This window comes from Mercenaria mercenaria, chromosome 14, assembly GCF_021730395.1.
Source record: "Mercenaria mercenaria strain notata chromosome 14, MADL_Memer_1, whole genome shotgun sequence".
In the NCBI taxonomy this organism is placed as follows: domain Eukaryota; kingdom Metazoa; phylum Mollusca; class Bivalvia; order Venerida; family Veneridae; genus Mercenaria; species Mercenaria mercenaria.
The window spans coordinates 59,925,793-59,997,881 of record NC_069374.1 but is presented as its reverse complement, the minus strand read 5'-3'; the positions used below and the strand labels follow the sequence as shown (position 1 = coordinate 59,997,881).

The 72,089-nt window shown below is 34.9% G+C and overlaps 1 protein-coding gene and 1 long non-coding RNA gene across 2 annotated transcripts; both read left to right on the top strand.

Annotated features, from left to right (window-relative positions):
• Positions 1 to 5,676: 5,676 nt before the first annotated feature.
• Positions 5,677 to 10,910, top strand: LOC123528179 (uncharacterized). The gene is made up of 3 exons (XR_008367139.1): positions 5,677 to 6,197; positions 8,512 to 8,592; positions 10,094 to 10,910. It is a non-coding gene; the product is annotated as an uncharacterized LOC123528179 (long non-coding RNA).
• Positions 10,911 to 41,202: 30,292 nt separating this feature from the next.
• Positions 41,203 to 57,568, top strand: LOC123527836 (F-box only protein 42-like; the record flags this gene model as incomplete). The annotated part of the gene is made up of 7 exons (XM_053523633.1): positions 41,203 to 41,440; positions 45,099 to 45,202; positions 45,508 to 45,674; positions 46,000 to 46,096; positions 47,139 to 47,201; positions 48,866 to 48,982; positions 50,866 to 57,568. Coding segments are annotated over 7 exons (1,557 nt in total), but the record flags the coding sequence as incomplete, so codon positions are not given.
• Between the last annotated feature and the right edge of the window lie 14,521 nt (positions 57,569 to 72,089).

The window sequence follows — 72,089 nt, the reverse complement described above, 5'->3', positions numbered from 1 at the left end:
TATTTGGTTTATCCAAAAACAAGTATTTTTAGCTCGACTATTCATAGAATAGTAGAGCTATTGGACTCGCCCGTGCGTCGGCGTCGGCGTCCCGATTTGGTTAAGGGTTTGTATGTAAGCTGGTATCTCAGTAACCACTTATGGGAATGGATTGAAACTTCACACACTTATTCACTGTGATAAACTGACTTACACTGCACAGGATCCATAACTCTATTTTGCTTTTTTACAAAATTATGTCCCTTTTTCGACTTAGAAATTTTTGATTAAGGTTTTGTATGTAAGCTGGTATCTCAGGACTAACTAATGGGAATGGATTGAAACTTCACATACTTGTTCACTGTCATGATCTGACATGCACTAAGCAAGTCCCATAACTCTACTTCTTTTTCAAAATTATGCCCCTTTTTCGACTTAGTAGTTTTGGGTCAAATTTTTGTATGTAATCTGATATCTCAGTATCCACTAATTGGAATGGATTGAAACTTCACACACGTGTTCACTGTCATGATCTAACATGCACTGTGAAGGTCCCATAACTGCATTTTTACAAAATTATGCCCCTTTTTTGACTTAGCAGGTTTTGGTTAAGGTTTTGTATGTAAGCTGGTTTCTCAGTATCCACTAATGGGAAAGGATTGAAACTTCACACACTTGTTCACTGTCATGATATGACATGCAGTACAGAGGTTCAATAACTCTAATTTGCATTTTACAAAATTATGCCCCATTCTCTACTTTTGTATTCATTCAATTGACAAGGCTGTTGAATAGTCGAGCGTTGCTGTCCTCCGACAGCTCTTGTTTAAATATCCTTTTGTTCTACAAAACGAAAAAAGTTTTCACCATGTTTTATTTTTTGCATCAAACACACGTTACAGCTTCGCAATTGCCTTAGACAGCATTGACTCTTGAGCCTTTGCGAACCTGTATTATTGAGAATGACTTCTCACGGAGCATGTCACGTGTCGATATAGGTACACGCCAAGAAGTCGCAGTGTCCGTATGCAGAGGAGCTGAGCACCAAACATGCCGTGTATCTACAAACAGTCAGAACCCCAAGTGAAATGTGTAACTTGCCATGACAGAATATTACAAAATTTATAAATAACATTTGTATGTAAAGTCGTGTTGTGAAATGCATGGGCGACAGCGTTCTTTGAATATGGATTTTCCTATTGGAATGTTGTAATGGTATTTGCAAGTTTATGATATTTCTAAAAGTATTTTAAGTATTTGTAAAGCTTTCCGCCATACATCCTCCAACAAATACAAATAACCACCCGCACCATATAGAAATTTTTCTCGAAATGCCATTAACGATAGAAATTAAATATACTAAGTATTTAGTAACTTTTACAACAAAGTATCTTGCCACAAGTACAGATGTACAAATAAATAAAGTACATTTATAATTTATACTACAAAAGGATTACCAAGTTCTAAGGATGATGTTTAGCAGATTCTTACGCAGTGAAAAAAAAAATTACGCCCGACGTATAACCGCCCATCCTGCATAAATAAGTGTTAAAGCACCCTTTTGCTATAAATTATTTCTTCATTAAGAGATAAAAATATTCCGTTTACTTTAGATGTATTTTATGTCTTTTTATTTTAGGCCTATATATGAATCATGTTTAGAATTAAGGCTATTATTTGTTTATCTTGATAACTTCAAGTATAAATTTAGAGTGGTTACCTCCATGGTTTTATTTTTCATTATCTACTGAATTTTCGTTTCATTTTGAATGATTAATCAGTTGGGAAGATATTTTGATCGATATTGTCTTAGAATAACTTATGAATGGGTCTTATGTTTCTGAGATCAATGACGCAGAAGCGGAAATACAATTACATGTTATACTTTATATGTCTTTATTATTATTATTAATTTTGTTCTGCAAGAGATCTCGTTTACCATTCACTGAATTGTTACGAGAAATGTTAGTGTCGGTCGAAGCATCTTTGGTTTTAAAAATTAAGCCATAACACTAAAAAAAGATTTCTCGCAAAACGAATATTCCAGAAGACTGGGGTTTTAGTTTTGTTCATTCGATGAAATATCAATAATTATCAACAGTTAGTGTATACTAATTTATTTTAGGTCGATTATGAAGCAAGTTCTACAACTTATATTAATCAATCTCGACACCTCGCTCCTGATGGAATCCATTGCCACGAGGGTATTAGAGAAAAGAAGCCAGTTTCCTTTTTAATGCTGAATGCCAAGCAAGGGAGCTACTGGTACCATTTTTCACGTCTTTGGTATGACACGACCGGGGATCGAACCCACGACCTCCTGCACTCGAAATGGACGTTCTACCTCTAGGCTATCGAGGCGGTTAACAACAGTTTTCCCATTGCAATGTATGAGCGGGTTGAGCTATGACCTTTATGTAATATCATAATTCCCCTAAACTTATGACAGAATGGCAAAATGTAACCTACTTCTGTGAAGGACAATATTGTGTTGTCGTTTAATCATGGAACACTGGTCAGCTTGAACGGCTTTTAAGCGCTCAAACAAACAAACAAACATATCACACACGATTTGTTCTATTCTTGCAAGAACAAAGCCATTTGTAGCAGCGTAAGATCTAATTTTATTGTCAATTCAGAATTTTATATAGCTAAGTAGAATGTAGTTGCCATTTCATATTGAGCATCATGTTGATTGCAGTTGCCGGGTCACATTGAGTATCATGTTGATTACCATTGTCGTGTCATTATGAGCATCATGTTGATTAAGTGAGTATGATGTTGATTAACGTTACCGTGCACTTTAGTTGCCTAGACTGATGAGCATTCACTGACTTTGGAACTAAGTGAATTGTGTGGGTAGTGTTAAAAGTAACCGACTTCACAGAAAAAGTTCGTACTAAATGAAAAACATTTTCAAGAGAAAACTGGAAAAAAACTGCATACATTGTGTTACCAGCGGGAAGTTAGCAGTAACACCTGTAACAGCAGTATTACTGCTACTACTGCTGGAAGTTATAGCAGTTGCAGCAATATTACTGCTATTTCTGGTGTAAAGTTATAGCAGTAACAACAGTATTACTGCTGTTACTGTTGGCCCGTTTTAGCAACAACAACAATATTACTGATGCTACGATTGGAAGTTATAGCAGTAACAAAAGAGTTGATAATCAATTTTATCAATTGATCCAGACCAGCCTGCGCATTTGCACAGTGTGGTCAGGATCCATGCTGTTCGCTAACAGTTTCTCTAATTCCAAGAGGCTTTAAAAGGGAACAGCATGGTTCTTGATCAGACTGCGCAGATGCGCAGGCTGGTCTGGATCAGTGCTGGTCACAAATCCACTATGTTGGTTTTCTCGTGGCACGGCTCATTTTCCTTGAAAGGGAGTTACAGTTGATAAAAAAGCAGCTTTCAATTTGACATATTAAGGACTGTTAACATTCAAAAAGCCATAAGTGATGTCCCCTGTGCACCCTTTTTTGACATTCATTTAATTTACCATTATATAAGAAACTCTGGACAATTTAAAATTCATTGTTTGCATTTTTTCAGAAGTAACCAGTTTTCAAGTTAAAAAGTGGAAACATCAACTGTTTGGCTTCTCAAGCTCTTAAGTTTACCCGCATATATGTAAATGTTCACAAGTGAATACTGTGTAGTTGAGAAAAAATGTACTTACTATGAACATATTCTATGAATATATATTTTGCTGCAGTTTGTCCCCTGTGCATCTTCTTAGTAACATAATAAAGTATGTATGAATTTTACTGTCACATTTTACCATGCATGGCATTTTGTAATTTTCTACTCTCTGTAAGCAGTGCATGTAGAATAAATGATTTCAATGTGTTGGTTATGTTTAAAATCACTTATTTTTCATTTAAAGGAACACATGCTGTTGAATAAGCATGTGTTTGTTGTGAAATTTTTTTTATGAACAGTAAACTAATAATGCATGAATATTATACTGATTTTCAGTATGTGTCCCCTGTGCATCTGCAATATAACTCAATTTTGAGTTGAAAATTTTAGAAATTAAGATTACTGGACATTCTTGAAATTTGGCATGTTTTAAACATTCAAAATTTGAGGAAAAAATAGGTTTTATAATAATATGTTAATTAATTTTCATTAAGCAACAAATTTTCTAGGTAAAATTTTATTTTCATGTCAGATTTGTGCAGAAAGGCTGATTTTAAAAACCAATCTCCACAAATATTTGATTGAATAAGTTTCAAACCATACACATTACACCTATATCTTATAGGTTGAAAATATAACTGTTAATATATTTCCTTATCATAAAACACTGCAACATTTATCACCCATCATACTGCAATTGAAATTCACTGAACTTTCAAATTAAAGGCTGAACTATTTTCTGATAGTTTTTTCTCAACACTTTCCCAAAGTTATTTCCTTGAATTTTGAAGTATTTGCTATCATATAAAATAGGTGACCACCATAAGAAATAGGTTTTCAACTCTATGTCCCACTTTTTCTTCATTATTTTGAAAACCACCCAAATATAGAACAATCTGAATATCCAGTTATTTTGACTAAGTTGGAATAGGTAAAGGTAAAGGTAATTTTTATTTACCTTTGCTTTGTGAAACAATTGACATAAGCTCCGTAGAGCTTTTTAGCGACCCTTTTTCAAGAACAGTTAAATACACAGAGCTAACTAAATTCTGTTTTACTGTTACAGTAAATAATAATTAAAGACACTGATTCTGGTGTGCCTGGTATGTGGCCTATGGGGATGATAAGGTCTGGTATTGGAGGTAAGGGCCAATACACAAGTCTGGACCATTGATAGACTTGCTTTTGTTTATCATAATAAGCTACTGTATAGCTACTGTGCAGTAAATGAATTGCAGGTGATATTTCTCACCTTTGTAGCAAATCAGTTCTCACCTTTATAACCAGTTTGGAAAGCTTGATTGAATTAGGGCTAAATTTAATACACAAAGTGATAATTAAGATAAAACAGTGTTTTTATCATATTTTTGATTTACATCTGATCATTGCTGTTTTTTTTTTTTATCAAAAATGTAAAAAATGCATTCAGGCACTTAGCTTTTAGCAATAATAAATTATGTGTATTTTGAACAATGATATATCTTTATTGCTGGATTTTATTATACACAAAAGAAACGTTATTTAGACAGCACTAGGGGAATTATGCATTTTAATAAAATAAAATCCTTCTGTCCATATCCCCTTTTTATCTATTAAAAATGCAACTGACGGCATCTTTAATTTCTAATAAAATTCAGCAATTACAATTTTTTGCAGGTTTTATTTTGTTACTTTTGATAAAAAGATCATAATCATTGAATAAACAAACTTGTAATTTCTCTTAAATAATTATTTTATTGTTAAGGAGTGAGAATTGCTTTGCAATAAGAGTTATAATTTAACTGGCCAGGACATTTAATTTACTCAACATGACTGAGCAATCAGTATTAGTATATTATCAGTTAAAATAATTTTGTGTACATTCTGAAAAGAAAAAAGAAAAAAAAATCAGCAATGCATAACATAGGAAATAACCAATTTATCTGTAGGCATTAAAATTTATGATTCTCTGGCAATATCAAGTCTACAGGGGTTTTATGGACCCTAATCTGACTGGACCAGACAGGATCTTGTATATTGGGGATTAAAAAGTCTGGTATTTGAGGGGTGGGGGGAGGGGTCACTTATATTATAGCTACATTAACATTTTTTTCAGAAGGGCTCTCATGTTATTACTGATACATTTTTATTAAATAAAGCATGTGATCCAGATCATTTTACTCAGGAGTTTTAATGTATATATAAGTTACTACAAAATTAATGCTAACTAAAAAAAATCTTTCATCATTATACATTATGTTATCTACGGTGAAACTTTATATAACTAAGAAAATGACCACTGATACTTTCCCATTTATTGATATTGAGTTGAATTAATATTAATTAGAAAATAGTATGTTCCAAGTGGTGATTTTTTTTTCATAAAATAAAATTGTTGTCTGCATTTCAGATATTTCCTCATAGCTGATCACTCCACTGTAACAAACCTATATTATCAACACATATAAATGTATATTTCAGATTGGTACTTGAAAGTCAATGGTTTGATCATGATGACCATCTTTAATTTAATGGGGAAAGATTAACCAATATTTGCAGCTGGAGAGGCTATCACCACAGTTCAATGATTTAGGTAAGGATGGACATTCTTACAGATCTATATGAACATGGTGAATGGTTCTTTATAAAAGTATTTGTAAGTTATACTATATAAGTTACAAATCTCATAGACTAGCCACTAGACTGATAATTAAGAATTATTAAAAAAAATTCAAACTTTGTCATTTTTCTTACTTTGATGTAATAGTGTCAGATGCCACTCTAATTTAGTGATTTTATTTTGGAGAAATTACTTTTATGTAATCACTGATTGTAGACTAGCTATATTCACAATTTTAGAAATATTTTTTTAAATATATTATAATCTAGGAGCTAGTATACAGATATCAGTGTGTTTACTGGCAAACATGCCATTAGTGCATTATATAGTCATGATAATTTGTAGTGTCAGTATTACAGATACTGGTATGTTAAAAGGAAAAGTATGGCAATAGGATTTGGAAAAAAAAACTTTGCCCATATTTATCAAAGTTCTTAGACTTAAAAATCATTCTAATGTTAAGATTTAGAGAGTAAAATACTTAAAGTTTGTAAAGCAGTTAAAGTGTTTTCATTATATTATGTATGTATGGTGACAGTTTACATAAAATATTTTTGATAATGCAAAATTTCTCTTATAAGGAAATCTGGAGAACTTTATGAATATTGAAATCTTTGTCTTTGAACTTGGAATACTTACCAAAATGTAGGTACAGTGTATGTAGAAACTGAGTCCTTTATTTGCTTTTATAACATGTTATTGTTTTTAGCTCGACTATTCGAAGAATAGTCTAGCTATTCTACTCACCCTGGCGTCGGCGTCGGCGTCGGCGTCGGCGTCACACCTTGGTTAAGTTTTTGCATGCAAGTACATACAGCTATCATTTAAAGGCATATAGCTTTAAAACTTATTTATTCTTTTTCTAGGTCAATTACCAACCTCACTGGGTCAAGTTCCATAACTCTAACATGTATTTTGAGCAAATTATGCCCCCTTTTGGACTTAGAAAATTCTGGTTAAAGTTTTACATGCAAGTTACTATCTCCAAAACTAATGTAGATATTGAATTGAAACTTCACATGTGTCTTCGGGGTTATAAAACTAGTTGATAGCACCAAGTCCCATAACTCTGACCTTTATTTTGGCCAAATTATGCCCCCTTTTGGACTTAGAAAATTCTGGTTAAAGTTTTGCGTGCAAGTACATACAGCTATTACTAAAAGGCATATAGATTTAAAACTTATTTTTTCTTTTCTAAATCAATTACCTACCTCACTGGTCAAGTCCCATAACTCTGACATGTATTTTGGCCAAATTATGCCCCCTTTGGACTTAGAAAATTCTGGTTAAAGTTTTTACATGCAAGTTACTATCTCCAAAACTAATGCAGATATTGAATTGAAACTTCACATGTGTCTTCGGGGTTATAAAACTAGTTGATAGCACCAAGTTCCATAACTCTGACCTTTATTTTGGGCAAATTATGCCCCCTTTTTGACTTAGAAAATTCTGGTTAAAGTTTTGCGTGCAAGTACATACAGCTATTACTAAAAGGCATATAGATTTGAAACTTATTTTTTCTTTTTCTAGATCAATTACCTACCTCCCTGGGTCAAGTCCCATAACTCTGACATGTATTTTGGCCAAATTATGCCCCCATTTGGACTTAGAAAATCCTGGTTAAAGTTTTACATGCAAGTAACTATCTCCAAAACTACTACAGATATTAAATTGAAACTTCACATGTGTCTTCGGGGTTATAAAACTAGTTGATAGCACCAAGTCCTATAACTCTGACATGTATTTTGGGCAAATTATGCCCCTTTTTGGACTTAGAAAATCCTGGTTAAAGTTTTGCGTGCAAGTACATACAGCTATTACCAAAAGGCATATAGCTTTGAAACTTATTTATTCTTTTTCTAGGTCAATTACCAACCTCACTGGGTCAAGTTCCATAACTCTTAACATGTATTTTGAGCAAATTATGCCCCCTTTTGGACTTAGAAAATTCTGGTTAAAGTTTTACATGCAAGTTACTATCTCCAAAACTAATGCAGATATTGAATTGAAACTTAATATGTTTCTTCGGGGTTATAAAACTAGTTAATAGCACCAAGTCCCATAACTCTGATATGTATTTTGGTCAAATTATGTCCCCTTTCGAACTTAAAACTCTTTTGATATTTAACATTTTGGGTAATAATTTCCTGCTTCTGTGACAATATTTCGAATAGTCGAGCTTGGCTGTCTTACGGACAGCTCTTGTTTTTTTACCTCTGTGCTTTATACCATCTTTGCACTATAGATTTTTTCTTAAAATTAATCTAAAAAATTAATATACTTCCAGTTAAGACAATGAAATAGAAGAACTTCATGCTAACACTTGCATCAGTGGAAGTACTTCTTATTGGATAGAGAACTTTACAAGGTCAGTGATATTTGTAATGTTTTATATCAATATTTTGTTTTGCCTTTTTAAACTCATCTTAATGGAGCTGTGAACTGCATAGGTGGATTATCCATCATACACAATGTTTAGCTTGACTACTCAACCTGGCGTAAGCATTGGTTCAAGTTTATTTCTTAAGTTAAATATATTTTAGCTTTCAAAAGATACTGTATGCACATGTTTGACAAGGGACACTGTCAGCAATATTTTCAGAGTGATGCCCCATTTTTATTTAGAAATTTGATTAACAATTTATCCATAATGATAATTATCTCTGCAATGCATTGCAGTAAGGGCCAATTTACAAGGCTAGACTATGATAGACTAGCTTCTGTTTTATCATAATCAGCTACTATAAAGCTACTGTTCAGTACACAGATTGCATGTGACAATTTTCATCTTTACAGCAAATCACTTCTTACCTTTACAACAAGTTTAGAACACTTGATTAAATTAGGGCTTAATAGTGATAAGATACAATAGTACTTTCATTTTATGATGAATCAAGTTTATTACAATGATATTTAATTAAAATGCAATGGAGCACTTCATTAATTTCTAATAAAATCCAGCAGTGATAATTTTTTCTGGTTTTTATTTGTTACTTAGATTAATCATAATAATTGAATAAAAATACTTGTCACTTCTCTTATTGTGTTTTAAATACATTTAAATTATTTTTGTTAGATACAGGTAAAGTTTTTCTAAAAGGATGAGAATTGCATTGCTGTAAGAGTTAATTTTAATTGGTTGGGACATTACTCAACATGACTGAGAAATTACAATTAGTATATCATCAACTAAAAAGTGTGTATATTCTGAGAAAAGCTGCATTTCAATCAATAAAATGCAAAACACTGGAAATAACCCAATTATGTATGTACATATCTCTAAAATTTATGATCCTCTGACATGGACTACATGTCAAATCCACAGGTGTTTTATGAATCCTTATCAAATTGGTTGGACAGGATCTGTTTAGTGGGGATTATAAATATATAGGGAATAAATTTATGCTGTTGACCTATAAGAAAATGTAGGTTTAAAATTGTCCATATAGCTAGTTTGGTCAGAATTTGGTAGAAAATGAGCATTTATATAAGATCTTGTCATCAAACCTATCGAAAACCAAGGTAGGTAACTCTTGGTTGAAATTTTGACTTGAAAGATTGAGCACAGAACTTTAGAACACTATCATATCATGTGTTTCTGTTTTTTTTTTCTTGTTGTTGTTTTCTTGTTTTTGTTTTGTTTTGTTTTTTTGCTACATTAAAATGTTGAATGTCAGTGTGGACCTTCATATAAAGTAGCATATTATTAAGCAAAAGCAGACTTGTTAAAAAAATGATTTTAAAAGGAAAATGTTTTGGATAAAATCAAATTTAGCTATTCAGTATGCAATATATTTGTCATTTGATACTGCAATTAATTTAAATTTAAAGGGTGACATCATTATAAAATATTTTTCTATCTGTTTTAGGTCAGCCATCAGCTTGTGAAGTTGCTTTCTTGGCACATCATGCTGTCCAGTGGAGTTCATACCATATGCCAGGCCTTTATACATGGTCAAAGAAGATGAATTTGTTATTCAATTTGTGAAATTTGATTTAAGGAGGACTTTCATATATGATGATTATATTCAGCAGATTATCTTCAAGTGTGCACTTCATAGAATCACAGTTTCTAGGAGGTTTTCAGTTTAAAGTTAGATTAATTGAAAAAAAAGTAAAACTATCATACTCACCATGGCATCGGCATTGGCATTACACCAGTTTTAAGTTTTTCTTACCAGTCCATATTTTCAAATGACCTTTTGAAAGTATTGAAACTTACAACAGTAATTTATCATCATTATACCATGTTTTAGGCAAAAGTACATCACTCCATCAAGGAATTGACTGAACTATGGCCCTTTGAAACTTTTGTCACTTGTTTATAATAATAGTCTCTATAGGCAAGAGTTAATAACACTATAGAGTAATTTGGTTGAATTATGTCCCTTTTGGACTTTGAAATTGGTTCAGTTTTTGTACAAGTCCACATTTTGACATATAGCTTTGAATCTTTCAACACTAAGTCTTACCATTACAATGATATAACTTAAAATAGTTGTTAAACATCATCACCCACATCATATAACACAAGATGCATAACTCTTGCACCAAAATTTAATAAATTATGCCCTTTTTTGCTTAAAATGTACTTGTATAGTGTTTTGATACACTTTATCTTTATCTCTCATATTACAAAATTTTTTAAAACAGACTTAGTTATATGCAATATCTTCATCAGCCATTGGAGCCATTAGTTGGTGTTTAGATCCTATAATTGTAAAACATAAAATAAATGTTGAAAGTTTCATAAAAGATCGTTTCTTTAATATGATTTTCCATATAGATCTAACTCCCATCCAGTTTAAACCCATCCAGTTTGTTAAACACTTCTTGAAAAATATTTTTAAAGATCTTAGAGTTTCATACCGATAACTATAATTGAACCGCGCCATGAGAAAATCAACCATAGTGGGTTGGCGACTAGCATGGATTCGGACCAGGCTGTGCATCCGCGCAGTCTTGTCAGGATCCATGTGTTCACTAACAGTTCTCCAATTCCAATAGGCTTTAAAAGCGAACAGCATGGATCCTGACCAGAATGTGCGAATGTGCAGGATGTTCGGATCATGCTGGTCGCAAACCAACTATGTTGGGTTTTCTCATGGCACGGCTCATATTTTTTGATTGACCTACTTAAATAATTATTACGTTAGACTTCATTTACCCGAGGGGTAATATATCGAACGTCATGCTGTAATCTGACGTCATAATTGATTTTCATAATGGTCTCTTACCAGTCCATGCGTCAACCGTTGTTTATCGCAGAATATATAGAGCTTTATTTCCTTGTTTATTAGTAATCAAGGCGTAAGTCGGGTGGTTAAATACTGAAGCATCAGAACGATGAACCTTTGTAAATTAGAAAATGAATAAAAAAAGGGCCTCGATTGTTTTCATTCTGACATGACATGCACACTTCGGAGAAAGGAGGGGTATATTGTTTTGCAGATGTTTGTCAGTCGGTCGGTATGCAGTCGGTTTCCGGATAACTCAAAAACTCTTGAGCCTAGGATCATTAAGTTGTAGAGAGATTGGTCATATAAGTCCAACTTACATAAAATATATAGAAAAAAATGAAACTATTCTAAAAAGAAAGATTGGGGCCTCCGTGGCCGAGTGGTTAAGGTCGCTGACTTCAAATCACTTGCCCTTCATCGATGTGGGTTCGAGCCTCACTCGGGGCGTTGAATTCTTCATGTGAGGAAGCCATCCAGCTGGCTTACGGAAGGTCTGTGGTTCTACCCAGGTGCCGCTCGTGATGACATAATGCACGGAGGGGCACCTGGGGTCTTCCTCCACCATTAAAGCTGGAAAGTCGCCATATGACCTATCATGTGTCGGTGGACGTTAAATCCAAAAAAAAAAAAAAGAAGAAAATTTATTTTTATTAAAAAAAATCACATTTTTCAAGGAATGTGGCTTTGATGCACACGCCCGATTTGATACGCGCCTGGATACCCAATTATTATACCCGTTGGTGCAGAATCATTCCTAAATATAAATATAGTGAATGGCCTGATTCAATGGGGAAAAGTTTGATTACTCAGCATTTTGTCTTGATTTATTTTGTTTATATCAAGTACATAATCATATAAACGAGTTTTATATAAAAGTAAGAAAAGTGCATTTATTTAGAAATTATCAACAAACAATATATCACTATCTGATCATTTATATGGCATATAATTTTATATATCATAATGGTATATAAGTCTAAAAGCTAAGACCGCCCGTGCGATTATCACAGCTATACCGAAACCGTGTGATTCTCAAGCCGTTTTTTGTAGAGCCCGTTGTCCAAATGGTTGTTCGGTGTCCGTCCGTATTTCGTTGTCCTGACCATAAGTTTGTCATAATTGATTGTGGATTTTAAAATAACTTATCACAATTGTTCACCAATCATTAGACGGCGTGTCGCGCGCAACACCCGAGTAGACATCTTACGGTCAATGTCACACTGAGTTTAAAGGTCAAATACGGCCATTATTGATTTTGTCTGGACAATAACTTCGTCATTGAATGTGGGATTATAAAATGACCTGGCACAATTGTTCACCATCGTGAGATGGTGTGTTGCATGCAACACCAGCGTCAATATCTTAATGGTCAAGGTCACACTTGGAGTTTAATGGTCAAAATATTGCTATAATTGACCTTGTCATTGAATGTGGGATTTTAAAATAATTTGGCACACTTCTTCACCACCATGAGATGGCGTATCGCGCGCAACGCCTGTGTCAATATCTCAAAGGTTAAGGTCAGACTTGAAGTTTAAAGGTCAAATAGGGCTATAATTGACCTTGTTCGGACAATAACTTTGTCCTTGAATGTGGGATTATAAAATAACCTGACACAACTGTTTTATTTGGCACAAATGTTTGTCTCGGTGAGACAGAGTTTCGTGTGCAACTCCCAGTCCTTTTGACAGCCGGCAGGCTCGACATGTTGCCCTTGGGCATCTCGTTTTCAAAGTATATATGTCTAATACTAAGACCGCCCGTGCGATTATCACGGCTATACCCGAAACCGTGTGATTCTCACGCCGTTTTTAGCTCGACTATTCATAGAATAGTAGAGCTATTGGACTCGCCCATGCGTCGGCGTCCGCGTCGGCGTCGGCGTCCGCGTCCCGATTTGGTTAAGTTTTTGTATGTATGCTGGTATCTCAGTATCCACTAATGGGAAAGGATTGAAACTTCACACACTAGTTCACTGTCATGATATGACATGCAGTGCAAAGGGTCAATAACTCAACTTTGCATTTTACAAAATTATGCCCCTTTTTGAACTTAGGAGTTTTTGGGTTAAATTCTTATATGTAAGCTGGTATCTCAGTACCCACTAATGGGAATGGATTGAAACTTCATACACTTGTCCACTGTCATGAGCTGATAGTTTTCATAACCCTATTTTACTTTTTTACTAAATTATGCCCCTTTTTCGACTTTCTTATTCATTCAAGCGACAAGGCTGTTAAATAGTCGAGCGTTGCTGTCCTCCGACAGCTCTTGTTTTTAAGGATGTGGCTTTGATGCACACGCCCGATTTGATACGCGCCTGAATACCCAATTATTTATACCCGTTTATGCAGAAATCAATCCTGAATAATATTATTTATCATAATGGTATATATGTCTAAAACTAAGACCACTCGTGCGATTATCACGGCTATACCCGAAACCGTGTGATTCTCACGCCGCCGCGTAGTTATCGCAAGATACGGAAACCTTAAGACAACTTTTAATATGAAATACTTTATAACTTTTCCCATTTTTTTTTTCAAAATATGTTGCTTTGATGCTCACTTTAGAGTTGCTACGCACCAGAATATTAAATTAATAAATAAATACCCCGCAAAAAATGCCTAGTACCCGCCCAGGCCCTGGATTTTTTTAATAGTTTATCAGCTCGTGGTTATGCATTTCAGTCCAATTTAGATGAAATATATTGAATAACTGAAACTATTTTAAAAAGAAAGGCACATATTTTCATGAAAAAAAAACTTTTTTTCATTGTATGTGGCTTTGATGCTCACCTCCGAATTGATACGCGTCTGAATAGCCAATATTTTATACCCGTTGATGCAGAATCATTCCTGAACAATTTTATGTATCATTTTGGAAAATATGTGTTCAACTAAAAACCCCCCGTGCGATTATCATGGCTATACCCGAAACCGTGTGATTCTCACGCCGCGAGTATTTATCACAATATACGGGAACCTTTTAAGACAAATTTTAATATGAAATACATATTAGTTTTCCATTTTTTTAAAATATGTTGCTTTGGTGCTCACACCCGAGTTTCTTCACACCTGAATATTAAAAGAAAAAGATACGCCATTAAATGCTGGAATTATTCTTGAAAAAATTAATACATCGTACTCGTATTTTAATATGTCTTAACAGGAAGGTCTAATATGTATCAGTTGTTCCAGCTTAGACTAACAACGTCCCTTCGATTTTAACGGCCACACGCCGAACCGCAAAAATGCTAAGTAACCGCCTGCCCTGTTTATTTTAATGAATCAACTCGTCGTTAAACATTGATTTTAATGCACTACACGGAAAATCACGTCGAAATTAATTCCACAGGATGCTGTGTTGCCCCGCAGATAATTGCTCAATACAGAATAATTATTTTCTTTAAATAGAAATAAATATATTTTCATCAAAATGTTATTACATTTTAGTGTGCACCCTTGCGACGGCCTCAAGCCACCAATCAGAAAATAAAGTTTTAAAAATAGATGCAGAAGTCTTTCTGAATCATTTTTGCATTATATAGGTATATCATATATACCTACAATTACGCCGCCTGCATAGACATTTATCGTAGTATACTCCTCTCTAGCCGCCCCTGGATTTTTTAAAGTTCGTATCAGTTACTAGCCGCCCCTGGATTATTAAAGATTGTATCAGTTCATAATATTCGGTTTAAAAATAAATGTACGGACACGTGTTAACACTATTCTTAAAAGGTCTGAAACATTTCGTTTATGAAAAAAAAAAAACACTTTCTTTTTCTTAAAACTATGTTGTTTTGATGCACACACCGAGTTGCTACGCACCTGCATATTAAATATCATTCCTGATAACCCTTTTACGTGGTTTTTGTATATATGTCTAAAACTAACAACACCCGTATGATTTAACATACGCTGCACGTCATATTTCTCTATCAAAAGGCGTCAATTATAATCCGCCCTGGTTTCTATAAAGACTATTAGCTCATCATAAAACATTTCGTTTTATTGCAGTACACAAACATATTTATAATTGATTTCGAAGATAGATAGATTTCTTTATTTCTTTCAAAAAGAAGAGCGTGCAATGCTACAATTATGTTTCACGCACATAATAGTCCGCTTATACAGAGTATATTGTTTCCCTTAAATAACATTTTACCAAAATATATTATATTTTAGTATGCACGCACGTGTTTTCCCCATCATTGTCCGCCCCTTGATTCCTAATATTCATGTCAGTCCAATTCAGATAAAATATTGAAACTATTCTAGAAAGAAAGACTTAATTATATTTATGAAAAACAAATCCCATTTTTTTTAAAGTATGTGGCTTTGATGCACAACGCCGAATTGATACGCGCCTGAACACCCAATTATTTTATACCCATTGATGCAGAAATCATTCCTGAATAATTTTATGTATCATACTGGTATATATATCTAAAGCTAAGACCGCCCGTGCGATTATCACGGCTATACCCGGAACCGTGCGATTCTCACGCCGCCGCGTTATTATCACACGCGTGGTAATATTACCACGCGTGTGATATTCACGCGACACCGGCGCTCCCAAGTACAGGTGGCACTCACACATACAGCGCTCGATAAGCAATTTTGGAGGAGCGGTGGTGTAAGTATTTCTTATTGTATTTCCGGTAATTCAAAATTTTTTGTAAAATGAAAGATATCTGCGCCCTGGTGAATAATTGATGACTATGTTCTGTGAGTGTCACAACATTTCATCTTGAAATAAACAAAATACGGCGAGTTAAACGTGAACGTTTGACTCAAAAATGTCAAATGTTAAAAAAATCACGTAAAATACTCAGTAAATACCCCAAATGTATTCATTTTTGATACAGCTTCGTATAGTCATATCTTCCTACAATAACCAGTTCAAATTCAAGACTTAATTTTTTATATTTAAAAAATGACTCGTGTTTAAAGATGGTAAGTGGTTTCAAAACGGCACTCACATCGCACAGCTATGTATTTTTTGACGCTCACCAAGTACAGCTAGAGAAAGGTCTTCAGAAATGTGGAGAAATCGTCAGCTCTTAGGCAACTACAACGGAAAAGAGATGAATCGGACTGGTTAGTTATGTGTGGTAGAGATTACACCACCAAGAACAGTTTGATGTTGGATTAAACAGTAGTTAATGGAACTAGTCATTACGTCTCATGTTTGCTATTAAATCGGAATGACTCACATCAATTCCTGAGAGAGCCAAACAAGAACTCATTAATTGATAAATTCCTTGAATTAATAAGATATTAAAATATGAGCGTCTTTTGTACCTAACAGACATTTTAACAAAATTCTTTGGTGGCTGATTATGCCATTCCGTCTTTCCGCTAATTTTGGGCGCCGATTTATAACGTAAATATCGACTTTTCGCTCAGCGCCCCCACTAATTATCATGTTTTCAATCCACGCTCCCGCCCTTTCTTATTCCTATATTTTCTGTATGGAGAATCGCAGACAAAAAGTTAGATTTAATATGTAAATCGTCGGGGGGAGTCGAGCGAAAACTGGCTGATCAGCGGGCGCGAGCAAGAAGTTGAGGTTGAAAGACATAACATTGGTGGGCACCGGGCACCCAGCCGCTTTACATCTTGAATCTCACTCAACGCCAGCACCCCCCCCCCCCCCTCCTTCCCCCATCCCATAATCGTGTTTTCGCTCCGCGTCGCCACATGTTATCGAATTTTTGCTCGCTAACCACTCCGCGTTTAACTTTTTTTAATGGCGAATTGATGAAATGGTATAAATCAGCCACCGTAAAAATCTTCCATTTTTCTGTTATGAGTGTTTACTGAATCTTAAATCTAATGAAACAAGTAAAATATTGTTCGTAAGAAGTTCAACATTTATTATACATTCAATGTAGGCGTATGGTAAGTTGTTAAAATTAAAATAAAGAAAAGAATAGAAAACTTGTCAGTCCGTTATAAATGAGTTTTACTAACTCTATAATTAAACATTTATTCCACACCCCAGCAAAACAAGTATCGACCTGGCTCTATATATTTCATACGGATGCTCATAGCATTATACTGGTACTCAAAAACGTTGAGATTGACCTGAAATAGCGTTTAGTAACGGCGTTTAACCAAACGCATAAGCACGCACAAGGCACGCAAGCACACACGTATCTTCTTGCAAACCTTACCGTCCACTGATCCCACTGAGTCCTATGAATGTTTTGAAGCACGTTTTTCATTTTTCAACGAAATCCTAGGACATATCAAATTTTAGCATTAATCAGTTTTCAAGAAGCTTTTAAATAAAAAATAATGTTAAAATATTGTCGCCGTAAGTTTTAACATAGAAAGGTCGACTTCTAGAGTCAGTTTTTTAACGGTATAAAGTAGAGATTTGCCCTAAGCCTTTTTTACGCAAGGGAAACAATCTAAATATATAGTGAAATTTTTGAGTGAACACCGTTTCTTAATCCTAATCCTGCCTATGTTATATCAGTGCAAAGGAAAAGTAACCTATCTATGATAAATGCCATGTATAATTACACAGTTATGCATCTAACAGTCTTGAAATTGATTTCTTCGATTTTTTCATATTTCTAGATATTTTTCCCAGACTTTGACGCATATGTATGGGTAGTTGAGATTGTTCTCTTTCTAGCAGTAGCCTTTTCAACATATTTTACCTTGTGAAATTCTGTGGGTTTTGACTTTTTTAAGAAAATCGTCTGTTTGTTGACAAATGTCACCACAAAAATGTCCTACTTTTCCCCAGGGCAATCAATTATTTGATCTTTACATAGTTTTGTATTGAGGTTGCTAATCCATGTGGCAAATGTGCATGCTTTTTTCATGGTTAGAGGTAAACAGTGGGTAGTTTGGATGAGGTACTAGGTCAATTGTCACCTAAGCCTATCATAAAGTCTTTGCGGAGTTGTCTCCATTTTTTCCAAATATTTCATCCGGGATCATTTTTTTCAGCTCTAATAACTCTTTTTCAGGAAATGATATTTTAATAAATTTTTCAGTCCTTGTATTCTGATGCAGTTAACTTCACATACATACAATATAGATAGCTCCTACTTGAAGTTTGTATTTTCAGTTACAATGCCTATATAAAGATTTATGATCAAACAGGCACCACACTGAGAGTAAACAACAAGGTCTACATTTCTGAAGACTTTTCTCTAGCTGTACTTGTTGAGCGCCAAAAAAATAACACCTGTGCCATGTGAGTGCCGTTTTGAAACCCCATACCATCTTTAAACACGAGTCATTCTTTAAATATAACAAATTAAGTCTTGGAATTTGAACTGGTTATTGTAGGAAGACATGACAATACGATACTGTATCAAAAATGAATACATTTGGAGTATTTACTGAGTATTTTACGTGTTTTTTGACATTTGACATTTTTTGATCAAACGTTCACGTTTAACTCGCCGTATTTTGTTTATTTCAAGATGAAATGTTGTGACACTCACAGAACATAGTCACCAATTATTCATCAGGGCGCAGATATATTTCATTTTAAGAAAAGTTTTGAATTACCGGAGATACAATAAGAAATACTTACAGCACCGCTCCTCTAAAATCGCTTATCGAGCGCTGTATGTGTGAGTGCCACCTGTACTTGGGAGCGCCGGTACCAGGGTGTGCTTACACTCACCAAAATTCCTAATCGGTCAGTTTATATTGTATTATTAATTTGTTAATAATGCAGTTTCTTACTTTAATTTAAACATTTACCAAGCATTTTTTTAAATACCCTCCCACCCTTCCCGTTTCTTGTGCTTTTGTTTTCTGATTTCAGGTCTTATCTCTTGAACACCATCGTCGTAGCTGGAATCAGTATGAGACGTTTTCAAGATTGAACACAGGACGCATGACTTAAAAATAATCCACCGTAACCGGGGCTTTTTGAATTGTTGGCGATTTAACTATCATAAAACACTTCCTGCCATAGACGGGGAAGTTGATTTGCAAAAATTTTCATTTTCATTATCTTGTATTACAGTAATCCAGCCATGACAAATATATGCCAAACCATTATTAATAAATTAGAGTTTTAAAAACAGTTACTGTTGTTGTAGTCATTTTTTGCAGGATAAATCGTTTTCGTTAACGGAGTTGTACCTCACACATCAAGTTACGACCCCTGAAAGACTCTGGACCCTCCCTCTTCTTATATTACCATTTATCTCGCTTTCTTTTAATTTCTACAGTTAAGTCATTCTACTTCTTCTCCAACATTGTTGTTATTCATTTCGCTTAACTTCGTTCTCTTCCAATTACATTTTCTCATTTTTCATAAGAATACAATGCAATCAATAATAGAAAATTTTCCTTTAAATATACCTTCGGGGACGGACCGAACTACTAATGTTATATGAACTTGTGGTCCAACCCTTTTACCTTTCTTAGAATGTTTTGTATATTGTGTGTATATGTACATTGTATATGTTGTCACAAAAAGGAAGGAATAAAATATGTTTAAATAAAAAAATATATGACCAATATATGCAAATTATAGAGGTCAAAAGGTCATGTGTAAAAACTGAAATTTTCACATAATTTTTGGCACTGATGCAACAATTCATGAATATTTTAACATGATAAAGGACTTGATTTACAATAATAGGTTTAGATAAACCATACACTTGTATCCAATTAATAAATTATGTCTCGCACTCGAAAACGCATTGTATACTCACATATAAAGATTAAAGGTCACAGGGTATATATTCAGAACAAAATAGATAACCGCCATATGCTAATTTTTTAATATCTTTGCAATTTCTGTAGATACAATTTTGAAATTTAGCATACTTTAAGGCGAAAGTGTTATTAAAAGCATACAATTTCAAAAATATTAAGTGCGGCAAACATATAACTATTCAATTTACTAACTCACACCATTTGTAAAAAGTCACACAAAAAAAAAACACATAAAAGCTGTGTTTTAGTAGACAAGTGAATACCATCTATAAGAAAACGAACTGTTGATACTTATTTCTTTTTCAAGCGAATGGTTCAATATTATAGCGTTGTGATTATTGTAGCATTGTTAGTCATACATGTATAAGAATTCTTACATAATGCACGGCTGGTGCGTTATGAAAACAAAAGTCTGTCTTTTTAAAGTCATAACATTTTTTTCCTGTGCTGAATTGCGACGTAATCCATCTTGTGAAATGTAGGGCCTACATATCTCTCATACATTTATGTCTATAGTTATATGATTATAAATTGTAAGGTATATATGTATATATTCATAACATTGTTTTGGATCACTTTTCGGAATACCGGTTATGTAATTGGTGTAAAATTACTAGTAGATCTATGCCAATTGATTTGATTTAAGTCTATAAATAAAGTACGGATAAATTGTACAGTTTTTCATTTTAATACCGGATTGAGAGTATAGATATTACATGATTTCACTGATCACTTTATTATTACAAATATAATATTACATGCAAAATGGGAGTTTTGGAGAAAAATTTGACGAAAATTTATTGTGTAATTTTCCTGTTTGTCTTCATCATTAGTAAGTACAAAGTAGTTTTATATAGAGCTTTTTAACAAAGTATGTTCTTTTTATTTCTCTAGGAAGAAAAAAAAGCAAATTTATTCTTAAAAAGATATTCCAGTTCTTCATTTATATAGGCATTTTTTATTTATATATTTTGAAAGAAAGCAGAGGATTGGAGCTGCCGTTTTTATAACTATTTTGTAATTTTGTTCTTGTTTCCTTTCTCGCCGGTGTAACATTAAATTTTGACCCCGTTGAAAATTGGCCCTGGGTCATTTTTCAACGTTGAGAATTGACCATGCCAACATTTCAACATTAAATTGTGATCAAAAAGTCGTTGAGACCTGATCAGTCGTTAAATTTTGATCAGTAATGGGGGCATTTTTAATGGTTAGCTAAATTTAAGTTAAATGTCGGAGATCGTCTGTCTGTAGTAAAGAAACATACTGAAAAGAACCAGAAACTATCACAGGCTTGCTGGATAGCTTCTTAAAAATAATTTCACAAGGCCAAACCCGGGCTCAAACTGACAACTTCGCCGAGGTAGGCAAGATCATTTATATGTTGGACAGGGAACTGTTAACGAAAGTTTAACACAATAATTTCCGACAGGTGATTGTGTGTGGTCGGAGTTCGACAAGCACATCGAGACTACCACACAGGGAGCATCATTTCCGATCATAACAAGGTATGTATAAGGGATATCTCTGTAAATTATACTGAATCTCTTTAACTCAAAGATATATTTATATATATATATGTCTTTATGCGTCCTAATGCCAGGTTTGAAATTTTATCTCATAATTAGGGTCATTTTACAAACTTGTACAATCTACTGTTTAAATTCATTTAAAGAATGTACAGATATGGCTTTTATAAATAGTCTCTTATAATTCTGTTTAGAATGACGATATGCTTTAATGGTTTTATATGGTGTGTATAAATTACTAAAATTCGACATGTACCTGTTAAGATCTTTCCCGTTTGATACTTTGCCCGCATTTCAAACGTCAAATATCGATAGTTTGATATTGCCGCAATATATACGTCACAGTTACTATTGTAGGCCAATAAAAATTAGTTGTGTGTTTTAATTTATGTGTTGGTTTTTTATCATATTCAACATTTCTATTTAATCTAACATATAAAGTCAACATTTAACTTCTATTTCTGACCAGTATCTGCAAAGTTATTGCCGATGTATTGGCAAATAATTAGAAGTAAAATTATCAGCTCGTGGCGCGCTCGAATGTATAACTAAACGTTTATTATTTAAAGTCCTGAAAATACAGAAATATTGAATTAAGATTATTTGAATCAGTTTTCAACGTTGTAATATTACCTGACTATAGTTGATCAGTTTTCAACGAGAGTCATTTTTTACGCGTGGGTGGGTCATTAAATAACGGGACGGGCAAGTTTTCAACGTTGAAAATTGGTCATTAATACGTTGAGAAATGACCCATGGGGTCAATTTTCAACGGGGTCAATGTTTGATGCTACACCGGCCCTGAGCTAAGTGATAGTTTTCTTCAATCAACTTAAAATCATTTTAAAATCTACTGAATTCATACTGGTTATATAAGAATTGAATTCATTGTAACAGTAACTTCAGTTTATACTACATGTGATTTATTTTAGCTTCAAGCTTATTTGAACAACTCCCGAGTCTGCTTTCTGAAAAACCAGTACTGGTGTCATTTGAGAAGGCATGGTCGTGACCCCAGTGAGACTTAAACCCACGACTCCCGAGTTGAGCGGCCGACACATTAACCACTGGACCACCGCCCTCCAAAACATCAACTTTGAGTCTTTCACTTTGTTGGCCCCAGCGATCAGAATGCATACCTCCATTTCAATGAAAGCTATGAATGTTCCATAGCTGGTCGCAATATTTCATTTTTAATCATAATGGACCGATATAATTTGCCAAGTAGAACGTTGAATTGTCAACGCTATTCCAGTACTAAGGCCATTCGGAATGGAGCCAACAGAGCTGCATTTCCCTGTAGAATTTAATCGAAACATGTTTTGACTGTGTTCGTTTTTCATTTATATAATCTTACCTGTAGAAATTAGAATTAAATTGGCTAATTTATTTGGTTGCAACAAGAAGTCTATATCATGCAACGGAGATTGCTTCATACGCAATCATTGCTTTCAAAGTACAGTAAGTAATAGCAAACTCGTTTATATATTTGGTTTATTTAAAGCGCATTGAAATCCACCAATAATTATAACAATTTAGGTACAGCCATTATCCTACTATTTAATTGCTTATTTTGTAATGATCCTTACCATGTGAAATATTACATTCATACGCCGTCTACGCTAACGGTTTAAAGAGTCAAATTTCTATAATATAATGTCAAAAATTGATAAACTGTTGGTTGAGAAATCGACAAAGAGACATTTTCAAGGCTAAAAGCTTTTGAATTGGACATTTTGTATAACACTGCAAACGTAATTTGCCACGCATGATACGTTATTTTCATATATCATATCCCATGGTCTCAATGTTGTAGAAAATAAAATATTATAGAAATCAAATAATTACGCCTAGTTGAATCCTGCGCGTATTGCCAAGATTTGACACCGTACAAGTCATATGATATATTACAGTATCTGATAACCAATTCACATTGAGATAAATATGTTCTTTCTTTATAATTGGTAATTACAGTTTTACCAATGGCCTTACAGGTAACTAAATTATATGTATTATATTTTAAAAGACCTTAAACAATATTCTACAAAAGTGTTCAATCAAATTTTTGGTGTAGTTCTTGATTTTAGATGCCTTGGGATATATCAACAATCACGCTATCAGCGCCTATGTTTTTAACATTTTTAATTATTCAATACTGTTGGTACAATGTCACCTTAGCCTGAAAAGATAAGGGAAATGCCTATAACGAAGCTGACGTAATGAAGACGTCGCCATACTGGAATGCTTTACCTGTGCAAGGTATCAGTTTCAGATTTGGTACATTTGTATCAGCACATACCATGTGTTTGTTGACTAGTCTAGTATTCAGTTTGTTTCAAGTTTAGTTTCAAGTTTATTTACAAATAAGCATGAGTCCCACTTTATGTGGGCAGCATCAGCATATACATTTCTATAATACATACATTCAGTAATATATCACATGACAAAAAGGAAAACGGCTACAAATTGTTCATATATAGGGCTTTATCGCATAGTGCGGCAATTTTCCTTTGATCTTTGCAGCATGTTATACATAGTAACACACATTATTACTACAAAACTGTGCTGATATCTTACAAAACTGTTGCGATATATATCAACACGGAAATCTCTATGGAGTTTCATAAGAAAAAAAGTGTTCCGATATATATCAGCACAGTAAAACTGTTCCGATATATATCGGAACACTTTTTCTCTATTGAGGTCCTATCAAGGGAGTATAATTTTTTCCTTTCAAAGAAAAGATGATTTTAGCTCCAGTTTACAGTTCACAGAGAAAGAATTGTCACAAACACCTACATTTATAAAGTAAAAGAATAAATAAACTAGAATATTTCAAAAACTTGATAGTTATTGCCAAATTCAGAAATACATGAAATATATGAATTTCTGAGATTTCTCAAATGTTTCTTTTTCTTTGATTTTTTTTGCAAACAAAACAACAAGTTTTACAATATGTCTGGCCAATGAAATGCAAAGATTTAAAACCAATGCAGAAATTTGTTGGGTACTTTTATCTGGGGAACACATTTTCTAAAACAGAAGTTTTAGTGTTTCAGTCAGCGAGGCGAAGAAAGGGAATCAAAATAGTAAAAATAATAATAAACAAATTTAAATGAAAATAATATATAAATTTTAATGATAAACTATGCGATAAAACAGTTATAATATGTAGTGCTCGTGTGTTACCAGGATATATCAGAGCTAGGGGTACATCTCGGTATTTTTCTCTTCACATATCTGTCTCGGCCTACCGGCCTCGACGATATGTGCAGAGAAAAATACCCTCGATGTACCCCTAGCTCTGATATATCCTGGTAACACACTTTCACACATACTATAACTATTACATATACAATGATTGATTTCTTATATATAAACACAGTAATACACTTTACAGTAAAATATCTTCTTTGCTCCATGAAAAATAATTGTTTCTCTAAGAAAGAATCCGTTTCTTCTTATTATTATTGTTGTTGTGCGTATCATTATAATTATTATTTAAATGTTTACTGTATTATGAATATGTTTTATTATAAATATGTATTGAACATCTAGCTGCCTAAAAATGAAGAGACAAAAGCTTTAGACGAGCAAAGAAGTTAAATACAAGAAAATAGTCTGAAATAACTTGACCAACTATGAAAGCAGTCTAACTGTACAATCGAAAGTCAGGTTAGACTGCTGATGTAGTCAGGTATTTTCTACATGAATATTTTTAGCTAAGTAATATATACTGGAGTTTTGGCAAATTCCTTGTAAAAACTATTGTGTATATACTTACAGGCATGTCTCTTTAATGATATACCCAATCATAATGATATTTTCAAAGTGTGTCAGCACTAACCATTTGTTTTGAATGGATACTTGCATATATGAAACATGGATCACTAAACCACAGCTTGCACGTGCAATATTACGTACAAACCTAGTAAAATGAAACATTTTATATAGACAATTAACAATGAAGAAGGTTTTCGTGCAATGTTTTTGCTTTAAAAACACGCTTAAATGCATCATTTGCCGTTCTTACATCCCCCTCCCAAATTACGTCTGCGTACTATGAAAAATGCCCTAGCTACGCGCCTGAAAAAAGTTTATCACATCATTTTGGAGAGTAGTACAAATAATTGGTTATCACATCTTTAAAATTTAAAGAACATAATTAGTGATGCTTACTGCATGTTACAACAGCTTCGACTGATAGCATCAAATCGCACATTCTCAGAAAATGCATGCATGAATGGGAAATTCTTTGATATATGGGCAAAGCCTACATTTGAAATTTTGTCAAGAACTTAGATATATTCCTTTCCGTCATCACTGATTTTTTTCTACTTTTTTTCTTAATAAATGTTGTGTATTTAGATTAATACTGCAAACCCATGAAACGGCTGAAATTATAAACAAAACAAAAGCAAAAATGATGGATCTGAATACACACGAAGGACCTTAATATATATATAGATAAGATATCGTGCCCTCGAGATAAGATGCCGTGCACAAAAGCTAATTTAACCTTAAAAACATAAATGCATGTCCTAAACATATCAACGTGTGATGGGTGGTACGACGTCATTTTGTTCTAGGTTATTTTGTTCTCTTCTGTATAATGAACTTACTATAGTGTGTCTATTAAATGCATTTTTTAAAAATGATCTCATGCGCACGACTTCTTACCTCGAGCACACAACATCTTATCTTGAGCGCACGACATTTTATCTCGTGTGCTTGATATTTTATCTCGTGCGCACGACATTCTATCGCGTGCACACAATTCATCTCGTGCGCGCAACATCTTAGCTCGAGGGTACAACATCTTATTTCCAGCACACGACATCTTATCTCGTGCGTACGACATCTTATCTTGAACGCTCGACATCCTATCATGTGCACACGACATCTTATCTTAAGGGAACAACATCTTATTTCCAGCTCTCAACAGCTTATCTCGTATGCACGGCATCTTATCCTTATGCTGTACCTTCAAAAACAAGAAATAAAGGCAGTAGGTCTTGATTAAGTCTATTCAAGATGTGTATTGTAATCTATATCAAAATTCTGTAGGTGAGCTAAATTTCTTTGCTGTAACTTCACAAACAAGAAAGTTGGTCAGTAGAACACAAGATGAGTACATTGAAATCATTCTGTATCATACATTTCACTTGTTGTCAAAATTTCTTTGCCTTCCTTCAAAAACAAATGTCTATGTAAAACAGGAGACCACCCGGACGTGGCTTATACTGACCACAAGGTCATGATGAAGAGAAGCACTAGAGCATGCCACATACCAAATACTTAAGCTCTGGGCCTAATGGTTTCACAAGAGATTTTAAAAAAATATTTTCCAATATATATGTCAATGTAAAACAAGGGACACCCTGGTGTGGTATATATTGACCCTAGGGACATGATTTGACAACTCTTGGTAGAGAACCACAAGCGAATATCTAAGCTCTGAGCCTTATGGTTTGAGACAAGAATTGTTTAAGGTTTTTCCCTAAACAAGTCTATTTAAAGCAAGTGCCCTTCCCCCGAGGCGGGGTCATTTCTTATCCAACGGGTTAATTAAAACAAGGACTGCAATAGGATACTTCATACGAAGTACAAAAGCCCTAGACCATGTGGTTTTGTGCCAGAAGATTAGCAAAGTTTTTTCCTATAAAAGTCTATTTATTTTATGCTCAGATTTGATTCTAAGGTAATAGTTTGAAGACTACTAGATGATGCAATTTATCAAAAATTCAAAGCCTTAGGCATTGTGGTTTTGGACAAGAAGATTTTCAAAGTTTTTCTAAGTCTATCTAAACCATGTGACCTCCAAGGCGGGGGTCATGTTTGACCCTAATGACATAATTGAAATAATCTTTGTAGAGGACCACTAGATGATGCTACATAGCAAATATCAAAGCCACAGTTTTTCTCTATATAAATCTTTATAAACCATGTGACCTCTGCGCTGGACCATATTTGACCCATGAGGGATAATTTGCACAATCTTAATAGGGGACCACTAGATGATGCTACAGGTCAAATAAAATTACTAGGCCCAGGGGACCCTGTGGTTTTAGACAAGAAGTTGTTTTTTATCCTTTCGGTTGCCATGGCAACCAAAATTCTGTACGGAATTCCATTTTTGAAAAACTTTTAAAGAAGAAAATTCAAGAAACATTCTTGTGAAGTTTCATCAGAATTGGCATTGAGGTTAAGGAGGAGATGCTGTTCACAGGCAAATGATGACGGACGACGCACTAGGAACAACCACTGACCACAATGGCTCACACTTGAGCACTTCAAGCTCAGGAGAACTAATGATATTACACAAATATTTCTTGAGTGACCCTTTAAAAAGATTGTAGAATTTATTCTGTTTCATGAAAAAGCATCGTCACCAGGTGTGTTCAGTTTACCTCTTTAGTGAAAAGTTTAATATTGTCTAACACCATCACAACTCCTCCACCCCGCATGCCCTTCTCTTAAAAATAAATGAAATAACACACCACCTGTATTTATTTAGATGAATCTTTTAACTGTTCAAGCAAGCAACTGAGCGATATATAGGGTCATAATGGCCGTCAAAATAAAGGCTGAACACCACTCAGTCCAGCTCTTCTTTATTTCATATAAAATCCACATACTTCATAACGGTGTTTCGACATTTTCTAGCATATCAGATTTTCAGAGACTTATATTCCCATAAAGAACTAGATCGCTACTTTACAAAAACAAAAAGAAAAGAGGGTATTAACTTTTATATAAGAAAACTACAGTTCGGTAAATACAACCCGCTGAATTTACTACTTTTTGCTTCTTTCAATTTCTCTTTTCGAGACATTAAATTCTTACGCCGCCATTTGTACCCAGCATACGATAGGAACATGCCGATTTCAATAGAATGCAAAGTGATACATACTGAAACACGGTAGGGTAAAAGTAAGCACGTTGCTGTCGGAAAAATGCACTAGGAAAGGAAAAAAAGATTAGTATTATTTATTTTTGGACTACTTGTGACTAGACCAGCGGAGGCTTACATTCTATTTGGTAGTGATCAGCCTAAAGGCGTTCAAAAAGGCAAGTGTCCAACGGAATCGCACATTATCTTATTTTCTTATACTCCTGCTAGATTTTGTTGAGTCAAACTTTGGAGACTTACCAAAATTCGGCTGCTGTATGGAGGTTTCTAAAATGATTTTTTCCAGAGGGCTTAGAGTCACACCAGCGCAATTCAGGTCATGCAGTGACTAAGAAATTTGAACATACAGGTAGACCCCGGGTGCTCATACAGGCATTGTTTTCAGACATTAGCTGAAACCTGGACTGAGCTACTTACCTTAACAAACCAGCTGGCAGGCTTCCTCCCACGTTCCTTGTCATGGCAACATCTTTACTTTTATGTCTTTCATACATCCGCCAAATACATATATATGTATCTATTTTTATTTGCAGAAAGCGCGGACGCTATCGCACACACATGTGAATCAGGAGACAATGAGGAACTTCAGTGCAGTTATGGTTGTTGCGAAGTAGACGGTAAAGCAACGTGTTGCGTATTTCCAGTTAATGCAACAACAGTCCTGATTGGTGTAGGATTTCTGTGTGTGGTTGTATTGATAGTGGTAACGATGACGACAAATAGCGATAATGCGCAGTGTCATTGTTGTAATGGCGCTACTTGTAATTGTCCTTGTGATATTAAAATTTGCTGATGTTTGTAGAGCGATATTTTCAAGACTCAAGGCTTATTTTAGTATAAAGAATATAAACATACACAGTGGCAAAAACATGACTTTCATTTAAACAATATAGTTAAAAGAATAAAAGAAGAAAAGCTACGAAACAATCCAGAAACTATTAAAAACGTCCTTTTTATACAAAATGAAGAACGCTTAAATAACCTGGAGAAACTTGGATAATCACTCAGTATAAAATTTTAGAAAAGTAACACTATGACATGACAGAATTCCTCAATTTACAGAACAAAAATTGAATATCGTGATCAATAATGAACCAGACATTTATGTAGTTTAACGACATGCATGTTAATACTCGTGCATATTGACAAGATCGCGAGTTCCCTCAAACGGATCGGAGGCTCCATGAAGACGGATTCCTACAACCATAAAGGTCGGATGTGTTTGAAGTTTTGTCTGCGATTCATTTCGTTGTGATTTAAATTGACTTTCTTTGCAAAACCATACATGTTCTTAATCTTATTTACTGCTTTAGTGAAATAAGGTTTGATTTGGGTGTTATGTTATGGTAGGTTTTGAACTTTGACCCCAGATGCCCTAAGCGAGATTTCAAATAGAAAAAGTGGAAACTCCACAGGTCGCTTAACACAACAAAAACGAAAATGTTGCAGGCTCGGTTTGATTGAGCCTGTTCATGGACGGTAGTGGTCAAGCCACACCAGTGAGAAACAAGTGCTTTAAATCGGCTAATATAACAATGTGAAGTCAGTTAGGGCCTGTATATAATGATTGACACTTTGTGTTGAGGGGACGCAATGGTTCAGTGGCAACACTGTTTGAATACGAAATCGGAGGTCTTAAGTTCGAGCCTCCGCTTCTCAAAAAAAGAATTACTAATATCTGGATAAATATCCTTACACCTATTGACACACTAAAGAACCAGAGAAGCTTCTGGATTTGGAGCGTCTTTTGTATCTTGCACTATCCTTCCACTAAGATTACTTACACTCTTCCGGAGGAGTCGCCCATATGGGTTACCGGTGGCGACTATAAATAAATTTATTCAAACATTTTTGGTTGTGATATGTGCGTATAATTTCTCTCTGTCAATATGTCTACTAAATATACTGGTTTATAAAAGCAAATTTTCAGGTAACTTGTATTCAGTAGTAAATGTTTTTATTTAAAAGAATCTAGTAGTTAGAAGCTAAAACAGTTTTTATCGAATGCAAATGTAAAAACAAGAAATTATGGTGAAATGAAAAGAAAAATCCCACTTTGTAAATAATTTTACATTAAAGGGAGGTAATTACAAAATTTCATGAAAAAATAATAAGATATACATTTCCAATAGGACCTAATTCAATGTAAACAGGCTTTATGTTCCTTAAATTTATCTCTAAAACAATTGATGAAAACTGAAAAAGTCAGAAAGTTTTACAAACAATGTGACTGACCTTCTTCAAAGGGAAAATCAATGTTGTTCTTATGTTTATTCGGGCTGCTGGGATTTCTTAAATCATTTAAAGAAGAAAAAGAATATCAAAATCGGCCGAAAAACGAGAAAGTTGAGAACATTTAAATATTTGATAAAAATGGCTGTCATTCTGTTTTTTTTTTTAATGGCGGCGAAAAACAAAATGGCGGACTTATTAAATTTCTACATACATTAACTGTATTTTCCTATTTCTGTAAAATCATTTTCAGGATACTGATAAAAATCACCATGCCTTTCAATTTTCTCAAAGACAAAACTTATGAATTCACTTTTCACATGCTCTTTTGTTTGTTCCTTTTCTTTTTTGGCAAACAATAGGGTAAAAACAATACGCATGATTATGTAACTAACTTCAAGGAGTGCTGTTTTAGGTAAAGGTACCATAATAATCGAGTAAGATCCAATTTGGGGATTTTATGGTCCCATGTATATTGGCGTCCTGTTGAGAAAATTTTGTGTTCTTCTGTGACCATCTGCAGTTTGTATGGGTGTTTTATGTCATGAACCTCAATAAGTCACTCATTATATTTGATGCATCTTATTACACTTTATTTTGCAGATTAATGCATATGAAAATGTAAAACAATAGGGCATCTGTTTATGGAAGCTGCTGAAATTGCTTCTGTAATAAACGAATAAAAGGGAAGTTAACTTTAACACGCTATAATGACATGCGTTATAAGGTTATAAATTCTAAGAGTGAGGTCTTAAAATTTACTTACTTTTTCAATATGTAGTTTGCGTCCAACACTGTGACGTCTCTTAACATTTCAAATGAGATTATAAGTTTTATATCTTTATACTTGGGCTCCTTATGACCTTTCAGATTGTGTATGCATTCTTAATATAAAAGTGCAATTCATATATGAAAATGATTCACATTGCTTTTAAACACAATATATGTTTTAAAGTAAAATGTCACAAGATATTATATTAAGGTAATTAATTCATTTTTAAACATAATTCAATAGTTAAGACAGCTTACAAAAATAATGAAATTCTAGATGACAACCGTTACATGTTACACCTACACAATGCCTTACGTGTATGAAGATGTCTAGCCATCCGGTAACCTGGCGCCTAGCCTGTGTTCTAACCGTCTGGTAATTGGACGCCTAGCATAATATTCTAGGGTTGTTCTAGGCGTCCTAATCCAAGATATATCATTAGTTTATTACATGACTTCTTATATAAACGGCCAGTTCATAGTTCGTGTTATATGACAGATTTATTTTCAACACCGGTTGACATGGATTATAAATCAATAAATCAAATTTTTACAAATGAAACGGAACATTTAATTCTGATGTTTGGAATAAAACTTGCTGGTCAATAGTTAAAACTACTGCCCGATGTCTGAAATACTGAGGAGATACAGTTGAAACTACTGACCAAATACAATTTAATAAGTGTTTTGCTACAAGCATATATTTCAAATATTTGTATAAACAGCAGAACTACAAGTTAAAATTATCAAGTACAGGTTTACTGAAACTTTGGTCAAAGGCGCGTTTACATTGACACTTCTAAAGTATACTTTTTTTCGGCGATGAAAAAACAACTTCAATAACATTTATCCTTCTTTTTAACAGTGTCTGCGGAGATAACATTGTGTAAGTTCACAATGGCTGAGACTGAGCCATATTTTAATGATCTGCGTTTGTGTCTGAAGTTGAGAACACCGGTCACTAAGCTAGCAAATGTGCCTGCTGTAGTGAACAGTGACTTCAGACCAGCGCATTTGGTGGTGGCACACTTACGGTTGTGACGATCCACTGGGTTCACAAGAGAGAGACGACCCAGCCAGCATCATGCCTGCTGAATAAACTCCTGTAAAAGATCAAGGTTCGCGACGAACCATCCTCACACTCATGGTCACATCCTTTGTGGAGAGAAACACTAATGCTCAACGTCAGGTATTTTAATCGACACAGTCCGACTCTAAAACAGGGTGATAATAATAATATTATAAACCTTTTCCTAGTGAGAATTAGCAATAACATCCCTAGAACTTATTATATTCGCGGGGCCAACACAACACCCACTTGCTAAGTCAGGCTACCATTGCCAGAACATACGGGAAGAGCATTGACGCTAGTCAATCCCATTTCATGCCAGTCAGTACTTGTGGTCTGCTGGGCTTTTAACCCGTGTTCGCATATCCAGACTGGGACATCAGCCACTAAGTCAGGCGATGCACCTACTATATGTACTACCCTTGCCTCCGTCCCTCCTCTCACCACTCCATGGCTACCAAAATCTGCACCCATTGCTGCCACTCTACTTTGATTACTTCAAAAAGCGCTTCCGCATACGAGTCCCATGGTAACCACCATGATGTGGTGTCCACCGCCTCCGGGAAATCAAGTTTCAACACCTTGGCGCCGAATAGACCTAATAGTCTGAACGCCGTTTCGGGGACATCATTCTCCCTGAAGCATATCTAAAAGATCTTCAGTCTGCCACTCAGGAGGCTGATGACAGTAAGGTAGACCTGGAGGACCGTGCTTTAAGGTTAGCGATTAGAGCTTTTCCTATGTTGCAAGAATCCTTCGTGGAGTAAAGGCAATCATGAGGGTTTGCCAGGGGTTGCGTGACCTTGATGCGGGGAAATACTAGTATATATTGGAATGACCTACCACCTGGGTAGTTGCACATCCTTATTAATCAGAATACCGATCTACTTAGTAATAACTGGTATTTGCACATCAACATCTCCCCTGATAAAGCATGCAAATACAAGTGTATGTTTGGATTAACACCAGATGCGTTGAAATGTATACTAGTACCTGGGACAACCTCTTTGGATGCGTCGATATTGGACAATCTCTGTAGATGCGTCAATATATATCATATACCTTGGGAAAACCTTTTCGGTCCTATCTAGTCAGGATATCGGACCATAATGATAACCGATATACATACATCGCCATCAGTTAAGATGAAGTGCATATATACAGGTACTCCTTTCTGGTTTACATCAATACCTTCAAATTACCACAGGAACTCGGATGAACGGTTAAAAATAGCTCTTTAATATAGCGACATAACACAAAAGTACGTTCCAGAAGTTGACAATATGGCATCGTAGAAATGATATTACACCGTAGAAATAAATACATCGTCACAGATTAACAATGGAGGACCTAGGCCTATGCAATCGGATCTTCTTCAGTCAAAGCAGTTATATATAGAATCTACAACAGTACAAAGCATTATAATATGTGAACATTAAGTAGAATTACGCAGACCAATGCATCTATTTGGTTCTGCCATAACGTGGTAGTTCAGACTAGGCATACTGCAAGGTTCGGTTTTACATGGTTTTGTATTTACTTCATAATATTGTTGTTGTTGTTGTTGTTCTGTAAGGCTAAAAGTGCCTATTCTATGAATTTGATTTTCTGCTCTTTAAAATAAAGTTAAGACTGCCTAATAGTGTTTCTTTTATCTTGCTAAAGAGCTTTTTATGTATTTCTTAATAGAAAATGTATTTCTGAATAGAAATGTCTCGTCTGTGAGTTTTACTTCTCAAGGTTTTACGGTTGAGAAGAAGATGCCGACTGAACGCAGACACCCGTATTTATAGCCTTTGGAGTGCCAATGGCAACGGTTTTGACCAATGAAAATCCCGGCTTAAGACTAGGTAATGTGATACGCCCAAAGCAACATTTAACAATGAGAACAATAAAAATGCATTACATTTCAGGCCCGAGTACTACAAGCACGGCTTAAAAGAAAAGCCACATAATTATACATGATATACATTATGAAATAACATATTGACAAAAAGCCGGAGCATTATATGCTGAGCGTTGTGATACATGCAGACGAAATTTGTTACGCTAACAATATATAGTACATACATAGTAAAATGTTAAAATTGATGTGAAATATCCGGCTTACATTAGCCTTTAAGTTATTTAAGCATAAATATGAATCCCTAAAAGTTTCATTCATAACAAAGATACATTCACGAAAAGCCGGACCCTAAAAATGTAGAAGTAGTCCAAAGTTCCGTGTCCGCCATTTTTAAATACCGTAAATGGCACAAGGCAGCATCGTCAGAAATGTTCCAATACGTCTGTAGATAGTCTGATGTGGTAAAAATCTCTTCCTGTACGTGTCGGCGAGTAATTAATTTATTCGCTAGAAGAACCATCTGCCTCCTGTACTAATTATGACAATAGTTACATATCCTAATGTAGAGTACTCTCTCACAAGGAGAAATGTCAACAACGATGACATTCTAATTTTTATGAAGAATCTTTGTAGGAAACAGTCCATTTGAAGGAAAGTTACTTAGGTATGACGTATATAAACACTTTAAATATTGAAAACAGTCCTTGTATTAAGTTAAATTACTCTAGTTCAGCAGTTATTTGTATGCTAAATGTTTATTTGTCACATAATTTCATGACGTTCATTTTGTAAGGGAGAAATCCATTACAATATTATAAACTTGAGACCAGATTCATTCTCGTCAATCTCGCAACAGGTGAAATTGGGAAAATGGCTGCATCCGAGGTCAAATAATTGTACAATAATTTTAAACGTCCGTTTCTATCAACAAGTTGTATATTTAGTATGATTTTTAATTAATGTATGTTTGATGAAAAGAAAATGATGTATGGCATTTTGATTCTTTTAAGGTCGCTGACTTTGTGTCTCTTGCCGTTCACTGTTATAGGTTCAAGGGACTATATTCTTCATTTTGAAAGCCATCCAGCTAGCTTAGGCCACTTATAATGCCAAGAAGGGCACTGAGGTATTTATCTACATAGAAAAGCTTGAAAGGCCGTATAACCTATAATTGTATCGTTGTGACATTAAACAATAACCAAATAAAAATGACAAAACAGGTCTGTCGCATTATGCAGCTAAAATGGTAAGTGTTTCTTTAGATGTCATTTTCGATCTTTATATCTATATAAGAAAGGAACAAGAGAGTAAAGATGGCCCATTGGTCGCTCACCTGAGTATCACACCGTAACAGTGTAAACATTTTTACCTAGTGATTTCATAGAGGCAAATATTCTAACCAATCTTCATTAGGATTGGACCAGAAAACGTGGCCTCTTGTGTGTAAACAAGCATTTTCTTTTATTTGACTTAGTGAACTAGTTTTTTACACCACATGACGCAGATTCTACCTTGCTCAAAATGTAATAAAAACAAACATTCTGAAACAGTTTCGGAAAGATTTGAGCAAAATGTGGCCTCTGCAAGCGTTTCCTTTGATTTGGCTTAGTGACCTATTTTTTGAACCTACGTAACCCAGATTTGAAATCATCCAATACTTATGATAAAAAAAAAAAAATTCTGACCAACCTTTATGAAGATAGAACAAAAAATATACCCGCTACTGTAGGGATCATCAATATAATCACTCTGTTCAAGTTGGTATCAAATCACAGCATAAATGAAATCTCTGTAGGGCTGAAAGGGCCAAAATAGAAAAATTTGCTTCTATCATTTGAACGGAAAGTAAGACACATTTTAGGAACCTATGTTGCCAAACATGGAAATAACCACTAAATATGAACAGAACTGGAATAATAGCAATACGATAAAAGCTTCATTTTAACGCTTGTAAGCCAGTAGTATTCGTTAAAGTGAATTATGTGATTATTTTTGACGAAAAACAGTTTTCCTGAAACTAGGCAGTTTGTTATTAGCACGCGAAATGGTAACTGACTCAGTAGAATATTTAGAGGACTCATCTAAATATTTAAATTATTTGATAATGAAGAGTTAGGACAAATTTTAAATGTTAGATTGAATGAATTTATTCTTTTACGTCTAAAACAAAAGATTTTCTTCCACATATTGTGAATTGGCACTGGCTCTGTTGAATGCATTTCGATAGTTAGATATATAATTGGTAGGCAGTTGGTACATAGTAGTTATTTTCATCGTTTGGAAGTTAATGCTAGAGAAGCTGATCTCGAGTTAAGCGAATAAAGCCATGCACATATTAAATACCAAAATATTCAATCTCGGCTCACCACTTGGCATCCAATTAAAACTGTTTCACAGAATGATATTCCGAGTTCTCGAAAAGAACTGTGAGTTGCTGGGACTCGAAACTTAATATAATCGAAAAAAAATCGCAGTTATTAAACTCTGAAATTAACTAATTTCCGGAAACTAAAATAACATATGACATTATGTTAAATTCAAACATAAACTATAAATGCTCCAGTTTTGAACGAGATATTCTAAAATCAAACTTGTAATCGAAACAAGAAGTAACTATTAACCTTATTAAGTGAACCAATAATTGAAAACGGGTAATGGCACAACTACGTCCCATAATTATGAAGACACCATTCACTATTTTTTTTTCCAGTAGTCGAACATACGTGAAACTATCGACGATATTTCTAAAACATTTGGTAGCTTTCACTTTTCGTATTTGCATATTTTTTTTTGTGAAAATTTTTTTCGTAAGATTACTGGCATAGGTGGAGAATTATTCAGCTTTACTGTAAATTCGAACTAAAAGTTCATAATGCCTTTGCTTATAACGAGAATGTCTCCGTTATTAACTGTCAAAAATATATATTTTCTTTATATATATATTATATATATTAAATCCTATTTCCGATGATTATTTTTTTGTGTTTTAATTTTGATGAACATAGCAGACAGTTGTACTGAATCCATAGTTTTTATTGCCTCTCTTTATGGCTCTAACTGTACAAATTCATGTGCAGTATTTAAGTATTCTTTTTTCTAACTATACAATTACAAGCGTATGCAAAACAGGCGACTTTTTCATCAGTTTATAACATATAATTTAAGGCTTTATGGAATTTTAAACATTTTCAATGGTTTTCAGCGAAAAGAAAAAATCACGGCACAACCCTTTATTGAAAACAAAAGAAGTGAAATTCGAGCAAACACCCGTACACGATTATATTGTCAAACATCACCGTTTGAGTCGGTTACACGGATATGAAAATACGTAACTTGTTTAAACGATGCTCTTCGCTCAATTTGTTACAAAATCACACATAAACTTTAAAGACTAGTTTGAGATCAGTATGTAGCTAAGTTGTCCTGCTAGTCTGCGGAGAGGACTTCCGGGCCCAAATCAAACTTCATATAAGAATAGCATTACCTTTTTTTGCTGCCATCACTTATTCAAACCCAGAAAGCATGCGGTGAGGGCATAATCTGGACATGTATATTATATATACATAACATATGTTGCAAAAATAATGTATTATTGCCTCCAATCGGTCATACGTAACATCGACACATATATCTCCATATATCTGTCACTTTAGCAATAAATACAAATATTCTGATCACTTACATCGCACATTTATACACATGTTCATAATAAATATACAAAGTGATTTTTATGAGTGTTACGATGATTTGCGATTAACTAATTGTTTGCCGCTATGGCGTGATTGCTTTCAATGAATATGGCTCGCTCAAAATCTTTGAAATTTGGACTTTATGTGGTGATTAAATGCGTACGTATCTGTTATTTTCCATTCAAATTAGAATTTTAAATTTTAACAACTTTTCCACTGGATTTTCAAAATAAAAACAGTTTTGAAAAAATGACAATTTTCATATTTTATTATTCAAATATTTTTTTCATGGATAACTGTTTCATGAGTAACTGTTCATAATTAACCCATTTTATTTCAAAATAATCGTCAAAATTACTTAATGAATTGCTTGTTTTATATATATAAGCATTCCATTATTCAAAATATATATATAAATTTGTGTTTTAATAATTAAAGTTTAGGCCTTTAGAAAAACATCACTTTTTCATGTTTTTACAAAATAACATGGATGTTCGGCGATCAATGATTTTATCATTTAAAAAAAAGAAAGAATATCAACGGCTTTGTATACAAAAACAGTCTCATTTGTTTTATCGACTGAAAAATCAGGTAAGTATTGATATCTTAAGTAAAAAACATTTAAAATTATATAAGATCATTACTTATTCATTAAGAAATTAATTACCGGACGGCTAGAACGCAGGCTAGGTGTCCGGTTACCGGACGGCTAGACACTTCCTTTCAACAATGCAGTGACCGTTCTCTTGGCCCTTTTATAACCATGATACAAGATAATTGCTTACAATTCCAATTTATCACATGGATAATTTAAATTTTTTATAAAACATTTTTTTTGCACTAGCGCATGTTGATAATCAAAATAATTAATGCAAAATGTCATTTGAAGACATAACCACGACGCTAATTGGCAAAACACAATCGTCTCTGGTGTATCGGACAATTTGATTCGTTTTAACACTTCTCACCAAAATCTCACAAGAACCTGATGTAGGCAGAGAAAAATTATGCTATTGGCTGACGTGTTTGTGTAATCAACACTCATTTTGGCACTGTGCAGATTGTCAACAGTCCGGATAGCAGTAATTATTGAGCGCGGATCAAAGAAAGTTGGGTGACTTGCATTTGCTTTGATTCTAGAATTGAGCAAAATTCCAAAGAGACTATTTTGCTCAAGTTGCTCACTCACGAGAGCCCTTTATGTGGGTGATATTTGTATACAAATCTGTTGTATTATCTATTTTTAGAACTGATAAGACAGTAATTGGGTGGTCAGAATCCAAACATCCATGTTTTTTTGTAAACAGTGATGTTTAATTAACGGCCTAAACTTTCTTAAAACACAAATTTTATCAATGATTTTTAGCTCAACTATTCAAAGAATATGTAGAGCTATTGGACTCACTCATGTGTCGATGTCCCTATTTGGTTAAGTTTTTGTATGTAAGCTGGTATCTCAAAATAATCTTATTAACCATTTATGGGAATGGATTGAAACTTTACACACTTCTTGACTTAACTGTGATAAACTGACTTACTATGCACAGGTTCCAGAACGCTTTTTTGCTTTTTTACAAAATTATGCTCCTTTCTCGACTTAGAAATTTTTGGTTAAGGTTTTATATATAAACTGATATCTCAGGACCTACTAATGGGAATGGATTGAAACCTCACACACTTGTTTACTGTCATGATCTGACATGTGTTGCACAGGCTCCATAACTCTACTTTGTATTTTTATAAAATTATGCCCCTTTTTCGACATATCAGTGTTTTGGTTATGTTTTTGTATGTAAGCTGGTATCTCAGTACCCACTATTTAGAATGGATTGAAACTTCACGCAATTGTCCATTGTCATGTTACATGTTCCATAACTCTGTTTCGCAATTTTGCAAAACTATTCCCCTTTTTCAACTTTTATCTTTATGCAACTGACAAGGCTGTCATAAAGTCGAGCATAGCTGTCCTCCGACAGATCTTGTTTTATCAGTGGAAAGGGTATAAAACAAGCAATTTATTCATTACTCTGAATTATTATTTCAAAATAAAATGGATTAATTATGATTAAACTTACAGTGTTTTTCTAAAAGTTTTGAACATCAGTATGCCCGCTATCAAAATTATATGTCATTTAAAAAGGTTCTTCATTTTAAAATGATATTTGAATACAAAAATATGAAAATTGTAAGTATTTCAAAACTTTTTGAATTTTGACAGTCAGGGGGTGTAACTGTTTCAAGTTATTGCAGTTTATAACCCATTTGAGTTATTGCTTATACTTTCATAACTTGTTTCAGTTATCATAAAATATTACAAAGCCCTCCTGTGCTAATTCCTCATTTATCTTTCCAGCTGTTATCTTTCCAGCTGTGCAGTAAAATTTTTTACGCAAGGCTGATAAAGTTTTACGCAAAGGATTTAAAGCTATAAAACTCTTAATATCCCATTAATATGCTTATCAGGTCATGATCAGACTAAAAGAGAATTTGATTAACCAGTTTTCTATTAATTTCACTTTAGAGGTCACTTTGTGAGAACAGCAAAAAGACTTTTTTTGAATTACCTGAGTTAACTTTATTTTATAACTAATACAGGTTATAAAATGCTTGAAAAAGTAACTGAAATAGGTTACATAACTTAAAACAGCTACACCCCTGACTGTTTGAAAATCAAAAACATTTTTTTGCCCACCACCAGATAAACAGATATTAATGCATGAGGTGACAATCTCTTCTATACATACATACAGCAAGCTATATAGTCCTATATCAGCTGACAGAAAGTTTAGACTGTCATATTAACAACATAAATCTTTAACTTAAAAAACTGGTCTGAAACACTCATTTACCTAGAGAGGAATTTCAAATCACTAAATTTGAGCAAATGAGAACTTGTTCTATTTATAAAGACTGTTTCTTTGCACTTTAGTCCTTGAAAAATTCATTGAGTTTATTGATAATTTTTTTTTGTATAAATTTCAGTTGTTTTGAGAAAGCTTCATCAAACATATCTGCAGAGTGTTTTCACATCAAAAATAGAGTGGTCGTGTATTCAACCTGAGGCTGGGTCACATATCACCGAACGTTACTCACACAGCTGTTGCTACTATGACAAATCTCTGTATGTGTTTGGGGGTTGTACAGCCACTAACACAACATTAAATGATCTCTGGAGATTTGATCTAGCTACCAGAGAATGGATACGACCATTGGCAATGGGTAAGTAAATCAATGAAGAAATCTATGTTAATTATATGTCTCCCACCACACAGTGGTGTGGGAGACATGTTGATTTACTCAAGTCTGTGTGTACGTGTGTCTGTCACAAATCTTGTCTGCACTCTTAAGTCGAACATTTCTCATCAGTGATCTTCACCAAACTTGAACAAAATGTGTTTGACCATAAGTTTTGACCAAGTGTAATAACTAGCCAAATTGGCGCATGCACTTTGGAGTTATGGCCCTTGATTTACTGAAAACCAGCCTTTTTACACTTGTCCGCACTCTTTGTCGAACATTTTTTCATCTGGTCTTCACCAAACTTGAACAAAATGTGTTTGACCATAAGTCCTCAACCAAGATTTATAATTAGCCAAATCGGCCAAGGCACTTTGGAATTATGGCCCTTAAATTACCAAAAATCTGCATTTTTATGCCCCCACTTTGGGTGGGGGGCGAGCATATGGATTTGCCCTTGTGCATCCGTCTGTCCGTCCTTCTGAGAATGTTGTGTCGCGCCTAGCTCCAAAAGTATTTGACATAGAGTCACAAAACTTTACAGGAATGTTGGTCAGCATGTGTAGTTGTGCACCTGGGCTTTCACATCTGGATTCATTCAGACATGTAGGAGTTATGGCACCTGAATTTGTAAAAATTGGTCATTTTAGTGTTGTGTCGCATGTAGCTCCAAAAGTATTTGACCTAGAGTCACCAAGGTTTACAAGAATGTTGGTCAGCATGTGCAGTTGTGCACCTGGGGTTTTGCGTCCGGATTTATTCAGTCATGTAGGAGTTATGGCCCCTGACTTAGTTAAAAATTGGTCATTTTAATTTTGTGTCGCGCATAGCTCCAGAAGTATTTGACCTAGAGCCACCAAAGTTTACAGGAATGTTGGTCAGCATGTGCAGTTGTGCAGTTGATCTGTGTCCTTTGTCATGTAGTGGAGGCATCTGTTTCCCATGGACACATTTCTGGTTACTCTTGTCTGTGCTCTATGTCGAACAGTTCTCATTCGGACGTCACAAAACTGAACAAAATATGTTTGAGTATAAGTCCTCTCCAAGTTCGATAAGCAGCCAAGTTGGCACAGGCACTTTGGCATTATGGCCCTTGAATTACCGAAAATAGGCCTATTTACTCTTGTCCATGCTCTAAGTCAAACATTTCTCATTCAGTCTTCAGCAAACTTTAACAAAATGTGTTTGACCATAAGAAGAGTCCTCGGCCAAGGTCGAACTAGCCCAGGTCCTTTCAAATTATGGTCCTTGAATTACTGAAAATCAGCCTTTTAAATCCCCCGCCACGAGTGGTGGGGGGTTATAGGAATGGTCTCTGTCCATCCTTCCGTCCTTCAATCTACTGTCCTTCTGTAACATTTTGTGTCCGCTCTGTATCTCCTAAACCCCTTGAAGGATTTTCATGAAACTTGGGTCAAATGATAACCTCATCAAGACAATGTGCAGAAGCCATGAGTCAGCCATGTCGGCTCAAGGTCAAAGGTTTGAGCCTTCCATTTCATGTCCGCTCTGTATCTCCTAAACCCCTTAAAGGAAAATCATAAAACTTGGGTCAAATGATCACCTCATCAAGACGATTTGCAGAACTCCTGAGTCAGCTATGACAGCTCAAGTTCAAGGTCACAACTCAAGGTCAAAGTTTTGAGCCTTGCATTTTGTGTCTGCTCTGTATCTCCTAAACCCCTTGAAGGATAATCATGAAACTTGGATCAAGTGACCACCTCATCAAGACGACATGCAGAACCCATGAGTCAGCCGTGTTGGCTCAAGGTCAAGGTCACAACTCAAAGTCAATGGTTTTAGCCTTCCATTTCGTGTCTGCTCTGTATCTCCTAAACACCTTGAAGGATAACCATGAATTTGGATCAAATGATCACCTCATCAAGACAATGCACAGAACCATGTGCAGTCAGCCATGGTGGCTCAAGGTCAGTGTCACAGCTCGAGGGCAAAGGTTTGAGCTGCTATCCATAACAGCAGTGGGGGATATAGCTGTCTTTTAGACTGCCTTGTTTTTCTTCAAAGGTATATTTGTATTGAGTAAACAGTATATAAAGACAGACTTACTATTTAGATGATAAGGCAATTGCGGGAGACATGCGCTTTTCTGAAAAGCAGCTGTAGTTTTGATTTTGAAATCGGTTGTCATTACAGTGAAACACTGCCCCAGCATCATTGGCTCAAGCATCAGGGCTGAGTTTAGCAAGTGATTTGGTCCTCTGTCGTTTATCCATATTTTATGTGTGAATTGCTCAAACCCCTAGATGACTTCAGCATTAGGCTCAGCAAGGCCCATTGAGACTTTAAGCAATTTTATGTTTTACTGTAATTAAGAAATAATTTATAGCAAAACAGTGCTTTATCACTATTTATACACGATGGGCGGTTATACGTTGGGTGTAATAATTTCACGAGGGCGCAGCCCGAGTGAAATTATTTTGGACGACGTATAACCGCCCGAGTGTATAAATAGTGATAAAGCACTGTTTTGCTATAAATTATTTCGATTCTAATATGTTCTTTATTGTAAAATTTATATCAAATATGGTGGAACTGTTTATTCGTGCAAGCATGGCGCCAGTAGTAGGTATTTGTTAAAACACACCAAGACCGGAAACGGTAATACGTCTTGCGGCAGAATTCAGTTCAAGCGAAAATTATTGCGAATTATTCAGCAAAGCGAATAACTAATTCATTGTGTGTATAAATTAATCAAAACATTTGTGCAATGTGACATTTCATTTAAAACATGTTATTAAGTAAAATATTTCATGAAATTTGAAAGCGCTATTTCTTGATGGCGTTCATGGCGCTAAATATCACGTTGACGTGACGTCAACATAACATCGTTGTGATGATTAAAGCATTGTTAGCCATATTAGAATTTCTTCTTAATCTTATACATTTAATTTTAACAGTATTTTAACGCTTTCTGAGATATGGACTGGTAGCCAGTTGCAGCTGAATATTTACATGACTTGTAGTGTTATTGACCTTACGTTGTACAAAATGTACAAGTTAAGCAAACAGATATCCAGAGAGTGTTTGTATTCACTGATGTTTTGATTTCGACCATAATTTGCGTTAGTTACAAAAAAATGTACCTTGTTTTACAAATTTTAATGTTGAGTGTCCTGTTTCCTATAGAGATAAGATGTAGAAATTGAACCGCACTATTAAAAACTAACATAGTGCATTTTGCGACCAGCATGGTTCCAGACCAGCCTGGGCATCCGTGCAGTATGGTAGATTCCCACTCTTCACTAACAGTTTCTCTAAATGCAATAGGGTTTGAAAGCGAACAGTATGGATCCTTACTAGACTGCGAAGATGCGCAGGTTGGTCTGGATCCATGCTGGTCTCAAATGCAGTATGTTGGTTTTCTCATGGCATGGCTCAATTTATGATTTTATGATTTGATACACAGAAACCTGTAGCAAGATGTTAAGTTTCCAATTTTCTGCAGAATCTTGGAAACCTAAGAGAATAAGAGTTGAAATATAACAATCAGAGAGGAAAGGTTAACATTATACTGAAGTGCGATAAAAATAATGATTAACATTTTCACTTTGTTCATTTTGTATTTCATCAAACATTTATACAAACTGCAGATGACTGTGATATATGATTATATTTGCAGGAACCTATCCGTACCCGAAAGCTTGTGCGAGTTTGGTGGTATACAAGGATAACCTGGTTCTGTTTGGAGGCTGGAGTCATCCTACACCCTTCCCCTTACATCAGGTAAATACAGCTATTGAGAAATGTTTTGTATTCTAGCTTTGCACTTTATATTTCTTGTATTGATACACAAGAACACCCTGCAGCCCTGATAAAGTGCTCTTTATTTCATGACTACAGAGCAACATCTCAAGACTTCTTGGCTAGAGATTTATTAATTGGTTTCCTGTTGTTGAGTTGCTGAAATACAGTTGAAAATGACATTAATCCTCAAAACAAACAAACCAATCAAAAACAATTGTATGGCACTTCGAATGACAATTTTATCTAAACCTTTTATGGTAAATAATGATTTTTTTCTCCAACAGGCTGCAAGGTTTTTCTCTGAACTTCATATCTATAAACCATCTACAAATCGTTGGTCACATGTGACGACGTTATCCCATCAGAGTCCTCAGCCAATAGCAGGACATTCGGCCTCAATTATTGGTGATTATATGGTCATATTTGGTGGCTCTCAAATCCCTGGTATCAGGTAAAAGTCTACTTTCTACTCTGTTTTACTGACATTTTTTTGATTAATCACTTCAAAAATAAATGAAATAAATAAAAAAATTGCTTTACATGGAAAATCCAGCTATCTTTCACTGGTGGATAACTCACTTTTGACCATGACACTCTAAACAATAATTATGATTGTTTTTTGTAGTCAGTTGTTTTAAGTCTGATCTTATTCTGTAACAAACAAATTTTCTCTGTATATATTTAGAATTTTAAAGATTAAAGTGATTTGAAAATTTACAGTTTGAAAAGGGTTGTAAGGATTAGCCAAAATTGTAAAAATCAAATTTGTATTGTAGGACAAATGAGGTGTGGCTGTTTGACTTCAATGAACAAGCATGGAGAATGCCTAGAATAGGCTATAGGAGGCCTGCACCTAGATATGGACAAACACAGGTAATAATATGTCACACTATTCAAAGGTAAACCAATTTCAGCAAGTCAGCCAGCATTTTCTTTGCTACAAACTAAAATTTTAGTGGATCACCATGGTTAAAATTGCTGACTTTGAATCACTTGCCCCTCACCAATGTAGGTTCAAAACTTTGCTTGAGATAAAGAGGGTTGTTCTCAGCTTTAGGCACCATGTTGAATGTAACTCCATTACTAATGAAAATAATTATGTTATAGCGTGTATATGTGTAAAGTTTGATTTGTAATGAATTATGCCGGAGGTTAAGTCAGTTCTGCAGGTTTGGTTATACCTGAGGTCATAGTGTAAGTTTATTTGAGCTGCGCCATGAGAAAATCAACATAGTGGCATCTGTGCAGTCTGGTCAGGATCCATGCTGTTCGTCTTTAAAGCCTATTGACATTAGAGAAACTGTTAGCGAACAGCATGGATTCTGACCAGATTGCGCATCCGCGCAGTCTGGTCAGGATCTATCCTGGTCGCAAAGCCACCTATGTTGGTTATCTCATGGCATGGCTCATTTATCATTTTAATGTGGACTAACATCTGGATCAGGCATACAGAAAGGAAAATCAACATGCATGTAAAATGAATTTCATCCCAGGTACACATATATAAAAATGGCAACACTACCTTCTTCCCTAACATAAAAAATGAAAATTTTGACTCATGAAATAGGTCTAAGTAATATGATGTCTTAAGTCATGGCCAAATATCTCACACCCTATATATGTTATTTGACCATACAATAAACAATATGTTTATTTATTACTTTGAAAAGTTAGATTCAAATCTACTTTTCAATCAGTGTAGCCAACAATCAGAAACCAGATTGAAAAATCAAGGTTTGATCAAATTCTGCATTGTAATTTTTTTTGTTCTGAACATGCAAAACTATCATGAATGAAAACATTAGTAAGATATACATGTCCAGTATGTGGAACAGGAAAATATAAATTAAGTCATTCCAACTCACATGTATAAAATGTTGTTTTTTTCTGTTTATATCTTACTATCTGTTGCTAGGTAACAATAGATGACAGCCATATTCTTATAGTTGGAGGATGTGGGGGCGGTACACCAAATCAGGTAACTTCAAAATTTCTGTCACTGAGTGTAGGGTATTTGTCATTTTTAGCTGGACTATTCGAAGAATAAGTAGAGCTATCCTACTCACCACGGCGTCGGCGTCGGTGTCGGTGTCGGCGTCGGCGTCACACCTTGGTTAAGTTTTTCGTACCAGTCCACATTTTGACAAAGTCTTTTGAGATAAAGCTTTGAAACTTTCAGTACTTGTTTACCACCACCATGGCCAGTTATAGGCAAGAGCACATAACTCCTTCAAGGATTTTGGCTGAATTATGGCCCCTTTTGACTTAGAAACCATGGTTAAGTTTTTCGTACCAGTTCATATTTTGACAAAGTCTTTTAAGATAAAGCTTTGAAACTTTCAGCACTTGTTTACCATCACCATGGCCAGTTATAGGCAAGAGTACATAACTCCATCAAGGATTTTGGCTGAATTATGGCCCCTTTCGACTTAGAAATCTTGGTTAAGTTTTTCGTACCAGTTCATATTTTGACAAAGTCTTTTGAGATAAAGCTTTGAAACTTTCAACACTTGTTTACCATCACCAAATCCAGTTATAGGCAAGAGCACATAACTCCATCTAGAATTTTGGCTGAATTATGGCCCTTTTTGACTTAGAAATCTGGGTTAATATTTTGTACCAGTTCATATTTTGACAAATTCTTTTGAGATAAAGCTTTGAAACTTTCAACACCTGTTTACCATCACCATATCCAGTTATAGGCAAGAGTACGTAACTCCATCAAGGATTTTGGCTGAATTATGGCCTTTTTTGACTTAGAAATCTTGGTTAAGTTTTCTGTACCAGTTCATATTTTTTGTAAAGTGTTTGACATATGGCTTTGAAAGTTTTATCACTTGTTTAGTATAATAGTCTCTGTCTGTAGGAAAGAGTACATAACTCTGCCATCTATTCTGGCTGAATTACGGCCCTTTTTGGACTTTGAAATTGGTTCTGTTTTCATACAAGTCCACGTTTTGTCAAAACTATTTGACATATGGCTTTTAAACTTTGAACACTTGTTTATCATTATGATTTCCATCTGTAGGCAAGAGTACATAACTATTTTGACTGAAATATGGCCCTTTTAGACTTTGAAATTGGTTCATACATTGCCATTTAGTGCAAGACTTACCGAAATCAAAGAAATATAGGAACATTGTTTGTCTAATCTATTTATTTCTTTTGTCTGAATATCTGTGGAAATATTTGACCCCGTTCTTCAGTCAATTCTTCGAATAGTCGAGCGCGCTGTCATCAGACAGCTCTTGTTTTTTTCTGGCTTAAGGAGAAGATATGTTTCAGACAGGGCTGAAACAGGGTTGAAAGAGGATGGAGATAGCGCTGATAGAGGTGTTGCTATCTAAAAGGTATTAGCTTCTAATATTGTTTTTCTGGCACAGTTGCCTGTATTCTTGTGAATGATATTTTACTGATGCATTTTTTATGAGGGGGAGAGCACATATTGTCCCTCTTTATCAATCAGTTGTGTTTGGTACCTCTGTTGTAGTTTTTAGGCAGTATACACAACATAATGTACGGTACCTGATCATCATATTATTATGATCTTTCATAACTGATACATAAGCTCTGTTCTATACAAAGGTTTTGTTCTTTTGTGTTTAGACAAGTGAAATCTATTAAAGCAGATAAATTTTTCAGGTTTATAATGACTGCTGGTTGCTTACTGTTGGTGAAGATGAATGGACGTGGGATCTGATCGTTGTAGAGAATCCACAGTGGGCAGCTCCCCAGCTCTGGTGTAACAGTGCTTGTAAGGTATGAAAGTGATAAAGTTTGATAAGGGAACCAGTCATAATAGAATGTCTACGCTGGACAGCTCCCTTGCTTTGGTGTAACAGTGCTTGTAGGTATTTTTGTAGTAAAATTAGATATGGTAACCAATCTTTATAGAATGCCTACACTGGGCGGCTCCCCAACTCTGATGTTATTGTGTTTGTAAGACATATTTGTGATAAATTTGAATATTGGAAACAATCATGTAGAAAGTCTACACTGGGCGGCTCCCTTGCTTTGGTGTAACAGTGCTTGTAGGTATTTTTGTAGTAAAATTAGATATGGTAACCAATCATTATAGAATGCCTACACTGGGCGGCTCCCCAACTCTGATGTTGTTGTGTTTGTAAGATATGTATGTGATAAATTTGAATATTGGAATCAGTCATACAGAAAGTCTACACTGGGTGGCTCCCCAGCTCTGGTGTAAAAGTACTTGTAAGGTACGTTTGTGATAAAGTTAGATATAGGAACCAGTCATTATAGAATGTCTACACTGGGCGGCTCCCTGGCTGTGGTGTAACAGTACTTGTAAGGTGTGTATGTAACAGATAAAGTTAGATATAGGAACCAGTCATTAAAGAATGTCTACACTGGGCGGCTCCCTTGTTCTGGTGTAGCAGAGCTTGTAAGGTATGTATGTAATAAAGTTTATGTGGGAACCAGTCTTACCGAATGTTTAATGAATGTTTACACAGGATGACTCACCAGCTCTGGTGTAACTGTGCTTGTATGCATATTATATAGTTAATGTCAGAACCAGTCATTATTGCCTGCTTACTGAATGTCTGCACAGGGTGGCTCACCAGCTCTTGTGTAATAGTGCTTGTAAAGTATACATGTAATAAAGTTAATGTGGGAACCAGTCATTACTGAATGTCTACACAGGGCGGCTTTCTATCTCTATTGATATGGTGCTTCTAAGATATGTATGTAATAAAGTGTGATAAGGGAACCAGTCGTTATAGAATCTCTACACAGTGTTTGTAATAGAATATCTGCAGTGGGTGTTTTTTACAGATCTGGGATTTTTCAGCAATGGTCCTGATTTCTGGTTGCCAGAATTTCCCTGTATGAAGGACACTTCATGTTTAGAAAGAAATTGTTCAGGCTCTTCATTTTATATAACATCTCAGACCTCTTCCCAGCCATAGCCTGCCCGCTTAGGTCAGTAAGGAGAGCATTGGTCTACAGATCGTGGGGTTGCGAGTTCGATCCTCGGGCGGGGTGTATGTTCTTCGTAACGATTTAATAAAAGACATTGTGTCTGAAATCATTCATCCTCCACCTCTGATAATTCATGTGGGGAAGTTGGCAGTTACTTGCGGAGAACAGATTTGTACTGGTACAGAATCCAGGAACACTGGTTAGGTTAACTGCCTGCCGTTATATGACTGAAATACTGTTGAAAAAATGGCTTTAAACCCAAAGCAAACAAGGAAATCATCCCAGCCATGGTGTAAAAGAGATTGAAAGATATGTATGTTTTAAATTTTGATATGGGAACTAGTCCAGGATTAGTTGACAACCCAAATTCTTGATAAGGAGTGTATTATATGATTACAAAACTGTTAACATGATAGAAGAAATTTTTCAGACTTTCTTTGTTTGCATAATTGACCAATCTTTAAAAACTTCATTAAAGTTCATGAGTGTTTAAAATTAGTCTTGTTTGACATTGAAACTGAAGTACACTAAATGAAAATCTAAAACTTACAAATTTAATCAACTTATGCGTAATATGATGATACATTAGTTGCAGAAGTTATTAAATTGTTTAATTTCTAAGTTGCTAATACACTAATTGTTTGTTGCAACATTTCCTAAAAAGATATAATGATAATGCAGTCTGTTCCCTTTTTTAGGTTTCAGACATGATAGTAACCTTAAGTAAGGCAGCTAAGCCACTGCCTAGAACAGTGCCAGTTAGTCCACGGGCATACAAACCTCGAGGTAAAATCTGGGTGCCTCCAAGGGAAGATGAAATTGAACAACCTACAAATCCAGCCAATCAAAGTCAAGCACCAGGATCACCTGACACATTACCAACCAATCAGAGTGAGCAAACAAGTGATTCAGGAAATGTTAGTGACCAATCAGAGGCTTCAGATATGTCACCTGATAGTGCTAATAGCCAATCAGATTCTAGTGAACCTGAAGTTGGAACTTCAAATCCTAGACCTGGATTACCAAGTGTTAGACCAAATGCTATGAAAAATAGACAAAAACAACTAGAAGCTTTGTTGAAATATGAAAAAAGGTTCCGTCACACTGATATGGTCGGGCCCTCAGATGCTGAGGAAGAACCACCTAGACTTTCTCAAAATCTTCACAATATCAGACAGCAGAAATCACCAACGGTTACAAACTTAGCATCACTTATGACGTTGCATGTGTTAGACATTTCCAGAGTGTTGGAATGTAAAGTAGTGTCATGGCAGAAATTAAACTTCGAAAATATGACAGGTGCTCCAACTGGGACAATATTTTACTCTCTTGTAGAAGGCCAAAATGAAATTCTTATGTTTGGAGGGATAGAAAAAGACATACATGCCCTACAGAGGGGTCAGGGGATACAGTCCCATACGGTGAACAATGCACTCTATATAATATCCCCAATACAGCACCCTCTTTAGCATACTTAGATCGGACAGACAAAAGATCAAGTCGTACAGCTTTGTGAGGTATCATTGGGACAATTTTTATCTCAAAGACTTGTTCAGCATTTCGAAGTGTGTTTAATTCTAAGTACTGTGTAAGGGCTGCCATAAGGCAGTAAGGTCAGTTTGTTTCAAAATTTAGAAAGATGTTTTATTTGTTAGTTTTTGTAATCAGTGATTCCTAAGCAATATTGTCTCTAAGTATTGACCTGGCACTCGTAAATTGCCAATATTTTTGTGTGTTTTCATAAGTTCACACAACATCACACAGTTCGTTGAAAATATCTGTACTACTAAAATAACCTATATAGTTCACAGATGGCATGATGGTAAAACGTCTGACTTTCACACACTTAAAAAAGGGTTCAAAATCACCTCAGACCAGTTTTATTAGAAAAGTCTAGCTATTCTACTCACCCTGGCGTCGGCGTCACACTTTGGTTAAAGTTTTGCATGCAAGTACATACAGCTATCATTTAAAGGCATATACCTTTGAAACTTATTTTTTCTTTTTCTAGGTCAATTACCAACCTCACTAGGTCAAATTCCATAACTCTGACATGTATTTTGAGCAAATTATGCTCCCTTTTGGACTTAGGAAATCCTGGTTAAAGTTTTACATGCAAGTTGCTATCTCCAAAACTAATGCAGATATTGAATTGAAACTTCACTTGTGTCTTCGAGGTTATAAAACTAGTTGATAGCACCTAGTCCCATAACTCTGGCCTGCATTTTGACCAAATTATGCCCCCTTTTGGACTTAGAAAATCCTGGTTAAAGCTTTGGGTGCAAGCATACAGCTATTACTAAAATTGAAACTTCATATGTGTCTTTGGGCTTATAAAACAAGTTGACAGCATCAAGTCCCATAACTTTGACCTGCATTTTGGCCAAATTATGCCCCCTTTTGGACTTAGAAAATCCTGTTCAGTTTTGCATGCAAGTACATACAGCTATTACTTAAAGGCATATGTATTTGAAACTTCTTTTTTTTCTAGATCAATAGCCAACCTCACTGGGTCAAGTCCCATAACTCTGACATGTATATTTGGCAGATTATGCCTACTTTTAGACTTAGAAAATCCTGGTTAAAGTTTTACATGCAACTTACTATCTTCAGAACAAATGCAGATATTAAATTGAAACTTCACATGTGCCTTAGTGATTATAAAACTAGTTGATTGCATCACGTTCCATAACTCTGACATGCATTTTGGTCAAATTATGTCCCCTTTTTAACAAAAAGCTTATGGTTGAAGTTTTGCATGCTAGTTATCTCCAAAACTAATGCAGATACTTGATTGAAACTCTATAGATATTTTAACATTTAGGGTAACATTTTCCTGTTGCTAAGGCAATAATTTGAATAGTCAAGCATTTGATATCTTATGGACAGCTCATGTTTAATTAAGTGTGATGTAATTGATTTATATTGCTTTTATTAGCTCACCTTTCACTTAGATGAGCTTTTGTGATTGCCCGTCCTCTGACGGCGGTGGCAGGGTCTGTCCACAATTTCTTGTGAACACGATAGAGCCCACATTTTGCAATCAATTTTAATCATACATGCACACAACTTGTATTGGCATAATGTCTCTGTTCTTACCAAAATTGGCCAGAGCCCATCATGGGTTCCAGAGACATGGCCCCTGAAAGGGCCAACATTTGCTTGTTCACCATCAAAAGCTGACTCTATATAGCAAGAAACATAACGGTATTCTGCTTTTTTTGCAAGCATTATGGCTCCTTTTGGACTTAGACAATTTCAGATTTCTTTGTTAAGTTTTATGTTTAGGTCAGCTTTTCTCCTAAATTATCAAAGCTATTGCCTCCTTAACTATCAAAGTTATTGCAATAAAACTTGCAACACTTTGTTCACCATCAAATGTTGACTATATACAGCAAGAAACGTAACTCCATCCTACTTTTTGCAAGAATTATGGCCCCTTTTTGACTTAGAAAATATCAGATTTTTTGGTTAAGTTTTGCATTTACTATGTGTACTTTTCTCCTTAATGGTCAAAACTATTGCTTTAAAACTTGACACAGTTATTTGTAATTAAAAGCTGACTTTGCACAGCACGTGCCATAACTCTACATTGCTTTTTGTAAGAATTATGTCCCCTTTTAGAAAATCGTGTCGAATTTGGGACTTGCTCAAAGCTCGAAACTGAAAAGTTCTAAGTGTTTTATTCGAGCCAGCATTGAATGGACATCTTAGGGAACTGATCTGTGATGAAGCTTACAGCTTTTTTTTAACCACTCCCGAGTCGGCTTCCTGTAAAAACCAGTAAGAAGAAACACTGAAAAGCAAGTCCCTTCTATTTCGAGACTCAGAGGATTTATCTATGTTAAATGTTTGTTCAGGGAACTGGTATGGACTATAATTCTTTTTTTCTTTGAGCTAAATTCGCATTGTAGTTACAGGACTTACAGACGGAGATTTCTGCTTTCTTTTGTTGAGATTCGCTACATTTTTAGCACTTTTAATGACATTTGTCTTAAATCTGAAGGAAATAATTAAGTGCGACTTTTAAGCTTTTTAAGGTATTTTGGCAATATGCTTTTTAATAGGTCTTAAAATTTCATTGGGTATACATGCTGTAACTGGCAACAAGTTTGGTTTATTAAGTTTTGATTCATCTGTTGACGACGTCATAGAAATTGATATTTTGACGACCTTCAGCTCCTCATCGTAAAATAAACCTGAAAATAGATAGAATCTATAATATATCTTATTTTTTTGTCAAGTCGCTTGACTTTGAAAATTTATAATGACATGTAGTAGGTAAAAACTAGACAGATCTCCAAAAAAGGTGGGTGTTGAAAAATTACTCCACATTGCCCAGAGCGTCCTACAGAAGTACTCCGGACCACAGCGCTTTTGTTTTCAGCAAGTCATTGCCAGAAGCACCAATGTTATCCAGAAAAATAAAGCATCGCTCATAATTCTAACTTTGTGAGGGACTCCTTAGTTTTTGCAAAAAGTACCAAATTAATCTGGCTCTCGGTGTCACGATTCCGCACGAGCGCTGATATTTTCAATTCATGAACACCTTATTCGGTTAGTAAGGCGTAAAAAAATTGTTTGTTTCCGGTATCCCGACCTACCCTAAATTTTTGGCCCGACCATAAATGTTTTTATGGCCTTGGAGAATAATTTGTTGAACTTTTTGACAAAAAGTTGCCAAACTGCACTTTTTATGTTTTTTAAACATGGTCGGTGATGTTAGAAATCAACTCCCTGATGCTGTAAAGGCATACCCCCTTATATGTACTCATTTTTTGACAAAAAAGTAATTTCCGAAAAGTCTGTCTTAATAACACCCCCCCCCCCCCACCCACCCCCCCAAAAAAAATAATTCCTACCTACCTACCCTAATTTTTTGAACATGTTACCGGAAACAAATAACTTTTTAGTAGGCCTAAAAAAGTTATTTGTTTCCAGTAACATGCCCCAAAACATAGTTTAAACATATTTATTGCATGAATTCCGCAAATAACAGTAGTACAGTAACCATTTTGCACTTTCGGATTGGCACAGTAAAATGCAAGCATCTAATAAGGGTAAGCTTTACGGCCTTTTTAAAGATCAACACGCTCGTGAGAACTATCTAACATTATTAATCCCCCGCCGTGGCGGAGGGATTATAGGAATGGTCTGCGTCCGTCTTTCCGTCCGTCCGTAACAAATTCGTGTCCGGTCCATATCTCCTAAACCCCTTGAAGGATTTTCATGAAACTTGGGTCAAATGATCACCTCATCAAGACGATGTGCAGAACCCATAAGTCAGCCTTGTCGGTTCAAGGTTAAGGTCACAACTCAAGGTCAAAGGTTTGAGCCTGCCATTTTGTGTCCGCTCTATATCTCTTAAACCCCTTGAAGGAATTTTATAAAACCTGGGTCAAATGATCACCTCATCAAGACGATGTGCAGAACCCATGAGTCAGCCATGCCGGCTCAAGGTCAAGGTCACAACTCAAGGTCAAAGGTTTGAGCCTTCCATTTTGTGTCCGCTCTATATCTCTTAAACCCCTTGAAGGAATTTTATAAAACCTGGGTCAAATGATCACCTCATCAAGACGATGTGCAGAACCCATGAGTCAGTCATGCCGGCTCAAGGTCAAGGTCACAACTTAGGGTCAAAGGTTTGAACCTTCCATTTTGTGTCCGCTCTATATCTCCTAAACCCCTTGAAGGATTTTCATCAAACTTTGGTCAAACGATCACCTCATCAAGGCGATGTGCAGAACTTATGAGTCAGCCATGTCAGCTCAAGGTCAAGGTCACAACTGAAGGTCAAAGGTTTGAGCCTTCCATTTGTGTCCACTCTATATCTCCTAAACCCCTTGAAGGAATTTTATAAAACCTGGGTCAAATGATTACCTCATCAAGACGATGTGCAGAAATTATGAGTCAACCATGCCAGCTCAAGGTCAAGGTCACAACTAAGGGTCGAAGGTTTGAGCCTTCCATTTGGTGTCCACTCTGTATCTCCTTAACCCCTTGAAGGATTTTCATCAAACTTTGGTCAAATGATCACCTCATCAAGAACTCATGAGTCAGCCATGTCAACTCAAGGTCAAGGTCACAACTGAAGGTCAAAGGTTTCAGCTCTGTATCTCCTAAACCCCTTGAAGGATTTTCATGAAACTTTGGTCAAATGATCACCTCATCAAGACGTTGTGCAGAATTCATGAGTCAGCCGTGTCAGTTCAAGGTCAAGGTCACAGCTAAAATCAAAGGTTTTACCCTTTCACTATCCATAGCAGTGGCGGGGGATTTAGCTGTCTTTCAGACTGCCTTGTTACCTAAGCATCTGTACTTACCAATTTTTTAAGTATCGCTCTGCAAATCATAAATTGCCTATTGAGACAGGTCGCTGGTCAAATGTTCCATACAATGATAGGAAATGTTCCTCATGCTCCAGAGAATTAGGCGACGAATTTCACTATCTACTTGTTTGTAATCGCTTCAGAGTTAAAAGAATCCAGCTCATCCCAGTACAATTTTACAGAAATCCTAACATTATTAAATACAACCAACTTATGAAAAGCAAGGATCCAGAAATACTTAAAAATCTTAGCACATTTGTAGCCTATATTATGAAGCACGTTCAGTAGAAATTTGTTTGTATAAATCCAAATATATCCAAGTTAATCACAGTTTAACACATGTATAGTAGTCGCAACTTGACCGCGATGGTTGACCTTCAGCTGATTATTCATATCGATTATTTCATTATAGAAATAAAGGGTGGTGAGGGTATCTATATATATTTATATGAAATTAGTTTGTATACAGTGCACTATCAAAGTATGTTTACTTACATTTGATCATTTAAAACTTTCAAGTACACTAATTTATAATTACACAAATTTATATTTCCACTATCTCATGCAGCTCGTGTTTTACGTACATTCCTTTTCAATAATAGGTTGTGCCTCATTATATATTATAATACAAAGGTCAACCATCGGGGTCAAGTTGCGTCCACTATACTCCTATTTGTTTGTACTGTTATATAATATCTATTCATTCATAAAGTGCAATTCTCCCAACATTGAATTACTTTCCTCGTGACCCTTTACTGATTATAGTAGTATATCTCGTCAATGGCATTCCTTATTTACTCACTTGGATCAGCTCACGATTTTATCGTGCGCTGGTTACCTATAGTACAATACTGAATTTCCATGCTAAATTCAATACTTTAAATAAATTAAGCGGACAAATGAATATCATTGTCCCCTACCCTACCTAATACAGAGTTTACTATAAAACTAATAAAAAAAGAAGTTATTGCTATCTAGTTGTTACCCATATGTATGTTTTTTTCTGATTTGTTTATTACATTGTCTGTTGTTGCACATGTAACCTGACGTAATAAAGAAATATTGTATTGTATTGTATTGCATGCAAAGAATATTGACGAAAGCACATTGTACTTATAAGGTCAATCTTCTATTATAAAATATACACCAAAAACCTACACTTAAATCGCTGGCCTAGAAATTATATAATATATATTTTTGTTTAATAGAGACTATTATTGTTGAATAGTGACTATTAAACAATTTATTTCACCTGTCAAAATTTGTTCCCGGCTTTCATTATATTTTGTTCACGCCTATATAAGACTAACATGAAAGCCAGAAAACTAGTACAAAAAAATTGTACAAGATGCTACTACACTATTAAATTCTTGACCTCGAAACAAAACTAATTTTAGTATGCCTTTATTTTTAGCCACCTGGGACTTTCTCAACTTTACTAAATCTAAGAATTATCATGATGTCGGTTATTTTTCAGTAAACAAACCTTAAAACCATTCTATATCAATTATCTGTCCCACCTTTTTTGTAGTAAAATATTATATTTAGTAAGATGGCTCTGATCAACGGTATGTCATGTGATAGAATGCGCAAGCAAATGAATAAAATCTGTGTAATATATATTATTATCAATGGTATCGAGATTCACCCACACCCAAGACATTTCCAGAAGGGGGGAGTGGGAGTGGGGGTGTACTTAGCTTTAAAGCTTTTAAAACATCCCCCACCTAATTTTTAAAAATGTATTACAGGGTATCGTATAACAAACAGCTAATAAAACTGTAACAAACTAGAATAAAATTGTATAGAACCAAAGCAGAAAATTGAATGTAATTATAAGAAAAATACCAAAATTTCATGATTACAAGTAAAACAGAAGACAGGTAGTTCAACCAGCAATGTCAGTAAATAATAATTGCCATTGATTTTGAAAAGTTAAAATAATCAGAAAGGTTTAGATACATTTTTTTTTTAAATTAAAATATCAACTACGTAGTCTGATTTTTTAAAAAAAAAACCCAAAAAACTACCTAATACTAAATATTTAGCCCGTGATGGTTGATGGATATGTTGGCGCTCATTAGCATTTTGTTTTATGAAAGTAGAGAAATTGGAGTAAAACTTGTGTTAATATAGACATGAAAACAACTCCACTATTAGAACTACCTTCGGGTGAATGGCTCGGTATCTATTATCAGTACGAGTATGTTGATATTTGAAGTGCTGAAATTGAATACAGTAGCAGTTCCTTACCCATAGAGAACAGTGATATAAATCATTGACTGTAATATCATTTTAATAGCTTTTTGTAAATTGATAACTTTTACATGACTTTTCAACAAAGAAATGGCTGACCACTCTACATTATATATTCGTTTTGCTTAATCTGTAGTAAGTCAACAGATATCGCTTGTTTTGATACCATCGGATTGGTTATTTTACCGGATAGATGACATGGTAAGAGAATGAATGGACTATAACATTCAGTATCATTATACTTTAAACAATTGCACCTCTTGATAGATAGAGCGGACGCAGTTGTCCAGTATTACGGAGCCAAGAGTTTTGAGTTCGAGCGCTCACTCCTTCAACTCGACTTACTAAAATGGAATAAGAGTCCCTGTTTTACATCTGACACATTTAAGAATTAGTGAAACATCTGCAACTATTGTATCTTTTACTATCAATCATCTCACTCAAATTAACAGTAAAGTAACAGCCGTCTGTATTGAGTTTTTGCTCTGAACTATCTTTCCGACTTAACCCCAGAACAAAGATATATTATCCTTTGCAGCAAAAGTTTCATATTTTATCAAAACGGAAGATGAAGGGGAAATGCAAATGAACACATGATTTGTCAATATAATCCCTCCCTTTTACTATTTATTAGGTATAACACTTAACAGTCATGGTTCCGAGCTAATGTAAAATTGACAAAACTCTAACAAAACAATGAAGACGTTACCATAAGCTTAAGTGTTGCTAAGAAATTGCCAGTTTAGATAATACTGATGACAGCATCTTTAATTAAATCTTAGATGTTGAAGTTTTAAAGTCCCAGTGCTTGTCCGTCTATGTAAGTTTCCGTATTCGCTAAGATCACCAAATAAAAAACTGGTACCAGACTGCCTACTAAATATATTCAGTACATTACAATTATTTAAAATTGTTACTAAAACCATTACGGGGGCATTTTGAGAATGTCCTTACCTGTAATTATTTTCATAATGGAAATTATCAAGACAATGAGACATATAAATTGTTGAATAATATTATTTTAATATTTGTTAATTAACATTAGAACATTAAACGGATATTATATGAATATAATCATCAGTGCACGTATGTTTTGAGAAATTCCCCAGTCTAAACTGAAATTAGTACAGCATGAGTAAATAGTTTACGTTTGCACTGATAAAATAAGTTAAGTATCTTACATTCAAGCCTTCAAAACAGAAATTGGGAAATTCCTTCAGATACCTTTTTAAGGTATCGGAGTACATCTTGCATTTCATAGTGTACGTGTATGTTTCCGCTCTAGCATAGCTTGTACTGGTCACACCCTTTAGACATAATTTGTTTTTAGGATGCCTTTATATAGTCTTTTAGGACTTTAATTAATTAATACTAGTAATTTGGAGCAATCAAAAGACACCATTTCTTTGCTGCGAAAAATGCATTTTCAGCTTCCTGTCCGCCAAGGGCGCCTAGGTAACTTCCAATTGAAATATTGAAATCCATCATGTTTTGAAACTGTACTCGCGTCACCGTAAACTTATGAATTTTGACCAGGTTGTAAATTAAAATCCCATTCTTGAACGAAATTCATGACTGCATTAACTCGAGGGTTTCCACACTTTACGATGTCCTATTCAAGACTATTTGATGAAATCGCGTTAGAAATATTTAAATGTTTCTAAAATTTGCTTTTCAGTATTGCATATGGTTCAATATTGCTCGAGTTAAAATGTTGGAAAAGATCTTGATGGGGCATTTATTTTCACTCGAACAGTGCGAGTCAATCGCTTTTAGTTATTTTTATTTGAATAAGTCTTACTTACAGTGATAGTGCATACCTTTTTAATGTTTATAAGCAGAATCCCGAGAGATTGGCGTAGGCACCAAACTAACCCGAAGGTCTCACATAGCTTACAACACAGAACAAACATGCATTAACGCTGTTCTAGCATAAAACGTTCAAAATCTATAAAGATGACCGGCGTAAGTAAGCTTTCATTCAATGATTGGAAATGTCAACGTTATCTTATGATGCAGGCATTTCCGTTCAAACTTTCTTGAAGTATGCGTTCTAGGACCGTTTATTGGTTACGTTGTCCACGAAACGCTCATATGTAGAACGCTATTTAACAGCATGTGAGCGCGAGAATCTCTCTGTTGGCACACTTTTACTCTTATTATCCCCCGACGAAAGTCGGGGGGATATAGTTTTGGCGTTGTCCGTCCGTCCGTCCTTCCGTCCGTCCGTCTTTCCGTCCGTCCGGAGCCATATCTAGGAAATGGTTGGGAATATTTATTTAAAACTTCATATACATGTTCACCACAATAAGTTCTTGCGGCCCATCAAGTTTAAGTCAGATTGCCCAAGTAACACCAGAGTTATGGCCCTTAGAAGTTTCTAGTGTTAACTATATAGGGTACTATAAATATGGCAATTTCTGCATCATAACTTTTGATATATTTGACCTAGAACTATGAAACTTAAAGACACTGATTCTGGTATGCCTGGTATGTGGCCTATGGAGATGATAAGGTCTGGGTATTGGCGATAAGGGCCAATACACAAGTCAGGACCATTGGTAGACTTGCTTCTGTTTATCATGATAAGGTACTGTATAGCTACTGTGCAGTAAATAAATTGCAGGTGATATTTCTCACCTTTATAGCAAATCAGTTCTCACCTTTATATTTATTTATTTATTTATTATAGTCTCTTCACTGTACAGTACATCAATATACAACATAGATTAAAGAAACAATAATACAATGTACAATGTCATTCATATATGAATTATAAGAGACTGAGATAAAATTGGTTTCTACTATAAAAAGCCGGACAAAAGTTTTTACAAAATAAACGAGTTTAGAAAGCTTGGTTGAATTAGGGTTAAATAAACAAAGTGATAAGATACAACAGTGTTTTATCATATTTTTAATAAAGTAAGTTTTTTAACAATTACATCTCATTATTGCTGTTTTTTATTATCAAAAATATAAAAAATCCATTCAGGCACATAGCTTTTAGAAGTAATAAATTATTGTGTATTTTGAACAATGATATATTTTTATTGCTGGATTTTATTATACATAAAAGAAAGTTAACATTATTTAGACAACACAAGAGGAATTAAGCATTTTTAATATATAACATCCTTCTGTCTATATACCTTCTTTATCTATTAAAAATGCAACTGAACGCTTCTTTAATTTCTAATAAAATCAAGCAATTATCTTTTTTTTTCGTTTTTATTTTGTTACTTTTGATAAAGATCATATATTCATTGAATGAACAAACTTGTAATTTCTCTTATTAAGTTTTGAATAATTATTTTATAGTGAGAAATGCTTTGCTTTAAGAGTTATAATTTAATTGGCCAGGACATTACTCAACATGACTGAGCAATCAAAATCAGTATCTTATCAATTAAAATAATTTTGTGTACATGCTGAAAAAAGACTAAAAAAACAACAGCATTTCAATTAATAAAATGCAAAACACAGGAAATAACCAATTTACCTGTAGGCAATAAAATTTATGATTCTCTGACAATAATTAGGCTACATGTCAAGTCTACAGGGGTTTTATGGACCCTTATCAGACTGGACCAGACAGGATCTTGTATATTGGGGATTAAAAAGTCTGGTATTGGGGGGGGGGGGGGGTCACTTATATAGGAGATTTTCTTTGCCTTTAAACAGAATTTAGATCACCATAATGTGGTTGTGTACACATTATTTGGATTTATTTGTAAATTAAGAGTAATTGCCCTTTAATTGTATAAAAATCCACATATTTGTACATAACAAACTTACCATTTGGTACAATTTCATTAAATTTCTTTCATTCTTTTCCATGAACATTTATTGTAAACATGTGAAGTTGTGTACCTACACCTGGTCACCCCCTTACCTTGATCACACACCTCCCCCCTTTTCCCCTGCCCCCCCCCCCCCCCCACCCAAAAAAGAAAAAAAAATTCATTCCTTATTTCAGATTTTTTTTAAAACAAACTTCATATACATGTTCATCACTATGAGGTTATGGGGCCCATCAAGTTTCAGACAGATTGCCCAAGTAACACCAGAGTTATGGCCCTTAGAAGTTTCTAGTGTTAACTATATAGGGTACTATAGATCTATAGATATGCCAATTTCTGCATCATAACTTTTGACATATTTGACCTAGAACTATGAAACTTTAACAGAATTTAGAGCACTATAATGTGGTTGTGCACAGACAATTTTGTAAGGATTTCTTTTTTGTAACTTCAGAGTTATTGCCCTTTAATTGTCTAAAAATCCACATATTTGTACATTACAAACTTACCATTTGGCAGAATTTCATTAAATTTCTTTCATTCTTTTCTGTGAACATCTATTATAAACATGTGAAGTTGCGCACCCACACCTGGTCACCCACTTGCCTTGGTCACACCCCCTCCCCCTCCCCCCCAAAAAAAATATTTTTTTTTTCATTTCTTATTTTAGATTTTTTTTCAAACCTTCCAAGTTGTACCATTCCCCCACCTCACTTCCCCATCCAGTCATGCCCACCACTGATCATGCATCCTCTGCTCGCCCCCCCCCCCACTCCAACTTCACCCTTTTACCTTTTTTTTTTCATTTTTAATTTTCAGTCAATATTTATAATCAACATGTGAAATTTTGTTTCCTCTCCTCTGCACCCCCACCCCCTAAAAAATAAATATACATATATCTATATATAGATATATATATTTCCATTCCTTTTTTTTTTTTTTTTAAATGTTCAAACCTTCAACATGTTAAGTTGTGACTGCACAAACCTTGCCCTCAGCCATGTTCAAGATATCTTACCTGTGTTCTCTTAAGGACATCTGATCTTTTAAGTTCAAATGTACATGTACATGTAAAACAGCAACACCTGGTGCCAAACCACTCAAAGACAATATTTCATTCCAGTTAAACTTCAAGCTCACATTTCAATTAACTGCATTTAATTTTAAAAGCTAAGCTTATTACTGTAAGCATATCCCATTCAAAATAAATTCTTAAGTCAGGATCAAAGTATCATACATTTATTATGTACTCTTTAATTAAACATTTGTTTTCTGTTAAATTGAATTTGACTAATGAAATTATTTGCTTCTTATTAACATCCTTAACTTTTTGCCGGATATATCTTTTTGCCATTCCTCACCACAAACCCTTTCGGCGGGGATACCAATTCATCGAATTTGCTTGTTTTAATATATCCTTAAATGTGATAAGGACAACATTTTTTATGCTAGAATATCGCTTTGAAAATTTTAGGCGTATTGGTTTTATTATTGAATTTAAACGAATATATATAGAAACGTATAATTATGTCTATATTTTACTGAAAGACACATTTGTCATCGGAAGTCAAACGCACTTTCCAAATGAATGGTAAACAAGAACCTTAACTTCAGTTAACCATTTACGGGTATATAAAGCACCAATGTATCTAGTGCGCATTCTGTGCGTTATGTTTTAAGGGATATTTCTCAGGTGGATATTTCTATAATATCAGGATGACCATGTACCCAGAATATTTGAAGAACCATCTACGAGGTAACTGTATTTTTTTATTATCTAATTCAATTTTATTTTTAATCGTGGTGCCTTTTTTGGGATGTTTATGATGACCATTTCTTCTTCTGTAATCAGTGTTCAGGGCCCGTGCTCGGCAACTGTTTAAATTTAAACTACTTTACTATTCAAAAGTTTTGTTTTACTCTAGTTACTGTCACGGATTGAAATGAAACTTGGCAGGAATGTACATTCTGTTGCTACAGCCAAAACAGCAAAACTGCATCAGAATATATTAATTTTCTTTAAACAAAGTTATACCAAATAAAATATTAGTTATTCTAACGCGAAAATCAAGTCTTTAACGTCGATGGATACGGACCCATGGAACAAAGTTAATGTAAACAATTTGATGGTAAGACCAAAACCGTCAATCGCATTCCGCAGACAATCTATCCAAATTGGTTTGCAAGACGTTCTCGTGTATGACATTCCAATAGCAGTCGTCATTTAAGTGGAAGACTCTGAAGACATCCATGTTCATCTGTGTAACAGTCTGCTTTAAACAGAGAACCAACGCATCCGTATCTAAGCATATCAAACGAACTGAGCGTAATTACCTCTTCTGTTACAACTTCATGCACACCGGATTGGTGTTTTTACCCATGCCGGCAAAATTCACCAGGCACTCTACGCGAGACGACTTTCGTGCAGTTAATGACAACTAGCGATTCATGCATCAATTGATTTTATTTTGTTTCTGTAAAATGCGAAAAAAGTCAGGTACCTTTCCTTATAGCACAGTTTTGAATTCAAAATTCGTATTTTTACGGTAAGAACATATTGCTACGCTACAAACGATAAAACTAAAGTGTTGTCACTAAAACGCCATGACGTCACTCCTGCTTACGGACGTTAATAACCTGCGCTTTGTGTATATTCTATGCTATCAAATAGAGAGCTACAAAGAAAATATTTCTAGTTGATTTATTCATACTCTTATTTGTAAAATACAGTATACAAAAAAAAAAAAAAATAACCAAGCTTGTAATGTATTCGATATGCTTCGTTTCCGACCAATATGCAGATACTTCTGCCTGATTCGAAAACACATGACATAAAAATTATATTATAATTCATAATGTTTTATGTTTGTTAATCCCCCGCCACGAGTGGGGGGGGGGGGTTTACAGGAATGGTCTCCGTCCGTCCTTCCATACTTCCGTAACATTGTGTGCCCGCTCTGTATCTCCTAAACCCCTTGAAAGATTTTCATGAAACTTGGGTCAAATAATCACCTCATCAAGACGATGTGCGGAACTCATGAGTCAGCCATGTCGGTTCAAGGTCAAGGTCACAACTTAAGGTCAAAGGTTTGAGCCTTCCATTTCGTGTCCACTCTGTATCTCCTAAACCCCTTAAAGGATAATCATGAAACTTTGGTTAAATGATCCCTCATCAAGACGATGTACAGAACTCATGTGTCAGCCATGCCGACTCACGTTTAAGGTCACAACTCAAGTTCAAAGTTTTGAGCCTTCAATTTTGTGTCCGCTCAGTGTCTCCTAATCCCTTTGAAGGATTCATATGGAACCTGTCTCAAATGATCACCTATCCAAGACGATGTGCATAATTCATGAGTCAGTCATGCTGGCTCAGGGTCAAGGTCACAACTCAAAGTCAAAGGTTTACGCCTTCCATTTTGTGTCAGCTCGATGTCTCTTTAACCCCTTGAAGGAATTTCATAAAACGTGGGTCAAATGATCACCTCATCAAGACGATGAGCAGAACTGATGAGTCAGCCATGCCAGCTCAAGGTCAAGGTCACAACTTAGGGTCAAAGGTTTGTGCCCACTCTGTTTCTTCTAAATCCCTTGAAGGATTCTCATCAAACTTGGGTCAAATGATCACATCACCAAGAACTCATGAGTCAGCCATTTTAACTCAAGGTCAAGGTCACAACTCAAGGTCAAAGGTTTGAGCTCTGTATCTCCTAAACTATATGAAGGATTTTCATGAAACTTGGGTCAAATGATCACCTCATCAAGTCGATGTGCCGAATCCACGAGTCAGCCATGTCAATTCAAGGTCAAGGTCACAGCTAAAGGTCAACGGTTTACTCTTTAACTATCTATACCAGTGGCGGAGGATTTAGCTGTCTTTCAGTCTGCCTTGTTTCTTTTAAAGTGGTAACCAGAAAAGAAAAAACGGAGAGTAGGTTTTACAAATAATCGCTTTTATGAAGTTAAGCATTTGCAGTTATGAATGCAGTAGGTTGTCTCTCTTTATCTCTAGAAATATATTCAAACCACTTGTTATAGCTCTACTATTTCTAATTTATATATATAAAGTCTATGTTCTCACAGAAGCCAGATGTTCTGGCTTCTTGCAGAAAACAGATATTCTGGCTGAGCTGTCATCTTAAACATCAAAATAATACCTATTTTGGCCTGTAGCATTCTAAGACTGGTCACCAAAGCTAAAAACGATTAAACAATTTCATCTTATAATCCTTGACGGATGTTTTCCTAATTTGGTAAACAGCGTCATTCGATCCTTTTTCAAGTTTATTCAAATGGTTCCGCTTGATTGCACTAAAATGCCGATAGACATAATGTTAAAATTCTTTCATCCTAAGCGACGGAAATCGGGATCGATCCCTCCATGGTAACTTGCGATATATACCGAAGAGATATACTATCGTTGTCTGACTCCGGATTTTTTGAAGAATACGCCTTTTCCTTGTGCGTAATAAGCGTCCAACATAACTTTTCCGAACCGCAACGTCTTGCACATCAGTACGAATATGGGCAGTTTTTGTATTCCAAAAATCTATCCTTAAATTGATACAAACGCATGTTTCTGGGCAAGCTGATGGACTGTAACGAATCCCGGCTCCTTTCACGAATAGCTGTGTGTTAACCAGACGTGATCGAAAGCTAGATAAACTATTCGAGGAAAGTTGAGCAATCTCGGGCCTTAACAGTGCTTTTGACGGAATAAAGTATATCTTTACACTTCAAAATATATTTGTTATCACCTGTACTCTAATCTAAATATCCCATTCCTTTAAATTGTGACCTTATCCCACTGAAAAAGCTTGTCATGACAATTTTGAAACAATTGAAACTCGATGAAGCTGCAATAGTAATTAATGTTTCAGGATCATATAGCCAAACAGGATTTCCAGGCAGTATTGTGCTATAAGGCGTAGTCCTATCACTGTTATCTTCCAACTGTAAAAATAGTACAGTACTGAGTTATTATTTATAGTCGGCACAGGTAACCATTCGACTCCTCAAGAAGACTGATCATAGTAGTTTAGTGGGAGGATAATGCAAGAGGTGCTAATATTTCAAAATACTCCCTAGTCTTTAAGCGTGCCAGGTTTAAAGCACTCATTATGCTGGACTTTAATCGGAATGTCAGCTGGTTTTAACTGTAGGAATGGAGGATCGAACCAAATGAATCCTGTTTTCGTAGTCATACTGTGTTGCCTTTAGACCACTGCGGCTGTACATAACTAGCAGAAGTGATTGCCTTCTATACTGAATGACCCAAATACATACCTATTGGCAGATCTTTCTTCATAAATGTAAGATCTGAAGGCTGACCTTTCGAGTTCATCTTGTTTAATCGGATATTCAATATCATTATATTTATTTCCACCAATCTATTTTTGTATTTGAATCAATCAGACAACTTGCTTCAACAAATGTTTGGATTAACTTTCAAAATCGCATAAACATCACACTGCACAAAACACATTTATCGACCATAACGTATTATTTCCTAGCCGTGCATTTCACCAAATCTATATTCATTATCTTTATTATTTCATGATGCCATCATTTAGAATTGTCGCTAGAATAATAAAATAGAAAAAGTGGAAACTCCACAGGCCGCTAAACACAACAAAAAATCATTGCAGACTCGACTTTGATTGCGCCCTGTTCATTGACGATAGTGGAAATGCATGCTGCCGTCTACGCCCTCTAGCCCCGGGTTGAACAAAATTTAACATTTACACATGCTAAAAGTACAAAAAATATAATGAAAATATAAACTATAAAACATAAAATATATATATTATAAACCCGTGATTATTACAAATCGAAAGTCGACAAGCTCTTCATAGCGGTTAACTTCCCTTGCGTTTTTAATGTACCAGTAGGTATAAATGGGTGGTGCCCCCCCCCCCCCCCCCCCCCTCCCCGATATTTTTGCACATACCGATATTTTTGCACATGCCGATATTTTTGCACATGCCGATATTTTTGCACATACCGATATTTTTGCCCATACCGATGTTTTTGCACATACCGATATTTCTGCCCATACCGATATTTTTGCACATCCCGAAATTTTGCACATACCGATATTTTTGAACATACCATATTTTTGCCCATGTAGATGTTTTTGCTCATGGTAATATTTGCTTATACGAGTTTGTTGTATGTAGAAGATAACCTTAAGGGGAGAGCAATGTATGAAGAGTTGTTGTTTTTTAACAATCAGAATTCAAATATTGAAAATAGGGACTTGATATTACATTTTATATGAAATAAAGAAGGAACTAATTTGGTAGTATGTAACCTGTTTACATTTTCAAAACGAGGCTCTTTACTTCCGCATTTTGCCAAACCTAAATTTTCGTGTGTAAAACTGGTAAATGATAGATTGTGGACTTAAGGGGACGCATACTTTGAAATTAGAAAAAAGTGGGTGGGGTATTATAAAATTTACCTGCAAAAAAGTACAAGGTTTTGGTAAATGAAATGAATACTGTTTCAACTGTTATAAGTACACAAAGGATTGCTCACTAAAATAAAAATGAGAAAAACTGAAACAAGAAAGTTATTGTTGAATTACGTAAGACTTCTTGTGTACATTCAAAGTCAACAATTAAGACTTTTTGGTGCGAAAATAATAGTGCTTCACTTTGTCTAAACATTTATCAATGTCCTACAGATTCTAATTTAAAGAAAGAATGTGAAATAAGTTCACTGTCTTGCTTTTCATTTCGCATATGTGAGCTAAAACACATTATTTAGTTTGTTTACAAAGTAGTGCATAAGAAAAGATACGGTGGTCAAGGAATGCCACATTACAAAACTAAAAGAGTATATTCCCCTTAATACATTAAACATTTATCGTTACAGAAGTCTAGTGGCTTACAATAAAGGCCTAGAAATGTTGCCATTATTAATTTTTAACTTGGTATTCATGAACTACAATGCACTTAAATATCAAAACACATTCAACAAACTTTTGAAATGTATTGTCTTAAAAATCCCTAAATAAGGTATGAAATTTGGTTTGAGAGGTCCAATCAATGTGTATATGTGCAAAAGCAACATTCTAATCTTGTTCACAAAAGTTACTAATAAACAGCAGGAATGTCAATGATCAAAACTGGACGAATATACAGTTATCCTCACTTTAATGTCATTTATAATTTGTCCTTGAATTCTCCACCATACTTTTCATAACTCTGTTTGCACGAGTTGCAGGAGATGCTGTCATTCACGTAAAAAAAAAACGGGGTCAAATAAGTTTAAATGCAATATCATCTAAACGTAATTAATGGATTATGCAGTTCAAGATAAACTTTATCTCATATCGTAACGAACATGTATAATGTTGTAACAACAACTTTACTTACACTGATTTAAGTAGCAGTCGGTTTATAGTGACTTTATTGATTCATTTTGTGTTTTGTTATTGTTGTCAAAAAGTATAACGGAAGTGCCTCACAACTGAAGCGGAAACCAGTTTGATGCGCCAAAGTAGTCCACTGTAAGTAATATTATTTGACAAATGTCCACAGAAATTAATAATTTTCTAATATTAAAGACGAATATCTGAATAGGATCATTATTTGATAAGAAATTATAATCATCGACATGTTTTTTTTAAAAATCGTACACGTGCTGACACCTAAGTTGTCTCCCGTTGTTTTATTAGAGTTACCTTTCGTCCGGCGCAGTAATACATTTGCAGTGAATCGCCGAGAAGTCGTGGGAAAATTAAAAACCATGTAAACAAACTAAAATTAACCACCTTTTCAAGATGAATTTCAAGTGATCGACATTATGCATTTAACCCGCCTGACCTGTGTAGCATTTTAGATATCTGTTCTAAGGTATTCATTGTGTAGAATGTTATGTTATGCCCTTGCAATGCTAATCCCACTCTGATTTTTTTGTTTACATTTTTTATCAATGAGAAATATGGCGTCCATCCCGAGATGAACAGACGTGGCGTTAAATTTTTACATGTTTAAGCAAACCTGGTGCGTTAGAAAGAAATCTCATCCCTTCAACATTATTTGGAACACTGTTATTGTAAAAAACCTGTATTTTCCTTATACAAAAGCTTAATATTTTGTGTTGAATGCACTTTCACAAAGACCTCTGTTTTCCTATTACAGTCATAGTACCACATCCTTATCCACAAAATACTGAATATTACAGGTGTCCATCAGTATTATATCAGTTTAGGAATATGTTTTTTATTTTCCCACCATCGATTTCTTGAATATGCACCCCTTCCGCATTGCTGTATGAACTGTGAATGTAGCAATATGCGTCCCCTTAATGGAACGTATTGTGCGATTTAAATCAATAGGAAATAGCTTTTGTCAAAAGACAAGTGAACATCTTATCGTGAACAAACGTTGGATGTGCTAATAATGATAGTGATATTGGATGACCTCAATTCGGATAGTGTCATTTTGCGCCAAAATTGAATACGCTATCAAGAAAGATGCCTTGTTATATGTTGTATGTCATTTTCTCGATCGAAATTTTGTATGTTGTGCTAAAATTTCGGTTGGAAAAAATATGGCAAGGCATTTGTAATCCACCTATAATCAAACGAGGATATGGCAGAATAAACAACAGAACTTTGTTATTTGCCTTTGAAAGACACATTTCCAACCTAAACTTATCACTGAAATGCTTTAAAGTACTTAAAATGGGGTCTTGATATTACATTTTATATGAAATAAAGAAGGAACTAATTTGGTAGTATGTAACCTGTTTACATTTTCAAAACGAGGCTCTTTACTTCCGCATTTTGCCAAACCTAAATTTTCGTGTATAAAACTGATATATGATAGAATGTGGACTTAACGGAACGTTCTGTGCGATTTAAATCAATAGGAAATAGCTTTTGTCAAAGGACAAGTGAACATCTGACCGTGAACAAACGTTGGATTTGCAAACAATGATAATGATATTGGATGACCTCAATTCGGAAAGTGTCATTTTGCGCCAAAATTGAATATGATATCGAGAAAGATGCCTTGTTATATGTTGTATGTCATTTTCTCGACCGAAATTTTGTATGTTGTGCTAAAATTTCGGTTGGAAAAAATATGGCAAGGTATTTGTAATCTACCTATAATCAAACGAGGATATGAGAGAGTAAACCACAGAAGTTTGCTATAGGAAATGCCACGGAATACATTTTGGACTACTAAGCTATGAAACAGTCGTTTGTTTTAGTTTCAATTTTGGACGATTATGGTAGGTTAATTTTGTATAATGTACTGGACAATATTATTTGATATAGTCAATAATTTGTCTCAACATTGTCAACACTAAAGGTTATGAGACACTAAATTTGTGTTAGAACCAAGGGCTCCTGGGTTACTGACTGTTGCTGTGTGTTTTGTTACAACAATTGCAGAGATGCTTGAAATTCATCCATCTAAAACGATAGGCTTTAATTTTGTCACTATATATTCTTCTCTCACTAGAATCAGCAATTTTCTAGCTGCTTATGACAGCTTTCTCCGTATTCCTGAAATCCATATT